Source organism: Elaeis guineensis, chromosome 3 (genome assembly GCF_000442705.2).
Source record: "Elaeis guineensis isolate ETL-2024a chromosome 3, EG11, whole genome shotgun sequence".
Classification (NCBI taxonomy): domain Eukaryota; kingdom Viridiplantae; phylum Streptophyta; class Magnoliopsida; order Arecales; family Arecaceae; genus Elaeis; species Elaeis guineensis.
In genome coordinates this window covers 97,497,641-97,565,619 of record NC_025995.2, presented here as the reverse complement: position 1 = coordinate 97,565,619, position 67,979 = coordinate 97,497,641, and the positions used below count along the sequence as shown (strand labels likewise).

General features: G+C 35.2%; 4 protein-coding genes across 10 annotated transcripts; 1 reads left to right on the top strand and 3 right to left on the bottom strand.

Annotated features, from left to right (window-relative positions):
* Window positions 1-3,569: 3,569 nt before the first annotated feature.
* LOC105041637 (pollen-specific protein C13) lies at window positions 3,570-7,164 on the bottom strand. The gene is made up of 2 exons (XM_010918603.4): window positions 6,873-7,164; window positions 3,570-4,079 (listed from the first exon to the last, which is right to left on the bottom strand). Exons 1-2 carry the CDS (start codon window positions 7,066-7,068, stop codon window positions 3,748-3,750), a joined length of 528 nt encoding a protein of 175 aa, XP_010916905.1. The 5' UTR covers window positions 7,069-7,164; the 3' UTR covers window positions 3,570-3,747.
* A 4,546-nt stretch (window positions 7,165-11,710) lies between these two features.
* On the bottom strand, window positions 11,711-28,635 carry LOC105041638 (cyclin-T1-3). 5 transcript variants are annotated; one of them, XM_073254092.1, is made up of 10 exons: window positions 28,459-28,635; window positions 24,325-24,451; window positions 23,790-24,074; window positions 21,012-21,093; window positions 14,458-14,592; window positions 14,002-14,177; window positions 13,741-13,889; window positions 13,338-13,636; window positions 13,057-13,193; window positions 11,711-12,204 (listed from the first exon to the last, which is right to left on the bottom strand). In XM_073254092.1, the coding sequence occupies exons 3-8, from the start codon at window positions 23,984-23,986 to the stop codon at window positions 13,440-13,442; spliced, it is 936 nt and encodes a 311-aa protein (XP_073110193.1). In that variant the 5' UTR covers window positions 23,987-24,074; window positions 24,325-24,451; window positions 28,459-28,635; the 3' UTR covers window positions 11,711-12,204; window positions 13,057-13,193; window positions 13,338-13,439. The 5 variants fall into 5 exon arrangements, with proteins under 5 accessions (XP_073110193.1, XP_073110192.1, XP_073110194.1 ...); XM_073254091.1 differs by lacking the exon at window positions 11,711-12,204 and having other exon boundaries at window positions 12,355-13,193; XM_073254093.1 differs by lacking the exon at window positions 11,711-12,204 and having other exon boundaries at window positions 12,355-13,193; window positions 24,329-24,451.
* A 9,621-nt stretch (window positions 28,636-38,256) lies between these two features.
* On the top strand, window positions 38,257-42,388 carry LOC105041639 (uncharacterized). 3 transcript variants are annotated; one of them, XM_073254090.1, is made up of 2 exons: window positions 38,257-38,450; window positions 39,703-42,388. In XM_073254090.1, the coding sequence occupies exon 2, from the start codon at window positions 40,074-40,076 to the stop codon at window positions 41,328-41,330; it is 1,257 nt and encodes a 418-aa protein (XP_073110191.1). In that variant the 5' UTR covers window positions 38,257-38,450; window positions 39,703-40,073; the 3' UTR covers window positions 41,331-42,388. The 3 variants fall into 3 exon arrangements, 2 of the variants coding, with proteins under 2 accessions (XP_073110191.1, XP_010916907.1); XM_010918605.4 differs by having other exon boundaries at window positions 39,697-42,388; XR_012139800.1 differs by lacking the exon at window positions 38,257-38,450 and having other exon boundaries at window positions 38,457-41,831; window positions 41,925-42,388.
* A 587-nt stretch (window positions 42,389-42,975) lies between these two features.
* LOC105041781 (protein SOSEKI 2) lies at window positions 42,976-47,157 on the bottom strand. The gene is made up of 5 exons (XM_019849204.3): window positions 46,804-47,157; window positions 46,563-46,632; window positions 46,326-46,438; window positions 45,480-46,212; window positions 42,976-44,319 (listed from the first exon to the last, which is right to left on the bottom strand). The coding sequence occupies exons 1-5, from the start codon at window positions 47,036-47,038 to the stop codon at window positions 44,175-44,177; spliced, it is 1,296 nt and encodes a 431-aa protein (XP_019704763.1). The 5' UTR covers window positions 47,039-47,157; the 3' UTR covers window positions 42,976-44,174.
* Between the last annotated feature and the right edge of the window lie 20,822 nt (window positions 47,158-67,979).

Genomic DNA, 67,979 nt, shown 5'->3' with positions numbered 1-67,979 from the left:
CTAAACCAGAAAATAATAATACATTAGCTGCCATTTAATCAATTGATCTGAATGTTGCAGACGGAGCTTCAAATACTCCTAAACTTGGATGCTCTTCTACAGGTCCACAATCTATAGGAGCAGAAGTACCACCTTCCTGAGGATGGAAGTCCATCTCATCTCCACTCCGTATGTCATCTTTCTTAAATAGTCGATTATCTATGTGCACCATATTGTCGATAGGTATATAAACTGATAATTCTTTAATAGTGACACCAACTATATCAGGATCAACTACAGAAAATTGATCCTCCGCATGTCCGAAACTTTATAAATCTCTGGTACATGCTCAATGTCCTGAGCTATTCGAGATAGACCGATCTGTTGAATATCCTGAGTTGTTCTTATATCTCTATCGGTTACTTCATAATCATACTGTTCAGCTTCAATAGGTTGCACTTCTAGATACAACTCTGCATCCGATAAACATGGGTGCAAACTAACCGTTAAAAAAATTACTTCAATATCTTCATCTTCAGTAATCGGAATAGGTTCATATTTTAACAATGTCGGCTGTACAACCTGTGGATATCTATATATTATCGTGAGTCTATTCTTGCTTTTATCTATACGAAAGAGTCTGCATAATTTATTCTCCAACTCTTCAAATCTAATTCTAGATTTAATTCTAACTGCAGGATGACCAATGTATTCAATCCTATTCGGTCTATAAATTGTAAAATCATTTATGTAACATAAGACCGTAATATTTTCTTCCATCACTACATACATAACAAATACAATAATTTTAGCATGCTCTACATAAAGCAAACCACATTGATCAAAGTTAATAATTAAAATAAATTTTTTAATAATAATTCACTTAAATTATATCGATATTTTTTTCACTTATAAAATTCGACATTCTTTTAAATTATTTAATTATCAATTTTAATTTTTTTACTTACAAAATTTTACATAATTTTAAAATATTTATAATCAATAATTCTATTTTCCACTAATGACAATTCAAATATTTATAATATTATAAAATTTTACATTTATTTTGTAATTCTTCACTTATAACAATTCATATAGTTATGATATTTTAAAATTTTACATATTCAAATTAATTTATAATTATTAATTTTATTTTTTTCACTTATAACAACTCAAAAATTTATGATATTATAAATTTTAGATACTTAAAAAATTTAGTAATTATTAATTTTCTTTTTTACTTTCAACAATTGTAAAATTATTAAAATTATAAAATATTACATATTTACAAAATTTTTTACTTATCAATTTTTTTATTCACTAATAACATTTCAAATAATTATTATATTATAAAATTTTACACACTTTAAAATTATCTTATACTTAATAATTTTATTTCTTTACTTATAGCAATTCAAAAAATTATAATATTATAAATTTAAACATACTTAACAAAATTTTATAATTATTAATTTAATTTTTTCACTTATACCATCTAAAAATATTATATAATTTAATAAAATTAATTTTATAATTAAAATATTTTATATTTATTAATTTTTTTTAAACTTATAAAATTTTAAAAAATAACAATATCATATAATTTTACATAATTACAAAAATTTTAAATTATCAATTCTAATTTTTCATTTATAGATTTCATAAATTAATAATATTATGAAATTAAAACATCATAATTTTACAAAATCCTAATATTATAAAAATCATAAAATTAATAAATAATTATAATAATTTAAATAATCAAAAAAATAAAATAAATAAATTTTATACCAATCGTTACCGCAGTCGGAGGGGAAGGAGGGGAGCGACGGAAGGGGTGCCGGCGGGGGGGACCGGAGAGGAGGGCGGCGGTCGAGATCGGGGAGGAGGGCGGTGTGCGGGGGAGACTTGTGGAGGAGGGTGGCGGTCGGGGAGGAGGGTGGTGGCCCGGGGGGGACTTGAAGGGGGGTGGCCGGCATGGAGGCCGGGGTGGCCGCGGGGGGGAGGGCCCATGGAGGGGGCGACGGTCGGGGGGAGAGAGGGAGTGAGGTGGCGAGCGGGGGGGGGGGTGAGTCGGCTAGGCGGGTTGTCGGAGGGGAGGGAAGCACCTAGGGTCCATCGGGGGGGGTTGTCGGAGGAGAGGGGAGCACCACGAGGGTCCACCGAAGGAGAGGGGAGCATGATCGATGGGGATTGGGGGTTATGGTTACCAGAGAATCGTGATCGGAGGTCACAATTTTAGAAAAAAAAAACAAAATAAACACCCTGTAGCCACATGGGCCTTTTGCATGTGGGTTGCATTGCGACGGACTGAATTCGTGGGTTAAACTCACGAATTCGTTTGAAAATTAAAAAAAAAATTATTTTAAACGAAATCGTGGGTTCAACCCATAATTTCATTATTTTGCCAAGTAGGCCAACTATTCGTGGGCTCAACCCACGAATTTTCCGTGTGCACCTTGAATTCATGGGTTAAACCCATGATTCTTGCTGACGCGGTCTAAATACGGTAATTTTGAAAATAATTTTCAAATGAAGGTATTTTGAGAATTTTTTATTTAAAAAATATTATTTAAAAAAATATATTTAAGGAACGTTGCTCCTCGGGCAGTGTGTTTGGTGACCGTTATCAAGATAAAAAAAACTTAATTTCTTTTCGTGTAGGCAACGGGATTCTTGAAGGTCATCGATCAACAGGAGTTTTACAGTGGGATACCCAAGAAGACGACACAAAGTTAATAATTTGTGAAGAAAACGAAAAATAAAAATCAACAAGTGGGGTTTTGATGTATATGAGTTGTCGTGACCCACTTTTTGTGACTCTCTCAGCTTCATTATTAGGCATGGGGGACATTTTTTTGAGACGTATAACAAACAAAAAAGAAAGAAAGAAAGAAAAAAAAGGAAAATCGTGACCTTTACCGTCATTTCTTCAATTTTTCCTTCTTTGTTTTCCATTGCCAAGCAAAAGAAAAGATCCATTTTTCCTTCTTTGTTTTCCATTGCCAAGCAAAAGAAAAGATCCAGGGCAAAGTAGGCCTGCCCATGGATCGAGACAGGATCCGACCTAACCTTGACACAATCTTACCCTATCCCATAACCCGATCGAATCTTTAAAACCATGTTTTGTGCGCGCGCGCACTGAGAGAGGGAGGCCGGACGGTGTTCTAACCGGCTTCGTCCCTTATTTACCGGCTCCAATCAAGAAAACAACGAGAATCCTTCAAGAAATTGAGATTGAACATGCTATCCCAACAACACAATTTAACGCGTCACAGTCAGCGCGAATTGAACGCCACCCACTTACGACAAGCATTAATATTTTCCGTCCACCAGTGCGTGCCGCCAAGTGGTGTCCCCAATCTGCATTAATATGTAAGCAACAATGTTTTTTTTCTGAAGATAATAATAAAAACAAAAGAATAATAGGAAATCCATTATAAAGCTGACCTGCCATATTCCCAAACAATGCTTGAAATAAGCACTAGATTGCTCTTAGAATCCGAAACTAAAGCCCATCATTCCCTGGCTGGTGCCAACCACAACAGGATCAATCCACCGCTCCATTAAAGTAGTCAGACAACAGCAAATGCAACGACAAATATTATCCACAAGAAAGTGGACTAGATAGAAGATTAACCAATTGTCAAACAAACAAACCAGATAAGGTACCCGAGCAATAGCAACAACAAAGAAAGCACCGGACACATTGCCAACTACATACAATGGAGACCCCCCCTTCTTCTTTTTTTCTCTCTTTTGTTCTCATTAAACTTCATTTTCGTATTGCCGATACATCTCGAGCAGTTGAGCACAGCCTGCCACGGGGATGTTCTTTTGGAAGCCCAGGGAGTTTGCAAATCTTTTGTCCGATGTGATGCCATTGTTGTGGGTGAGGGACACAGAAGCCCTCTCCCGGCCTTCAAGGATCCTATCACAGCCCTTCACTGGACTGCTGACAAGCACAGACTCACAGTTCTCATGTTCATGCTCATCTGCAACAAGGATATTGTAGGTGCCAGTGTGATCGGTCATGCCGTCAAAGCTGCATATCTTTGCACCGGTCATTCTAGATCGGCATTCTACTCTCACTTTTGCACCTGCAAATCACCATTGCACCTCTGTTAATGTAATATATCTGCACTCACAATGTTTCCAAAATATTACAAACAGCTAAGAACATTTCTCTAGATCAAGACACGGGAGTATATATGGTAGAGGATTTTGCTAGAAGATGTATTCATTTTTTCAATTTGCAGATTTTTGATATTTGTTCCTTATTTCTGTAGATTTGCTACAAATTTTTGAGGCTAGGACAGAATTGCCTCCAACACTTCAATGCCAGCTCACCCACCCACAAAGTTGGTCTAAGTTGCACAAGTTCTCGATGAAATTTGCACAAATTGTAGTAAATTTTAGAATAGAGTTAGTGATAGAACGCTTACATGGATTATGTGCAAATTTGCTATCTTTATACTCGTTAATTGTGCTCTAACAAATTCAACTATTAATTGTTTATTCTATATGTTTATTATTGATGATTTTATAATTCATTTTGTAATGATATTTTTTTTATGAAAACCCTATTTAAAACTTGGGTAGAAGATATTAAAAAACTCGTGCAAGTTCACAAAATGCCAACATGACTATCCAACACAATCCAACCTGGAAAGGCTCACCAACCCACAATGTTGATTCAGGTAAGGCAAATTATGAACGGAACTAGCACAAAGTTCTAAATAGCTGATTTTAGAATATAATCAATATAATAGCAAACTTGCATTGATCCTGAGCATGTTTGCCGATGTGTTAGATTTATATCCTCATTTTTTGTGCTCTAACAAGTTGCAATATTAGTTGCTTATCCATATACTTATCATTGATCAATTTTATAAAGTTCTTGTCATGTTAGATCTGTTTTTAATCATGCCCTTTTATAAACAATGCTCGGAACCTGTATAAAAGATGGTAAAAACTTGTGCAAGTTTTGATCATGCAAACATGATAAGGCCAAAATATCCAACCTCAAAGGGTAGGAGAGAGTATTGTCCAAATTTCAAAAAATGTATGGAATCTGTGAAAAAAATAAAATGATGCTGAATTTCCAAAATAAAAAAGTATATTTTTCTTGCAAAACGCTCTATATAGTATGTTTTTTGTTACCATTATATTATCATTAAATAACTAATAACTATTTATTGAATTGACTTTGATCTAAACAGGTCTGCCTTTTAACTTGCAAGCCCAAATTAGTCCAGCCTCATTGCACTGTAGGTGGCATATATGCCGATTGGACCCGTTAGCGAACATATACAAGAGATTAAGTTTCGAGCAAAACTTATTCAACTCAGTTTGTCTGCAAAACTGTAATTAGAGATTCAGGAACACCAAAATATAATTTAAACATTATTTTTTCATTAATTTTTTTCACTAATATCTTCATTTTCATCATAAAACAGTTTTAGATGGACGCTGAAAAGTTTACTTCAATGACACCATGATATCATCGTTTTATATCTATCTAATGGAAACCAAAAATATTAACTTTTTTTGCATACAACCTAACATAGATATACATAGGTCAACTAGGATCCGGTCGATCGAATTTGAGCCCAAATGTGAGGACTTTCTCACCATCCGATCCACACGGATCTCTATATGGAGGGAAAAGAAAGTTAACAATTGTTTTTTCTATTCGTTTGGATTTAAAAAATATAAAAAAAGTTAGAGCATTAATGCACGTGGGATGAAAAAAATATAAAAAAATGGGCCATTAATATAGATGCATGAAAAAATATTAAAGATCAGACCATTAATGCAGATATGATGAAAAAGTATAAAAAATCAAGCCATAGGATGAAAAATATTAAAAAATAAACCATTAATACAGATGGGATAGTAATGGGTTTGAATTTGTATTTATTTTAAATATTTTTTTATTTTATTTGTATTTATTTTAGACAGCTTTGTGTTTAGTTCAAAGGCGTTTGTGTTTTTATAGAAAGATAGAAAATGATCGGTCCTACCATTAATATAGAAGATACGTTATTATATAGGATAAACACAAATTTTGAATAAAATAAATATAAATAAGTTTAGAATAAAGAGAAATGCAAAACCTATAAGGTAAATGGAGGAACGAGGCATTCCAGAATAAACACAAACTCAATTCTTTGCTCCTTCTATTTGCATTAATGACTTAATTTTTTATATTTTTTTACTCTAAATGGATGGACAAGTGGCCGTTAAAAGATCAACCTTATTCCAGTCAACTTATATATATACATACACACATATATATACATATGTAGATGTAGACATGTACGTATGTATATATGTAAAATGTCACATCCAAACCCGATCCGATAAGCTTATGGATTCCGGATTCAAAATATGAACTCTATTATGTTTCTAAAGCCTCGTTTAGTTGAAGATTAATGTGGATTTGTCCTCAACAAACCCACGCTTTGTCCAGTTTATTCCACTTTGTCCGGCCAAACTGCCAAAACACCAAGTTTATCCCCCAATAGGAGGATGCTGGTGGTGCACATATGCCATCAAACCTGGATAGAATAATTACCAAAAAAATTGTAGAATAAGATAATCCTACGCCTTTTCCCTAATTTACTCTGGATATAATTTTAATTTACGCACTCAGATGCGGAAACTCGACGAAAAAGAAGGGAAACGACAAGATAAATCGCCCCGGAAGCAAAAGATCTATTTCTAAGAGGACCCTAACCGTTTCCCGGCGTTTCTCAAAAAAACACTTCCCACATTACGATAGGAAAGCATTTCCCATCGGACACGGCCGTCAGACCGCCGATATCGGACGGTCGGAGTCCGAAACCAAGCGGAAGAAGTAGGGAGAAGCGGTGGCGGTGAGATCTTACCAGCGATGTAGGTGGTCTTGGGGGTCTCGAAGCCGGCCCGGCAAGTGTCGCAGAAGACGCGGCCCTCGACGACGAACCCTGTGTTGGCCGCCAACTTCACGTCGCGGGCGCCGCTCACCGCCGCTGGGAGGAAGACGACCATCGCCGCCGCCGCCAAGGCCCATGCGGCGAACGCCAGGACTTGCTGCTTCGCCATCGCCGGAAATGGAGATCGGAACAGTAACGAAGAGCCAGGGAGGGAACTCGCAAAAGTAAAGAAAGAGTGCCGTGAGAGCCAAGTACCCGAGTGGTGCCCAAGCCTACTTATACCCATGCTGTGGTTACGGTCACCGCAGATGAGGATATGCTTTCGGGCTTGGTGGCGGGATGGCAGGTAAGTGGGAGGTGAGGGGACCGGGGAGGGATTAAATGATGACAGCTGGCGTCGGTGGGGAATCACGTGGATGGACGTGACCGGTGGCGAGTCGAGGTGTAATTACCGTATCAGGCGACATTCGCTTTTTCGGGAGGGCGTACGCAGCGGAGTGGCCGGGATTGGACGCGGGACGGGATCGTTTGATGTGTTCTAGAAACGAGTTGAACCGGGTTGAGACTCGGGGCGATTTGAACCGCGTCGAGTATGATTTGTCTGTCCTAAGGTTGCTAAAACCATGCAGTGCAACTCATGTATAAATTCTTATTTTGCAATTGATGAAATAGTTTGTGACATACTTTTAGGGCCACAAAGAACTTGCAATAAAATTCCATTTGTAGATATTAGGTTTAATTTATATTTTGCTGCCAAAGAATTGGATTATTTTGACTGTTTCAAATAAGGCAATATGTATTACCTTGATTCACCAAAAAAATAGACTTGTTTAATTTCGTTACCTTTTAAAGTAGCTAAGAGCGTGACCGTGCTACTAACTGGCAAATAAAAATAAAAATTAATAGAATATCTAAAAGAATCATCTCCTCAATTAATGATGTTGTTAGTTTAAATGATATGTCAATATTTGAATAGAGCTTTAAACTGTTAATATAACTCCCCCATGATATTTATTTTCTAAATCTAAAAGCTTCAAAATCTACTATAAACTGTTCATTGAAAGAAACTTGAAAAAATTTAAATGGTGATAGAAAAGAAACGAATGCATTACATTGTTGACTTACTAATTGAAATAGATTGATTTTAGCAGGCTTTTTATAGTGTATATATGGATAGAACAAAAATATAATGATATAAATTAGGATACTAAGATAACAAATGGACTCAACGCATGCTGCAAATTTTTTTTTTATTGTATGAAAGCACGTTACAATCATTTTAACAATAAAAACTGTGGCAATATATAACTGTTTTTTTGTAACAAAAGCATCAAAAAAATCTTTTTTTTTTTTTTTTTTTTTTTTTTGTGCAAAACCATGTTACAATCATTTTTTAAAAGCACGATACTTTAGTTTGATGTAAGTTAGTTTACTAGTCCCAAAAAAAAAAAAAAAAAAAGAAAAATGACGTTTTGAGTCATTACTTGGTTGAGAGTTGTTGAATTACTTGAGTCGTAATTCAACGAGTCATCTCGGACGTCTCAGCCAACCGGGGATTGGAACTATAATTTCCAATGTTAGGCATTTATTAAAATGCATCAAGCTTTGGGACTCGGACCCTTGTCTTCCGCAGTCTGCAATCTATGCATGGACTTCAGCGAGCAACCCTTCCCGTTAGTATTAATTAACAGCTATCACATGACCAAGTTTAATAAAATATATAGCTCGATTCATATCTACGTAAACTTTTACTGATATCTACGAAGTAATGATGACTTTCACCAAAAAAAAAAAAAAATGATAGTTTCTTGGAAAGATGAGAGGGTTATTTATACCCCTAGGAACAATAATGAATGGTTGAAGGGGAAATGACCCAAAGTTGGTCGAGTGCCGCGAACGTGCGCTGAAGGATCCAACCTGGCTGCTAGATCAGTGGATCTCATGCAAGACCTCTTGCCGTTAACGTGACATCTCATTATATTTATATCGTAATATCTACAAATTTTAACTTCATAAAAATAACACATTTTTAGCAAAGAGCGACCTACATATTAAGCCACAAAGGAAGGGTAGCCTTCATCAGAAACCCCAACTCCACTCCTGAAATTGTGGCTTGAACCCAAATTTAGCGTTTTTGGACTGGCTTTGTTAGCAAGATATTTCATAAAAAATGGACTATAGCTTCTAAGGAAAATATTTGTAAAAACAAAATTTTACAAACTCTATTATAAATTAAAATATTATATTTCATTAGTCTTCACCTATTATAATGTTATATTCCATCAAAAATATATTTTTTTAGTAAAAGAAGATTTGTTCTCCTTGTAGGGATAGTTCAATACGTGTGGCATGCACGGTGCCAAATCCTCCACTAGCCAAAGTGTGGTTATTATGAGAAAGAAAATGGGTCAAATTCGAGCGCAAAATGAGATTTTGTTAAATCATTGACATAATTTGAAAGAAAACCTGAGACATTTATTAAACCATCTCTAATCTCCTTTGTTCATCTCATCTCAAATCCATTTTTGTTCTTCATTTTGCTTCAATTGAAAGTACATAAGCATAAGCAAATTGCCTTCAATGTGAAATTATAATATCTTTGATAAGCTTTCATTGCAAGGATCCCTTCGGGGGTAGGATAATTAGGATATTAAACTTCACAGTATTTCAGATCTCAAGGTCGCTTCCAGCGTGCAATAGCAATTTGCAGGAGAGGTCAAACCTCCCCTACCAAAGGATATGGTTGACTAGCTCGTTGGTCGCAAATTGAAGGGCAAATTGGATCTCCACTCTCTTAAAATTGCATAAAAAGCACAGGGTAATGTGTTGTCCCTTCCCACTGCACTCTCCGTGGCATCCGTATGCATAATACAAGATTTCTTATATTAAATATGGAGATCTCTAACAATGATGATTTTAGCTTATTTTCAATAACTTCCTCAAGCTATCGCTCGCTCGCCAGTGATATTACCCACTGGTTGGTTGTTCCAACCCATCTATGTCTGTTTACCAAAAAAACCCATCTATGTCAACATGCCTATTACGCCATCATTCAAGCGCACATTTTCAAGAGCCGTGACAAGGGACCTGCTACATTAACCATGCCTTGTATGTCTAGATGGTCATCTCCACTGCTTTGATACCTAGGAAATCGCCATTCATCAACAAGCCAGAGAGTTCTCCCGTGTTTATCGTAAAAAAAAATAAATAAATAAATAAAAAGGTTCCTTCGCCATGTAAACTCCAACCAAAGTTTATCCTTTTTTTTTAATTATTAACCTACTAAATCAGCTAATATATCAAATATCTATTTGTCCTTTAATCACTAGGATTAAGTATATGAAGAAAGTTACTAATGTCAATGAGCAGAGCAATACTCTTAGATATATTTGGTTTACAGTAAAATTAGAATAGATTGGAATGACCATATTTCCTGATATGTCTGGTTAATGATTGGAATCAAAATCAAAATGACATTTAAACACTAAGAACAATTTAGAATTGGGTTTCCAAAGGATCAAAGCATTTCTATTCTTTCGTAGAATCAAAATCAAAATAAAACTTCTTCCAACTAAATGGCTAGAATGGAGGTCATGCATTCCCATTCCTTTGATTCGCAGAAAAAGGAGGGGGAAGGGGGGGAGGGAGTATAGTGAACAGAAAATTTAAAAAAAACCACATGTTTGATTGAAATTTTCAAAGAAGAAATAAGAAAGTAGCTTTACTATATGTATAAGTTTTTTTTTATATTGCATGAGAAAGAAAAATTCATATGGGATTTGAAAAAACCATTTTCCCATGAGGATCATGATATATATATCTTTTTTTCAAAAATACCCTTAATGCATCATAATTTTCTTAATAGCTGCTTTTAATAGTTAATCTTAAACTATTAAAAATATAATATTAAAAGCCACCACAATATAAAGTTGTGGAAATCTTAACATAAAAGTATATTAATGACTATTAAAATTATCACAATATAAAGAAGTTCTTTAACTAGTAAATAAATAATTTTAATGGTTATTTTTAAATATTTTTAAATACTTTTGGATTTAAAGTACTTAAAAATAACTATTAAAAATATGTTATGAATTGCGGTAATTTTAATATTAAGACAAATATCCAAATATATTGTGAATTATGATAATTTTAATAGTTAAAAATATTTAAATAGCTATTAAAAATATATTCTAATGTTTTTGGTGTTGAACATTCAAAACCTCCATGTCTTGGTATTCCTTCCATGTATCTAATTCTAAAAATTATGCATGTGATATTTTTTTTCTTGAATTATTTTATTAAGGACATAAAAATATTTTATATAATTTTTTCAGAAAAATAAATACTCAACCAAATACAAGTCAATTTGAAAAGTATGTTTTCAATGTCAATTTTCTATGATCAATTAAATAGGCAAAAACCACTTTTGCAAGTAGTATATATTCAAAAATCAGCTTCTTAGAAAAAATATTTTCATGAGGCAAAATTCTTTGTAAAAGACTTTTATAAATAATTTTTTTCGAATGCTTAAATTTGCCGTGGGCATCGGATTGCTCTTTGCATCACTTTCAAAGTGCAACAAGAATCTACCTTCCATACATAGTACAAATCACAAAGGATGAGTTTTATATAAAATATGATTCAACAATTGATATTGTGAGGATCTATATAGATATATGTATTTAATTATATATCAATTATTTATTAAAAAGATTTTAAATACTGATACAAGATCAAAAATTTTAAATAATATTTTTTAACTAATTTTTTTAGATAAAATTCTGCGTTATAACAGATTTTGTGAAAAAAATGATTGATACAATCCAAATGGAGTGCAACCTGCAACAAGAAGAGATCGTCCTCTATGCTCGCTAACTCATCCCGCACCACCATAGGTTGCGACTCCGAGAAATTTGACAATAATTTGCCGCGGACATGCTTTTGCCACAGCAGTCCATTTACGTAAGGCGCATATCTATACAGAATATAAAATTGGAGACGGGTTTAAAAGCAACGAACCCAAAGAAACAGGTTCGTTTGGGCCACGGCCTGAATGGTCCGTTCCCACCCAAGCTAGACTCGACGAAGCTGCAAACACACAAACTGAACGAGCGAACTAGGAAAAGCCCGGCTGGCATAGGACAACGAAACTTACCTGTCACGGTGTCGGTCACCCTGCGCTCATGCCTGTTCTCATACGACACTTGCAAGAATGTACGGTTTGTATCAACAGGGAGACAAAAATTGCGGTGATGCTCCAGACTGTGATTACTCTTTCTCTTGTTAAGAAGAATTTTAAAATCTGCGTAGGAGGAGGTTCGGTAAAAGATCGATCTAAAGAAAACGTTAAATAGAAGACGGGAAGAAACCTTGAAGAATCATATATTTAGGCCACAGACTTTCCATTTCAATGCTTTGAAGTGTTTTTCTGAATTTCCAAATGTATATAAAAATTTCTCAGACAGCTGCTAGCATAAAATTTTGTAACTTCAATATTTTTTAGGAAAAAAGTTTAGGAATTCACAACATACATCAAACACGCTCAGATCATATGCAGAAGTTCTATATGAAACAATACGACAAATTCCACCACACTCACAGGACGCAATGGCGAACCAATTGCAAATTTTTTTATTACCCAAGCAGTGGAAAATAGTCGAGTCTGTTTGGAGTTGATTGGGATCAACTTCAAGCTGAGACATGAAAAACATTGTTTCTTCGATATTTGTATTGTCTTAGCTACCAGATCAAACACGGGTTACCTTTCCTTTACCTTCACGTGATGTCGATTACCTGGACGATGCCCCCTTGAGGAAAATTGTTCTAGCTGAAATGAAAATGCCACACAAATCCAACCGCATGAAATCAATTTTTTCCCACTATCTTCCCCACTTTACACTGGAACCAACACCACATTTTGCATCATCAAGCTTCGTTATATCGTGTTGTTTCAAGCTGGAGTATATGCACCTCAATGCTATCCATCGCATTTATTGTCCTTATTGTGGTTCTAATAATGTGAAGGGCACCAATAGTCCCACATCGATTGTGAGTCAAGAAAAACTCGCGCTTATAAAGAGAGAAAAATCCTTCCCACGTAAAATATCTTTTAAAAGACAAAATCGTGAAGCCTATGAGTCAGAACAGACAATACCTCACGTGACGGATCGAACCCTTGTCCGCAACTATGGCGCCCCAGGAAAGAATCGAGGTCCGTCTTGACTGACTGTGGAACTCCTCGGACTGTACACATCGGAGTCCTCTTTAACTGAGGAGCTCTGTTATGATATCCTAATAATGTGGAGGACACCAATACTCCCACATCAGTTGTAAATCAAAAAGGATTCGCGCTTATAAGGAGAAAAAAATCTTTTCCACATGAAGCATTTTTTAAAAGACAAAATCGTGAAGCACATGAATCAGAGCGGACAATACCTCACGTGACGGATCTAACTCTTGTCTGCAACGATCCTTATATTTATTCTAATATGCTTCTCTATGATTCAATCTGCTTGCTATGCATCAGGCAATCCGCTCCTAAGCAGGCAGTGGAGAATGAGTTTCAGCATCAGCCAACCCGACTGCTTGAGAATGTTCACTGCCCAATACCAAGTTCGCACCTACAGTTTGACTACTTGTTGTAGGAGGATCATGCCTACTTCTCGAGCTTCCTTCACATGCAATCTCAGGAGGATCCCTTACATCATACATCTCCATCATTTGATGGGTAATTTCTGCAAGAAAGAAATGAAAATTGTATGAATGTGTGTGGTCACTAGAACGAAGGTGATATGTGTTTGCATGTGTCTGTTGGGAAGGAAGCTAATAGCAAGTTAACCTTTCAACTGCTGTGGAGTGATATTAAATTGTCGCAACCAGAACTCGCCCTCAGATGGGAGCTTCGCTTTAGCAAACTTAGCAGCAAGAAGGAAGGCACCCCCCGCTATGTACTGGTGGTCGTACTGCAGGCAACGTGATGTTTGCAGCCTGCATACCTCTTTTGAATTGTGTGAAGTGATGAAAGGTATTAAGGAAAATTTACCCGGTTCAAATTTAACAACTAGAGCAAGGATAGAAAATAAAAGGAGGTGTGGCATACGCATCATTCACAAAATTCCACGCAGCTTGTCTAAAAATTTTATCTGAACCCTCGACTTTATTTATTGCTTCACCCAGAGGTGTATAAGGAAGGTCCACTGAAAAATTAAATGCAAGTGTAACAAGAACAACGCTCTCCGCAAGCAGAATGAGTGGCATTTGCTGCTGATATGCTTCCTGCAGACAAGACAGATTGCAGCTGAGTGAAGAAGCATATCAGAATAAATGTTATTCCAAGGAAAACAATAACAAAAGGAACCAAATTAGAAGCAATGATTCTAGGAATACATTGAGTTAATATGATCCATGCGCTATAACTGCTGAAAAAATAAAACCCAAAAAGAACAATGGATTCGTATCCTCTTTTAGTACTTCCCTTGGTATTCTTTGTTCAGGATTCGCATAAATCCTAATAAATTGAACACATCTCATAAATCATGACAAAACTCTGAGGTACCTTCTGCTTGATTTTCTGTGAAGCCAAACAATCATCTTTATGGATGATTTCATAGGCAACAGGAATGATATGCCTCAATAGGTGAAAAGATTCCATAACTTTTGCTGCAACCAACATGCAGGCTGTTGCTATAGTCTGCAGAAGGTGTATAATTGAGTCAAAGGATATGGACCATCAGGTACAGCAGTTTGCATGGACGAATGGTTAAAAAATATATATTCTAGTTTTGATTGTCAATCATTGCAGCAAGCAGCGAGAGAAAAACAATGGCAAAAAGGTACTAAAAATAATAACACAAGGCATTACAACAAAAATCACCAGAAATTCCAGCAGAAAAGTTACATCATAAGGAGGGACAATGAGGGGCACTGCTTAATATCAGTTCAACTTGACAGCAATAATATAGGTCAATGCCATTAAAGCTAAAATATGCATCAAATCATTGAGAAGGAAGTCCTCTACATCATAATCCAGAGACACATGGAAGAGGATGCAGCACAGTAGGAACAGAATATGTATGCAGTCAAATGAACAAAAGCAACATTTACAAACTTAAAAGCGCTATATATTTGACAGTGCATATTAGTTTGACCTAATGGAAAAAAAGCATAAGTGCTACTTCAAGACGGTATGGTGATAATCAGCACCTGAAGATAAATGGAAGAGAGCATCTACGGAAAACTCAGAAAACACAGACAATTTGGCTCGAACATGGATAGATAATCACTTTGTCAAATATATCAAATCAGTACTGAATGCTGCATTTATTCAGTGGACTAGTATGTCCCTTCCTTCCATCTCTAATTGCAAACTTGGCCAATCTGAGCCAGGTTGACCAGGGGTGGGTCAAGGCCAGGGGAACTCAGAGAGCCCAATGGCCAACTCTGTAACGGCTCAAATCCTAAGCAGGTAAAAAGGGACTTCTCAGGAACCAGATAATTGGCCACAGGACAATGATACTTATGTAAAGCATATAATAACAGAAGGAAGCGATACCGAGGCCTTCCCTCAAGAAGCAGTGGTGGAAAGAAGTCTGCAGCAGAAACCAAAAGCAGCTGCAGTTTATATATATATATATATATATATATATATATATATATATATTTTTTTTTTTTTTTTTTTTTTTTTTTTTTTTTTTTTTGAGGGTACAATAGCAGTTGTAGTATGAACATTATCACATTTATTAGATTTGGAAACTGTAGTCCAACAAGATTTAAAGAACAGATTTCACCATCCCACACCAACCCACCTTGCCCTTTGAACAAAAAGGAAGGATCTCTGAATCACCTGACCTAACCAAAAGCAAATGTGACTCTCAACACAGCAAGAGAAGATAATCTCCATAAAGAACCTGTAAACTTAGTGGCCAAGGCCATGCAAGACAGCTTGGAAGAAGATGCTGAATATGTGCAGATAGAAGGGAGCAAAAAAACATGTAGAGGATGACATAATACCTTGCAGAACATCCCATCACAACAGCCCTTATGAGAATAAAGGCCCCATTAAAACCCATGTAGATGACTTTCAGAGCAAGAGAAAAAAAAAACTCCATAAAGAGGATACCAATGATGGTGAGGATGGTGTATGCAATCCTGAAAAGGTTGATAATGATGAGGGTAAAAGAGTCTACAACATGTCAAGTCAGGCAACACTAACCCTGCTGGACCCGGTGAATATATGATTTTGAATTTGCCAAGGGGTGGAAAGAAGAGGTGTCGAAAGTAGATTTTCCAAATGTTCAAGGAGTTTGGCAATCATTCCATTTTCCTCTGGAGAGCCATATACAGAGCAATCATATTAGCAGACTATATTAGATTTTGCATCAGGAGCTACATACAGACATGGGCAATGGACCGAGCTGCCCATTACACAGCCCGGCCTGGCATGAATCGGGCCGGCCCGACTGCTACAGTAACGGGCCATGCTCGGCACGGCCCATTAAAGGGGGCCGGGCTGGGCTGAAGGTTTGCGGCCTGTGGCCCAGGCATGGCACAGCTCGTGCCAGGCATGGCCCGGCCCGCAGGCCTGACACGGTCTAGGTCCGGTCCAGGCACAGCACGACCCGCATGCTAGTCCGGCCTTTTTTTTTTTGAATTTAAAAAATATATTTTTTTAATAAATTAGAAAAGGGTTAAGGAGTAAAATTAAATATAAATGTTGGATTTTTTTTTTATAAAGATAAAAAACCATCTTGTAATGGTGGGGGGTTTGGCATCAACCCCTACCGATATATTAATAACAATCAAAATGATACAAGGGAGGGAGGGGGGCTAAGTCTGACCTCTAGAATACAATGAGGGAGAGAGAAGAAATAGAAGTAACTCACCTCAATAATTAAAAAATAAAAACTAAAAAGTTACGCATATAAGAAATTAATAATTGAAAATCTTGCTGATCATCATGCGTCGGTTGTATTTGTGTTGTCGTCATCGTCAAATGTTGTATCATGTCTATCTTTATCTTGAAGTATCGCCTCGGCATCCAACCAATATTTGAAGAAGAGCAGCATCTCAATTATCTCGTCAGTCATCCTATTATTCTTTTCATCCAGAACACATCGACCTGCACTAAAACAGATTCCGATACTACCGTGGACATCGACACAACTAAGATATCACATGCAATGATGGACATTACAGAATATCGATTTTTAACACTTTTCCATCACACTAACACATCAAGATTCTCTATTTGATTTTCATCATTTGTAGATTGAAGATCATTTCGTAAATAAAATTCAAATTCACTACTTAAAGATAAAGATGCAAATAAACTTGAAGAAGCATGTGTATGTCTCCTATATGCAATGAATGAAAAAACAGATGATGAACGAGAAGTATTAGAAGAAGAGACGGAAGTTTGTGAACGAGAAGCACTAGATCCACGAACCTTTTCATCATATAAAGCATAAATAACATGAAGGAGTTGGTTTACCTCAGCCTTAGCAGATTCGGGATCTTGATTCATATTTTCATAATATGCATCAAGTAAAATTAATACACCATTTAATTTAACATGTGGATCAAATATAATAGCTAAGTTATGCATAGGACATATCCTGTCCCAATACTCATTCCATTTAGATTCCATTTCATAAATAATAGGCTCTAAAATATCATCATATCTATATTGTGAAAATTTTTGGCTAATAAGATATGCTTGTTGTAAAACTGAACACGAGATTGGATAATAGACACCAGAAAGAATATCAATGGCATTATAACAACTAATCAAAAATTCTTCTAAAATTTTACCTTTGTTCCAATCATTTTCAGTCAATGTTAAATCTAATCCACGATCATTAATATATGCACTTAATAAATTTTTATATGGATATGCATCATGTATCATAGTATATGTTGAGTTCCAATAAATAACTATATCAAATTTAAATTTTTTAAAATGTCTACCACGATCTATACACATTTGCTTAAATTCTTGAAGTCTTACTCTTGAAGTATGAATAAAAAAAATATATTTCTAATTTTTACAATAATATCCTGAACTATACCCATACTAGATTGGACAGAGAGATTTAAAATATGACATGCACATCTCATATGTAATCAATTTTAATTTAAAATGGGATGCAATGAGTCCTTCAATAATATAATAACAGAATTATTATTAGATGCATTATCAAAAATAATAGACATAATTTTATCATTAATACTATATGAACATGCAGTTTGATAAATAGTATTAGAAATTTGTTGCCCAGAATGTGAAAAATCAAAAACATGAAAAGCAAGAATACGTTTATTTAATAGCCAACTATTATCAATATAATGAGCATTAATAGCAATAAAATAATAACTACTAACAGATGCTGTCCAAATATCAGAAGTTAATGATACTTTTGAATTTAGGACAGAGCGAGTTCCAATTAAATTTTGTTTCATTGCTAAAAAATTAGTCGTAACTACTCTTCTAAATATGCGCCTACTAGTTCTTTTATAAGCAAGTTGTAGGGCTAATGGAACATACTCTTCAAAATTAAAAAACTCACATAAGCTAAAAGATAATTCATTCTTAACTATCCATTTTACCAGTGCTTTCTTTTGATTTTTATGATTATATATAAAATTACCTACAAGATTATCTCCTTGTGTATTAAGAGTGCTTTGAAGACGAGCATCACTCGTCATATGGCTCTCTTGATATCTTTTCAAATGGCCAGTTCCCCCACTACTAGCACCACTATATAATTTGGTATATTTTTTATATTTTGCTTTTAAAACTTCATCTACTATGACTCTTTCAAAATCATTCCATACAGTACTAATCCTCTTACGAGAAGAAGAGACAGAGCCTTGACCTTCGATATTGATTGCAGAAAAAGCTGGAACAGCAATTTCTTCTCTCTCAGAAATCAAAAGAATGCCAAAATGACTCTCATCAAAAGATGCCATGTCTAAATATGAGTTATGCAAATAATAAAAATTAACCAAAATAGCAAATGGAGAAATTGAGTAGAGGTAGACGGAGAGCCGAAGATTTGTGAGCTTCCTCTTGTGCTCCTCAGGATCTCAACAAGAACTAATCCTCCTCTTGTGCAGCACCTGAACACTTGCTAATTGCTAAATATTGAATATTTGTTAAATATTGCTAGAAGAGAAAAAGTAGTAGAGAAAGAGAGAAGAATTGATTTGGTGTGGTGAAAATAGAAGATAAGGGAGGTATTTATAGGAATCCTAATATTTTTATTTTCCCAAATTAGCTGTTTTATAGCTGTTAGGAGGGTTAAAATGGTAAAACCCCCAAAATTAGTTGTTACCCAACCCAAAAAATCGAAAAAAAAAATTCGCCATTATGGGACGTGCCTGGCACAGCCCATAACGGCAAAAAACGGCCTGTGCCTGGCACTGCACGTAACTCTGTGCCTGACACTGCCCGTAACGACACTAAACGGGCTGTGCCTGGCATTGTCCGTTTGGCTGTTTTTTAAAAAAAATAAAAAGGACCGCCCATCAGGCCCGCGTGCCGCCCATCAGGCCGGTGGGCTTGACAGGCCACAAGCCGTGCTTGGCACGGCCTGCCAGACCCCAAGCCTAGGGCATGCCAGGCCAGGGTTCGGGATAAACGGGCCATGCTTGGCACGGCCCATTTAGACCCTAGCCCGATGGGCTTAGGCCAGGCCGGGCCGAGCCAAGCACGGCCCAGTGCCCATGTCTAGCTACATATCTATAATTAAATCTCTACCATAGAACAAGAGGGATTATTGCTCTTTCAAAGAAAAAGCATCTGTGGTGACACCTTTAAAAACTTCTATTAGGTCATTCTACGCCTTCTGTCCACACATCCTCATTTCTGGTGCCTATGCAAAGTGCTGCCTTAAAATAACTAATTTGAGAAATTATGATCATAACTGGTAGACTTTATGACAATAACATGGCATTCTTCGAGACGGTGAACCTCAGATAACCTTCAAATAATCTAGATTATGATGGATAAAGGACAAGCTCTTTTCTTTAAAAAAAAATGAATTTATGATTCAGATCAATGTAAGGGCAAAGCCAAATATCAAATTAGAGTCTAGTCATACTTTTGAGAAACTACGGTCATGATAATATAGGGTTTTTCAGGAGCTACTAAGTTATATACATAGTTCAGGAGCTACTGAGTTATATACATGGAGCACCGGGATCAACCAGTATTATAAAATTAAAAATGAAGATGAATTAGATGGATCAGGGTAGCCTGTGTACCTCCTCATTCTCCATTCTTATGGTTTTATTCTTTTCTTTTTGTATCTTAAATCCTAGTCTCACTATTGCTAGTCAATCTTATTTCCCCTCTTCCTCCATCACTCTTAAATGACCAAAATACAACCCATAAAACAATAGGGGTTATTGTTGTCTTGAAAAGTTTTGACTCGAATCTTAAAGTCATATGACTCTGACAAAACATGCAAACAAACATCTCTCCACATCATCAAACAGCTCTAGTTTCAATTAGATATCTTTTACCAACTCTTCAAGTAGAATGACAGCTTGGTACCACAATAATTATGTCATGATGCCAAAAACTTCAGTAAAAATATGAGATAATGAGACATTAAGTCTTTGGTGGTAAAAAGATGGGGAACTATGATTTCAATAGCTAGGTCTCCCTCAAATGAAATCTCAACTTTTAACCATGTCAAAAAGTTGTATGATGACCCTTGTCAATGCCATGTAAAGTTGAAGAACGTCAAGCATTTTTCTACATAAGCAATTTTCAATTATTAACAGATGATAGGGGAAAAAACATAATAAGACAGAAAAAGAATAAATAGCTAATCTCAGACTCAGAGATCAACTTACCTTCTTTCCTAACTAATGACAGGAAAGTTAAATCATAAAGAACAGATGGGCAAAACAAGCAACAATATGGGACCATCCTAACATATTTAAGATGCATAACCCCCATTCTACACAATTTTCAAGCATCTGCATCAGATAACTAGTCTAATCCCCAACCATAATATAAAACTAAAAAATTCTATGATATGGCCAAATACAGTTGCTAAAAATCAGAGAAAGAGAGAGAGAGAGTCAAAACAAAATTGTTACATTCATATCATTCTTGGCATGGAACTGTTGAAGGAAAAACCGATGACAAAATAACATTGCAACCGCAATTGTTGTCTGAGGTCTGCAATACATGTAAAATTTAATAAGTTACCCATGCAACCATAATCAGATAAAATTTGGTGGTGTTTACAGACAAGCTAGTTTGAAAAACTATAGTTAAAGATTTGAAATCAAGTACTAATATGATAATGCGAGATTAGAAGCATACGACAAACAGATTGCATTCTAAATGTTGAATGATATAACAAAAAATATTGTTGATTATTCAACTCAAATACTACCAAAAAAATCCACAAAAAATATGAAATAAGCATATCATAACAGTAACAATTCCATAGATGGCTGATATTCCCATAACTCAATGGTAAGACAAAGATATTGTATGTAGACTAATTTTGAAAGCCTAGCTTAGCCAGGTTAATAGAATGTTTAACTTTCAAATGACCACATTCAATCAACTATTGCTATCTATATTGGATTCAGATGAGAATATTTAATCAATCTAGTCAATGTCTGATCAATACATTAATGTAACATAAAAAGCATTAAAATCCTTGATAATTATTCTCTATTATTTAGAAGTTGATGCTTTTTATGATCATTTTAGGAACTGTGGACTAATCACACTCCAATCTACAAAAACCTTATCTATTTGCAGTTAACAAGCCCGTAACGTGCAAGCCTGAGTCTTCATTTTGGGGTCTCCATGTAGAATGCACGCGGAGCGGATGTGTGCTAGACACGGATCACGCAAGATTAAAAGCTAAAGAGATTTTGGAAGAGTTGAAAGATGAGATGAGATTTTAAGACGAGATGAGGGAGATTTTAGATGAATTAAAAAAATTAAAGGGAGTGGGACCCATAGCTTTTAAAAGTGAGAGAGGAAACCTTTACGTGAGGGAGTGCTAGGCGTGTGGCTTGTGTGGAGACTGAACGCGGCCACAGGCTTGTGCACGGTGTGGACCCACGAAGGACGTGCGATGTGCTTTTGAATGTGGGCCTTGTGCGCTAACGCGAGGACTTAGGCACTGCACCAGGAGCCGAGACTTGGGGTGCGGCTTGGGCACACACACGAAGGCAAAGAAGTAGGCGGGTGCACATGGCTGGGTGTTGTACACGGCAACGAAGGAAAGCAAGCAAACAGACGTTCGAGATTCAAGAAAAAGAAAAGAAAATTATTTTTGACAAATTTTAGAGAAAGAGTTTGGATTGAAAAAGCCTCTTCCTGATTGCCTTATCCTTTCTTGATCTTCAATCTCATACATCCATCTCCTAGCCCTTATTCCTTTCATTGTCCCACATCGACAAATGAATAAAACCTCCCCCCTCCTAACACCTATAAAAAAACCTCCATACCTCCACCTTGGGAATCATCCTGAAATCCTTCAAAAACCTTACAAGGAGGGAGAGAAAGAAGGGAGCAACCTATGAGCGGCTAATCTACCAGTCTCAGAAGGAGAGAGGAGATCTTGTAACGAAGCAGAGCGGATTCTAATGTTCTAAACTTTCTTTATATTTCTTTTATGATATGCAGCAATAAAGATTATGCTTTTGATTATTAAAGTATCATGAGTTCTTTACTCGCTTTATTTTATGCTTACATTCTAGATTAAGACTAGGACAATCCTTACTTTTCGAAGACGTGCCGTGATCTACGGATACAGAACGTACCGAGGAAAGAAGAGTTGCATACCTCGTACTTTCCGAAGACGCACCGTGATCTACGAATATGAGGCGTGCCTAGAAAAGACAGGTGCTTTCTAGCTTTGATCTATTATTATTATTTCTTCTTTACTTATGAGATAAAGCCTTAAAATAGCTTATGCTTGAAGGAACGAGCCATGATCTAAGGATACATATCGTGCTCAAGCGGAAATAAGCTATATCCGAGGCCTAATTACAAATATCTAATATCATTAAAGAAATACAACTCTGTTTTATGCAAGATTAACTTATAACCTCCGAGATATTTATTTTTTTATTTTATTTTATCCAACTTTTAGATAGCTTATTTTATGTTTACTTTTCTTTCTGTGCAACAACAAATCTTCTCTTTTATTCCTTTTGCAATCACAACTCAGCTCTAGATCCCAGAGGATACAATCCCAACTCATCCTATCTATAAAGTTTGAGTTAGGTTTATTTTTAACCGCCCACGACAGCAATCAATGTCCTTCAGGAAGGAGGAGAAAAACATCTTTTACAAGACTGGTTTGTAGCATAGAAAGCAATGTATGAAATTAAATCCATTGCTCATAGATATGGGACAATTGCTACCCATGCGTGTGCCAGACTCCATCATGGCTGATATCAACTTCAAGGGGAGCCATACTGACTAAAGAATGATAAAACTAAATTGTATGTTCAAGATTGAGCTCGAATCCCTCAACAGCTAAGTCTGAAGCAATGATAAAACAAGACATATTCTTAAATCAGTATTTTGCAATTCTAGGAGTTCAGAGGTAATTATCATAATTTGCTATACAATTTTGGACTACACAAAAGTTCATAGACATAAACAATCAAATCTTTCAACATTCAAGCACATCAAGTCCCTACTTACAGCTCCTAAAAATGGTCAGGCTCAAACTTTTGTCAAGATAATTCCTGACATTAGATAGTAAAATGTTGGACAATAAATAAGGGATTGTGCGGGGCGCAAAAGTAATCAGGTTCATAAGGTGATCAACAATTTGTAATTTATGGTGAGGAACTCATCAACTTGCAAAACGGAAGTAGATGTAATAGAGGATTTACACTATCAGCCGCATGCCTAATTCCTGCAAAAATCTGCAATATGATGCATGAACTGATCTCTCTTTCTTTAGATCAATGCCATCTCTCCAAGAAGGAGACATTTCTTCAGTTTCCTTCCGCAAAAAATATCGAATAGACCTACATTCATGGCCATCCAGCCTGACATAAGAAAAATTGCATGGTCCACTTTGTGCCATTTCATGATATGAAGATTCCCCTGATAAGAAAACTTCCAGGACTCTCTTTTTAACAGATCGCAATGTACAATCACACAAGAGGTAATTCCTGCATAAAACAGAAAAGATGGCCAGCAAAAGCATTTATACCATGATAGTATATAAGATTTAAAAATATTGGAAAAATATTTCCTGCAATCATTAGATCCAGTGATTTAGAACCATTAAAAATAAATGACAGTTCAGGAAATTATTTAGCAAAATGCTCCTCATGGTAAGCTGTATCTAGCTGCCTTCACATCTGTGGATACATACATAATCAATGTCAAGGTAGAATGGATAAGAGTAAATTCAAATACCTGCCTTCGAGTTCTCAAGTTTCAATTTAACAGACGATTAGTTGCTCTTCGAAGACTACCATGAAGTGCTTCTCATTATGCCATTTACTTACTATCAGTACTCACTCCATTAAAAGACTTTTATTCCCTGTTAGCCCAAAAAACAAAAGACTTTTATTGCCTGGTAAGTAAGTTTCTCAGGAAAACACTCACATACTTGATTTAACAGCTTCAACCAGAATTTTCTTGCTCACTAAAAGGGTCAACTGAGAGGCATAATGATGTTCATACCAATAGCCTATTCATATTTATGCAAATAGATATGGGATTCTTTAATCATTATATTAATGCATTTACACATTAACTTGCATGCAAACAGATGCCTACATTCTCCAGATGTTTTTTAGGTTAGTGCCACTGTTGTTTTTAATACAAAGTCCGTTAAAATCCCATTTGTCTTTCCTCTTTTCTGGCACACCGGAATGAGAACAAAGCTCTCCTCATTAGAACTGTATTTGACCGAATGCATTTCATGAACATCTATTATCATTAATTTCAATAGCTTACTACTTCTAAGTAATTCATGGAAAGATCCCCAAATGGAATTTGTCAGTTGGTAAACATGACAGAGGCAAGAAATTTCCTTTCGAAGAGAAGCAACTGCAACAACCACCTAACTAGCAGCCTACTCATTCACAAGAAACCTAATTCTAATCCAATTATGAACACTTCAGCAATATATATAATACTACTTCACGTGAACTCCCTCAATGTGTTCACGTGTGAGGCGTATCTGATTATTTATGTTTCCCACCATGCCTATGGGTGAGGCATGTCTGACCATCCACAGGATTGAAGATTGTTGTGCTTTTAATTATACTGAATATTTGATTATTGTGCTTTTAACCACAAGATCAAAGATTCATATCATTCCCATAACATTTATCATCATTTTTATTCAAATAATTATTTAAAATTCAGAAAAATATACTTGTATCCCATTTCTCCTATATTTATTAATTTACTTTTAGCAAAACATGTACACCACACATGCTACATTATTGTAAAGACATAGGGCATCTAGGTTGTGCACAATAATCAAGGAATGAAGAAAAAGGCAGGCTGGTCCATTTCCAAAAACTTGTTAAGTCACCTTTAAAATTGAAAAATACAATTCAAACTTGACTAAAGATTGAAGTAGACCCAACAACGGACTCACATAAAACTAAGAGCTCGTTCTTTGGAGGGTAAAAAACTTAGGAATCTACATTTCCTAGGTAAGTGTTTTCTAGGTAACATTTAGATAAGAACATAATTTGTCCATATTCTTTTATGCATTAAAAAATGGCTCGGGAATATGTTATATGTTACCTATGTTCTTTTGCATTACTATTTTCCCAGATAAGTTACTAAGATCGATTCATATTTCACATAATACTTTTTGTCTATATATATATAGAGAGAGAGAGGTGGGTTAGAATCAAGTCGATCAGATTTGAACTCAGATCCAGTTAGGTCAAAACTTTATAATAGAAGTCCTACATCAATAATCCAAGCCGTTGAACATAATTTACTATTTCAAAACTGCTTGCACACAAAAAATCATATGATTTGGAGATCTTTAGTCTATGCATTAAGTAGTCAAAAAGTAGACAGCCTAAATAAAATTGAATTAAATATTTTTTCTTGATTACTTGATACATAAGCTAGGAATCTTCAAATTATATGATTTTTAGTGTGTAAGTAGTTTTGAGGTAATAAATCACATCCAATGGTTTGGATCATCGATGTAGCATCCTCATTGTCCAATTTTGACCTAACCAAATCTGGTTGACCTTACCCAAGTCTACCTCTATATACACACACACACACATACATACACTATATATTTATAAAAATATGTAGATATTATTATATATGATAATAATATTATATATGTTATATTATAAAAGTCTATAATACAAAGTTCATCATCTTGATACTAGATCCTGTATCAGTACCATCCTATTACAGTATTAATACACAGTACAGTACAATATAAGATAGTGTAATGATATGAGACCGATAAGATACGGTACACCCTGTACCGGATGATATGAGGCGGTATGACAAACTATGGTATAATATAATATCAGGGTTCGGGGTATTTTATAAATAAAATAAAAATTAACTGATTGATGGAAAAATGACTTGCCCATCTTCTAGTTGGGTAAAATTTTCCTCCCATCTTAAGGGTAAATACTACCCATAGAAAAATAACTTACTCATCTAGAAAAGCATTAGAATATGGATAAATTGGTCAATGAAAAACTTAAATTAGTCAATGGGAAACTCCATCCAAGTTACTCAACTTAAACAAGTTATCAATCATATGACCATTACCAATTTTAAATTAACTCCAAATCACAATAATCTTGGCTATAGTTTTTCAGAAATCTAGGAATATGATGAAAAGGATTAAGAAAATGCAAGCTAATAGTAGATTGAATACCATGCATTTCTCTCTCTATTTTTTTTTGTTGGGGGTGGGGGGTGCGCATGTCTCTTGGTACTCATGATGCACCACACTAGAACAGACTGCAAAAACCACCGCCCTTAATCATCAACATTGACTCCTCTCTCACCCTAGAGATTCTTTCTTAGTTCATGATATAAGCCTGCAACCTGCCAACATCATCTTAGTGATTTTTCCTAGCAATGCTACCATGTGAACCCACCCTCTCTGTCCTTATCACACAAAATTTTTCAACTACCATATCCCCTCCCTTTCCTATCTTAATTTTTGTCATCTTACCAGCGTGCTTATAGCATCTTGGATTCAAGTGATTTCAATTTGATTTAGTTGAATATGTTTGAGGTGAAGATAGATAGCTGATAGCGTGTCAAATAGACAGATCTTTCTTGCTGAACTTTAGTCCAATTTTTGCTTTGACTTTCATACAGAATATGCAGGCATTGGTGCTTCTAAGCATGCATAGTACATGCATTTACACATGCATACATATTTCATGCATTTATACATGGATACACATTTCAAGCCAAACAAGCTTTAACCATGATTTATGCTAAATCATAATTGTACACATATTTCATGCATTTATACATGAACAATGTAAAACACATAATTTCTGTCGGTATGAAATGTCTTACTTTGGTATCTTGAATTTACTAACAAAAATTTTGTATCTTGAATTTACTAATCTATTATCAATGAATGGTATTCATTGAAAAATCAATCGAGTCTTCAAGTTGACCTGATTCATTTAGAGTCAAGTTTAAGCTCTTAAGCTTTCTTTTTTTTTTCCCTTAAAAAAAAATACAATCAGGCAAGACATGTCTACAAATGTGAAATTTCCAAAAGATCTCCTAAATGCCATCAAGTTTTGAGGGGGAAAAAGAACAAACGCATAAAAATTCCAAAGCAAGTTTGTCAGTGAGCAATATGGAAGTATTATCAAACGCAACGATTGTTTCAAAAACAGTCAAATCTCCTGAAGCAAATACAGGTGACTACAAATTTTCGACAGCTCAATTCTTGATTCATACTAGTGTCTCAAATCTACATCCCTATCAGATTGAAACAACTCAAGAATGCTAAAACCAATCTCCGATACGTACACCCACACAAAACAGAATCTTAAAACCATAATCCTTGAAATCGACATTCAAATCTTGAGAACTATATCTTAATCAAACAACCAACTGACAGCCCTCAGACCTGAATCGTCTGAACCTGTAACCAAATCCTAATGACTACATTCCAATCAAATCGAAGGCCTCAAACGTGAACCACGCGAAATCCCACAAAAAAAACCCAATACTCAACCTTGCAGCCCACCCAAGAACTAAATTCCACGAGCCCAATAACCAAAACCGAAATCCCTAACAATCATTCCTCGGCCAGTGAAGACTCCTGAGCTCAAATCAAATCCACAGCAACCCATAACCAAATCTTCACCTTGATCCAAAACCCTCAAGAACCCATAAATTAAATTCTTAACCCTACGCCGAGATCGAATCAAGAAGAACCGCGAAATCTTACCAAAAGAAGAAGAAGAATTTCCATTTTCGATCCAAAGAAGTAAGAAAGATTCACGCAAAAAGGATTTAGGAGGGAGGGAGGCACAGTTTGGGGGGTGGGGGAAGAGAGAGAACCTTTGGACTTCCACTGCGAAAAGCCCTTCGTCGAGGACGCAAGGACGGCGGTAGAGACTAGAGATCGAGAACAGGTGATTAGCAGGGGTAAATCAAGAAGAGTTCAAATCCTAAGGAGGGAGATGGAAGGAGGGAAGAAAGTGAGAAGGAAGCCTGTTTCCCTTGCCGTTTCTCCCGCTTTTGTTGTCAGATCTCAGTGCGGGTGCGGATGACGACATATTGGATTTGATCTGATCGAATATAGACAAACCTGAACGCGACCCAAAAGAAGAGGCCATCCGAGTTGGTTACATGATGTAGGCTCAACCCTATACTCAAAAAAAGAAAAGAGACATGGGCTTGAGCCTAAGCTAGCTAACTTTTGATTATGAAATCATACTGGTGTCATTGGCTTTTTGGATTAAGAAATTAAGAAACATGACCAAGATATTTGGCTAGTGTTAGAGTCCATCTATAGCAACTCTACTCCATCAATGAATTATAATTTACAGACCTTAGGATGAAAGCTAGCATGTTCCTTAGTCATCCAAACAAAAATGATATTTTTAACTTATTGCCGTAGAACTCTAGATAGAGCATGATGTCGTGCTTAGCTAAAGGTCGGTCGGAATCCGACTAAGAAAGGGACGCTTTCCTTTCAAAGGTGACCTCGAATCAAAAGTTTACTCATCAAAGTTTGTCCGACAAAAACTGTCTAATATTTAAGTCAGTCAAAGTTTTGAAAATAATTGAAAGAGAGAGAGAAGGTAGAGATTATTTTGTAGATTAGAACTTATCTGAGGTACTTTTTTCTCTCCTATATCTGAAGGGAAGATCATTGACCATTACTTGAGTTTTTGAGATTCATCCATGGCATTCGACGGCGAAGGATGAGATGATGCATGCTCGTATTATGCATAACCATTGTGGAACAAATAATAGCATGAAGTGAAAGTGTACAACAATTATTCCTTCAGCAATTTGATGAGAATTTATATGGCCATCAAGTGCCAAAATATTTAAGAGTGGCAAAATAATTAACAATGCAAAATGTGATGGCCCGGCCCATGTAACAAACCCAGCCTAAACAAAAAAAAAAAAAAAATAGAAAGGGAAAAAGAGGAGAAGACTCCCGAAGGGAGTCTTCTTCCTCTTCTCACCAACTTCCAACTGGAGTCGGAAAGAGGCCCCCTCCGGCCCTATTTAAGGAGGGGATCCCTTCTCTCTCTCACCGGAGAACCCGAAGTCCATCGACAGTAATCGCTGAAAAATCTTCACGGAAGATCGGCTCTGTGCCCGTCTAATTTTCACGTCGGAAAGCCTCGCCGACATCGAAGGTGAGCCTCCTCCCCTTCCTCTCTTCTCCTCCTTTCTCCCCGTGCCCGTGTGCACGATCACCGACGATCGAAGTCGTCGGATTTCTTTAAGAAAGGGATTCAATCCCTTTTGAATGTGTGGGTACCGGTGGTCGCCGTCGGCCACCGACTTGATCCTCCTCTTGCCGTCGAGTCGCCCTCCTTGTGCCGACTGCCGCCCTCTTGCCGGCTGTACCGTCGGTCGGCCAGCCAACAGGGGATTGTGAGGTCCCCTGTTTTGGCCCAAAGGAGTCTGGGAAGAAGAAAAGAAAAAGAAGAAGGAAGAAAAAAAAAAAGAAAAAGAAGAAGGAAGAAAAAGAAAAAAAAAAGAAAAGAAGAAGGAAAAGAAAAAAAAAAGAAGAAGAAGAAAAGAGAAGTAGAAAAATAAAAAATAAAAAAATTATATAAAATAATAGGACTCTCTCTCCTCTCTCTTTCTTGTGAAGAAAAAAAAGAAGAAGAAAGAAAAAAAATAAATAAATAATGATATCAGTAATAAAATATGAGAAAGAGAGTTTCTCTCTCTTCCCTCTCTCCCTTCAGCCTGAACTAGTATTTTCTCTCTCTAAAATTAGATTTTTTCTCTCTCTACTTTCTCTCTAGGTTATTTCTCTCTCTTAAGATTTTTTTTAAATTTTGAGAAGAATGATAATGAATTTAAATGATCCTAGTGATGGATTTTTTGATCTGCGATCGTCGGACGGTACACCGACACCCACTTTGATTAGATTAGGTATTTTTAAAATTTTATTTTTCATGATTTTATTCAATTATCCACATGATAATCTTAGCATGATTTGATCTGATCGATCGAATTTGTTGAATCATATCGTCTGAAGAGTCCAAAATAAATTTTCTCTCTCTAAAATTTTCTCTTTCTAGAATTTTCTCTCTCCAAAGCCATTTCTCTCTCGATCGACTTTTCCCTCCTGATCGATTTATCAATGAAAATTTTTTTTTAATATTTTTGATCTGATGAAGAATCTTGATCTATGATTGTTGGGCAGTGTGTTGGCACTCACCTTGATTAGACCATGAATCCTTAGATTTGATCATCCATGATCTCGATCTAGCCATGACTTGATTTGATCATATTGATTTCATCAATTGAGATATTGGATCAATCGTAATGTTGGATTATGTCACCTGATCAATTTGAATTATACCTCATAAATTCTCTCTCCTCTGATTTTCTCTCTCCACTTAATTTTTATGAAACCAATGAAGAAATCTCGATCCTATCACTTCGAATCCGATTTGATCTGATAGTCAAACTTTGGATCGTTTATGTCTTAATTAGATTTTGATTAAATAAAATTAGATGATCGGACCCAATCTAAACTGTTGAAATATGATATTCATATTCTTTTTTATTATTAAATTTAATCTTGTATAGGTATCATTGACACCTGATAATCGGATATTGTGATATGATTTATGAATTGAAGAATTTTGAAAAAAAAATTATAAAATTATATGAATTTATTAGAATACGTTCGAGGTAAGTAATGTTTCACTTTTTCTAGATTTATCAGCAAATTATAATATATTTTTCTAACATGATTTGAGAAACGATGCATGAATTGGATAAAATAATATTTTATTATGAAAATATCTTATTTGAAATGTTATGATGAAGCATGATTGAACATATTAATTTTATGATGCATTATATTGATTGATTTCGATACTACATGATTATATATTTTCTTATTGAAATTAGAATATGAAACATGATTTATGAAGAATTCTGATATAAGAATAATATGAATTGACAACCTGACTATGTAAAGGACCCCGCCAATGGGGGGTATATACGTTGGCAATTGATTTATCCTGAAGATTTATGTCGCCAGCGAGACCAGCGACATGTCACCAGAGAGACCAGCAACAAACCGTTAGAGAAACCAATGATTTCGAAGGACTTTGCTACCAGATGATTCGCAGCTCACCGTAAGAAGATACGCAGTGTTATGATCCTGCCACAGAAAAAATATGGTCATAGCTCATGATTAACGAAAAGAATTTAAAAATGAAAGAAGTTAAAATCTCAAACGAAACTCGAATTTTGAAAAAAAAAAATTTGACATGAACTATATTGCATAATCAAAATTGATATCAAATTGATGAACTCAATATGCTTATTTTCTATAAATAATTATTTACTTAAATGCCTGATGAAATATGTTGAAAATGATCATTGCTTACTAGGCTGTCTAGCTCATTACCTCTTATTTTACTGTTTTTACAGATGTTGAGGAATTAAGATGAAACAAGATATGAATAGAAGAGTGATCAATAGCAGAATCTCCATACTTTTATTTTAGGTTGAAAGTCTTATTGAATTTGATGTAAGGCCTATGAATCATTGTTGAATTTATTAAAATATTAAAGAAAAAATTTAGATCATTATATTTTGAATTTAAATTATTGATTAATTATTCCACTGTTGTTTTAGGATAGCATGATAAGATGCCTTGCATGCTTATGGAAAGAATTTTCTATGAGTATGCGGTGGTTGTTATGACCCTCGATTCACAATCTCGGATCGGAGGTGTGACAATTAAAGTGGTATCAGAGCATTAGTGGATGAACTAAGATGTGTATAGTATGGGTGTTAGTGGATAGACACTAGAGATATTATGGTGTAGATCTTTGATGATTGTAGTAAATTTTTTTTTTTATAATTTTTGGTTAAACATTGAGATTATGTATGAAAGGATCACAAGAGATTATGACATATAGAATTTGAAATATGATGGATGATCTATTGATCATGATATGATTAGTTAGATTTTGATTGAAAGTAATTGCAAAAAGATTGACATAAAATTTTATTGTGCATTGTGGTTATTAATTTGATCATTGATTATTCAAGTGAATCGTAAGCTCAAATTCAATGTGAGAATAATTCTATGATATTATTTTTAGTTGAGAAGTTGACTATTATTGGCAGGATAAAGATTTGATGATAAAATATTATTCCAGGATGGATTAAGAAAATCTTTTATGATACTTGATTGGAATATTTATCGAAATTGAACTTGATATGTGGATCATATATATAAAGTGACATATTAGGATGAATGCATATTTGAGAATATTACAAAGAAACCTATTTCTTATGGATGAAATGGATTATGAGATTGTAGGATATTCATTGTACTAAAATCTTTAATCATCATCCTTGGATCTAAATAATAGATCTTATTGTGTCTCTTGGAGACTATATGATGTGTATAAAATTTTAATTTAAAAATTTCGTATCTAAGCTGATCAAGAGATTTTTTAATATTATTGTTGAGGTTGTTAATGAAAGATTGATATCTTTAGATTAAGATAAAAGATATGATTTATATTTATTTGAGATTATAGGATCTATGTGAATTTATAATTTAAAAATTTTGGATTTAAGAATTGATATGGAGTTCCTTTGCTTTTGTTAACGAGGTCTCTAATTGAATCTACTATTAAATGGAGATTTGATTTTTGAAGCCTGTATGATTGTTGTGAAAGGATACTTGATAGATATTAAGAATCTTGATAATAAAAATTTTAGAAAAAATAATGATTTAAAATTTTTATATATTCGAATTATGTCCAAATTTGATGGAGCATCAAAGGATTTTTTTATTGATTTGACTTATAAGAATTTTGATTTGAAAATTATCGAATTAAATTGAAATGAGAATTAAGATTTGATTCATATTAATTATAGTAAATTTATATGATAGTTTTAAATATGATATTGGACTCAAGGGTTAATCAAGATTATTGTACATCAGTAAAAGTATGAATGAGAATCGAAAGTTAATCTTTGACTTTAATTAAAATTTAAAATTTTAGATCTTTTCTATTGATAAGATAAAGAAATAATTTGATCAAAAATTTTTTTTGATAAACCTAAGAAATTTTGATTGTTAGAACAAAGTGCACAGCGGAAGCATGGTAATCTGGATTACTTTGAATAAGTCCAGAATATTGACTCTTTGAGTTAAAGAATTATGATAGATGATATTATTTGATACAAAAAATTTATTGATATTAAAAAGAATAATTTTTGGATATCCCTAATGTGATTTTCAAAAGTAGCACTTCCGTCTACTATGCTAAAAAAAAATATTTAGCATCCTAATTCTAGGATGAGTGGATCTTTGATTTTTGATTTTAGATTCAGAATATTTAAAGATAAATTTTTTCTATCCTAGAATTAAATTTTATAATTCTCTATTTATTAGAAAGAATTTGAGATTGTTTATCAAATAATAATTTTGATCTTAAATTATTATACTCAAATATTTATCTTCAGGGTATAATAAAATTTGAAGTTTGAACTCTTTTGATCATTATTATTTCTCTGAATGAATGAAAAAGATTAAGATTATCCATTGATATTGACGATTATTTTACAAAAGATAGATTGAAGTTATTTATAATTTAATTTGATAATGAATCGATTAATTAAGAGTAGTTAATATTTAGATAAAAAAAATTGATATACTTACTTAGAGTAGAGACATTGATTTTGATTATAAGAAAAAAATTTTTTTGATTTAGATCAATTTTTGAGTTATTGATTTTTATTATAGAATGACTTAATGATAAAATTTGCTTTAAGAATTAGAATATTTAAGCGTTTGAGGGTTTGAGTAAGAAAATTTTGATGACTAGAAATAGTGATATTGATTCTAATCAACATTGATGATATTGATCTTTATGAAATGACTTAATGATAAAGTTGCATCGAGAATTAAAATATCAAAAGTTTGAGAATGAGATTGAAATGATAAATCTTCAACTTTTAAAAGTACGAATAAGAGAAAATATTTTTAAATTTTGATTGATTAGGATGTCATCAAAGATTCATAGAAGTATGTTTTCCTATCTTATGATGGGTTGAAATTAAGAGTGATTAATATTTTAAAAATAAATAAATAAATAAATGATGATGAAAAATAAAATTTTTATTCAGAAATTAAGATATTGATTTTCTTCTATTCACAAGAGACAGATTTGATTTTGATCTAGTCATGAGGTATTGAACATTATTTTATAGGGAATGAGAGCATAATTTTGAAATCTTGAAATATTAAAAAACTTTGAGATGTTGGTCTTGATAAATAAGAAAATGAATGGTTCCATTTCAGACCGATATTTGATATACCGACTTTTTTCTTATAAAATGATTTAAAAATAAATTTATATCAAGAATTAGAATATTAAAATAATTATGGATGAGATTCAAGTAAGAAACTATGAAGACTCAAGTAAGAAAAATTTCGAGGACGAAATTTCTTTTAGAGGAGAAGAATGTGATGGCCTGGCCCATGTAACAAACCCAGCCTAAACAAAAAAAAAAGAAGGGAAAAAGAGGAGAAGACTCCCAAAGGGAGTCTTCTTCCTCCTCTCACCGACTCCCAATCGGAGTCGAAAAGAGGCCCCCTCCGACCCTATTTAAGGAGGGGATCCCTTCTCTCTCTCACACCGGAGAATCCGAAGTCCATCGGTAGCAATCGCTGAAAAATCTTCACGGAAGACTGGCTCTGTGTCCGTCTAATTTTCACGTCGGAAAGTCTAGCCGGCGTCGAAGATGAGCTTCCTCCCCTTCCTCTCTTCTCCTCCTTTTTCTCCATGCCTGTGTGCACGATCACCGACGACTGAAGTCGTCGGATTTCTTTGAGAAAGGGATTCGATCTCTTTTGAATGTGTGGGTATCGGTGGTCGCCGTCGGCCACCGACTTGGCCCTCCTCTTGCCGTCGAGTCGCCCTCCTCGTGCCGACTGTCGCCCCCTTACCGGTTGCGCCGTCGGTCGGCCAGCCAATAGGGGATTGTGAGTCCCTTATTTTGGCCTAAAGGAAGTCTGGGAAGAAGAAAAGAAAAAGAAGAAGGAAGAAAAAGAAAAAAAAAAAGGAAGAAAAAGAAAAAAGAAAAAAGAAAAGAAGAAGGAAAAGAAAAAGAAAAAGAAAAAAGAGGAAGAAAAGAAGAAGAAAAATAAAAAAATATAAAATAAAAAAAATATAAAATAATAGGACTCTCTCTCCTCTCTCTCTTGTGAAGAAAAAAAGAAAGAAAAAAAAGAAAAATAAATAAATAATATAAATAATAAAATATGAGAAAGAGAGTTTCTCTCTCTTCCCTCTCTCTCTTCAACCTGAACTAGTATTTTCTCTCTTTAAAATTAAACTTTCTCTTTCTATTTTCTCTCTCTATTTTTTCTCTCTAGATTATTTCTCTCTCTTAAGATTTTCTAGAATTTTGAGAAGAATGATGATGAATTTAAATGATCCTAGTGATGGATTTTTTGATCTGCGATCGTCGAATGGTACACCAACACTCACTTTGATCAGATTAGGTATTTTTAAGATTCTATTTTTTATAATTTTATTTAATTATCCATATAATAATCTTAGCATGATTTAATCTGATCGATCGAATTTGTTGAATCATATCGTTTGAGGAGTTCAAGATGAATTTTCTCTCTCTAAAATTTTCTCTCTCTAGAATTTTCTCTCTCTAACGTTATTTCTCTCTCGATCGATTTTTCTCTCCTGATCGATTTATCAATAAATTTTTTTTTTTAATATTTCTGATCTGATGAAGAATCTTGATCCATGATTGTTGAGTAGTGTGTTGGCACTAATCTTGATCAGACCATGAATCTTTAGATTTGATCATCCATGATCTCGATCTAGCCATGACTTGATTTGATCATCTTGATTTCACCAATCGAGATATTGGACCAATCGTAATGTTAGATTGTGTCACATGATCAATTCGAATTGTACCTCATAAATTCTCTCTCCTCTGATTTTCTCTCTCCATTTGATTTTTATGAAACCAATGAAGAAATCTCGATCCTATCACTTCGAATCTGATTTGATCTGATGTCAAACTTTGGATCGTTTATGTCCTAATTAGATTTTGATTAGATGAAATTAGATGATCGGATCCAATCTAAACCGTTGAAATATGATATTCGTATTCTTTCTGATTATTGAATTTGATCTCGTATAGGTATCATTGACACCTGATAATCGGATATTGTGATATGGTTTATGAACTGAAGAATTTTGGAAAAAAATTTATAGAATTATGTGGATTTATTGAAATGCGTTCGAGGTAAGTAATGTTTCACTTTTTCTATATTTATCAATAAATTATAATAATTTTTCTAACATGATTTGAGAAACGATGCATGAATTGGATGAAATGATATTTTGTTATGAAAATATCTTATTTGAAATGTTATGATGAAGCATGATTGAACATATTGATTTCATGATACATTATATTGATTGATTTCGATACTACATGATTATATATTTTTTTATTAAAATTAGAATATGAAACATAATTTATGAAGAATTCTGATATAAGAACAATATGAATTGACAACCTGACTATGTAAAGGACTCCGCCAATGGGGGCATATACGTTGGCAATTGATTTGTCCTAAGAGTTTATGTCGCCAGCGAGACTAGCGACATGTCGCCAGAGAGACTAGTGACAAACCGCCAGAGAGACCAACAGTTCCGAAGGACTTTGCTACCAGATGATTCGCAGCTCACCGCAAGAAGATATGCGGTGTTATGATCCTGCCACAGAAAAAATGTGGTCATAGCTCATGATTAACGAAAAGAATTTAAGAATGAAAGAAATTGAAACCTCAAATGAAACTCAAATTTTGAAAAAAAAATAAATTTGGCATGAACTATATTACATAATCGAAATTGATTTCAAATTGATGAACTCGATATGCTTATTTTTTATAAATGATTATTTACTTAAATGCCTGATAAAATCTGTTGAAAGTGATCATTGCTTACTGGGCTGTCTAGTTCATTACTTCTTATTTTACTATTTTTACAGATGTTGAGAAATTAAGATGATACAAGATATTAATGGAAGAGTGATCAAAAACAGAATCTTCATATTTTTATTTTAGGTTGAAAGTCTTATTGAATTTGATGTAAGGCCTATGAATCATTGTTGAATTTATTGAGATATTAAAGAAAAAATTTAGATCGTTATATTTTGGATTTAAATTATTGACTAATTATTCCGCTGTTGTTTTAGGATAGCATGATAAGATGCCTTGCATGCTTATGGAAAAAGTTTTTTATGAATATGCGGTGGTTGTCATGACCCTCGATTCACAATTTCAGATTGGAGGTATCACACAAAATTTATGGAAGACGTGCTAAGGCATCCTCCTACTCCAACCCAAATCACAGCAACGAAGTCTTGGTTATTTTTCCTTGCATCTTAGGATTAAAAATAACAAAACCAAGCCCCGCATTCCCTGGGTTTCATCTTGGCCATTAGTTATTTATTATTTTCTAATGAATCAGATAAATTATATTAATTTAATATGAATTACATTCAATAAAATTAAAAAATAAAATATTTTAAAAATCATAAAGAATACCAGCTGCATCTGTCCACAATGCGCACCTGTGTAGAAGGTGGTTCAATCCATCATACTATTCGCCTTCAGATAGATCTGTGCTGTCGCACATGAGGCCGTTAATTTATTTAAAAACCATCGGTCCGCGTTCTAATCAGCCTTGAACCTACTACTCTCCTTTCGTATAAAACAGCGGAGCGGGGCGTTTCCAACCGCTTCTCGCCAAAACCTACCCTTCCTCCTGATCCTGGTAAGTTCTTGACGGCCCTCGTCTTGATTTTAGTTTATTTTAGAAAAAAAATGCCGGCTTTATGTTTTTAACCTTCCTTCTCCGATTTCTCCAACCCTCTCTCGCAATGACTACTTCCCTACCTACCTTCCCTCTCGTTTCCTTACCAGCAGGACATCATCATTTCTCCCTTCTTGCCTTTTCTCTTCCTCAACCATCGGTCAATCAAAATAAGCATGCGGTCTTTCTAACCACAGCATGCCGTCGGTCATTTTTTCACGAGCACTACATGCATTCTCACCGTTCGAAGAAAAGTCCGACTCACTCTGCTTGTTGTTACCAGCTTGTACTCGTACAGAAGTTTTAGATTTTAGTGATCATTGAATTGCGCTTCCACAATTCCATGTTTCTTGATCGTATCTGGATTCAGCAGCAATTCCCCTAAAGTAAGATGTTATTTTATGCCATTAGTTAACCTTGATTTTTCTCTTTATCCTTGCGGCTGGCCAACTTGGGGAGAAATTAGGATTTGTCTGGCGCTATGATTTCCTAGGTCACACAATTTAAGGGCCTGAAACTTACTTCACTATTTTACTAGTCTCTGCTTTCTTCTATATCTTATGTTCCTTTTTATGCGGGACACTTGTTGCAGGATTTTCTTTGCAGAATAATTCCACCTGACTTTTGCATCACAAAGTAATTCATTATTTTATACTTTATTTAGGTTTCTGAATCTTTTTGCACACATTGTAAAATGTATTGCTATTTCATCAACTTATATGTTCATTGAAAGCTCCAAAATATTAATTGGACATTCCATAAAAGATCTTCAGGCATTTGATATCGAAATATGCTTCTTAGATCATGCTGATAAGGACACCTCAGTCCATTGTCTGTGTCCAAGTTTATCTATAAATAGACATGATATGCATCTCAACTCATCTTATTATAAAGACTATCAAGTCCCTTTTTGTTTAAAAAGCCCATAGCTAATTGATCATGCAATGGTGATAGTCCTCCCAAAGGTCCCGAAAACTGCAATCTTTGATAAGTTAATATTCAAACTCAGTGTGTCTCATATGATCACCAAGAGGGTTTATCAATTTAATATGCTAGCTACCAGCTTGATCAAATCAGTCTTCTATTTGGTGTAATTATTATATCATTGATTGCACACATGTGAAGGAAGTTCCTATCACAATTTTAGCTTGCAATGATAGGAAGTATCTTTCAAATGCACTCATGAGGTTTCAAATATAATTTCTAGCGATAGTTGAGCCGCAGCAAGTGAACCAAAGAGAAGTCGGGTTCAAGACGATCTGGTTCTGGCTCAGGTGTTACAAATAGGTTTGGTCCAGTCTCTTGTCAAGATGCAATCCTGGCTCTCTCAACTTCGTGTAATGTTCTCAACAGCTCCTTGTGAATCTCTTCTCACCCACGTGGTCATTCTGCCAATCTGATTAACAAATGGAAGTTTCTACTTATCAAGGACAGTTCATCTCTAATGGAAAAGAAGGGGCTTAAGTAAAATGCCTTTTTTCAGACCAAGTGTCTGATAAGATTGTCTTTATTAAGGTGGTCTAAAGCATGCTAGAACTTTGCGATTGTGGGAATAAAGAGTTAGTGTAGACTGTGAAAAGTACAATGTTGCACAAGATCATATCAAGCCTTGCTGCTCTCCCAGAGTCCATAAAACAAAGGCGAGCTGGACATTATGGCCATCTGAGTATGGCATTCTACCACCATGCTGAAGAACTTGACCAAGACTCGGTGCCATTGGAATGGTATAAAATAGCCTATGCTAAGCTTATTAGATTATCCCATATACTTAAAAATGTGGAGCAGATCGATGGGAGGCTCACTCACAGAATTGGCAGCTCAATCATCACAGATGATCGTATCATCTCCTATATGAAGACCTTCAACTCACTGGCTAGAGCCTTCATTGGGTCTTCCTCAATGCAATGTGCTTATGAGAAGGGTATTGCACCGGCTGATCGATCCATATTGGCCATGGGCTTCTACGAACCCAAAAAAGGGGACCCCATGATGCTGAACTCTCTTACTAGGGTCTGTGACTTCCTGAACATCTCGGCTCAGCAAAGGAAGTCTATTCGTCTGACAGTCTGCCCACAAGTCACACAGCACCATATATGGAGGGGAGCACTTGAGCAGGTGCTTAAAGATTTGAAATATGAAATGAACTCCTTTAGATGCCATTCTCCGACATTCCAAATGGGTGAGCAGATAGTATCAAGCTGTATCAAGTTTTGTGCTGATGCGGCCTATATTTCAAACTCCATCTCTCCTTCATGGATGCGACCAGCACCTTTAAATAAGGTTGAGAAGCCACTGCCATCACGCAGGTGGGAGGAAGTTCTTGAGATGTTTGTGCATCTCACAGAGTGCTTACGGCAAGAGGAAAGGCTGAGACAACATGTCTTGAAGCTTGAAGCAATGAAAGAAGGGTTGTATCAGATCAAAGATATCTTGGTTGAGAGGGATATCAGTTACAAGGAGGCCCGACGAGAAGACTGCCTGATTCAGAAGAAGTTAACCAAGAGCTTGGGGCACTCTTCCAAGTGTTTGTTCACACTACTCCTCTACTATCTATATGGGACTGTGAGAGATATTGAGATTGACGTTTCTGGAGGGTTGTATGAAACTGATGGCAGGTTTTATTTGAGCATGGGGAAGATTGTGACTTCCTGTGATGAATTGATGGTATGGAATGGAGTGAAGCAGCTGAATAGGGCTCTTGGAGTCTTTAAGTTTGTGTGGGAAACAGCAGGTATGAAAGGGATGTTGGATTTGCAAGGCCACCTCTGGTGTATGGGGGCTGAGGAAAAGATTCTCACATACAGAGGTAATGTGTTTTATGTGCATGGTATAAGGCCTTGATGGATGGGTAGTTAATTCTCCACTAAACAAGTGGAATGAATTCTTTTTTTAGGGATTGGACTTAGATGATCAGGGAAATATGGTGCCGGTTGCATATCATTTGTCTTATCTGAGTTGAAGGGAAAGATGCATAGTTTGATGAATTTGTCAAATTTACTTGACTTTTTGGATTTAAAAATGGACAGCTATAGTATAGGGCCTGTAGCACATGATAAATAGTGCAAGGACTTCAAGAGGCCCGTTGTTGTTCAGTCAAGTTGTGGCAGCTATGAGAGCTGTCTGAGTCTGCAGTTTGAATGATCTGATAATGGATTGAATAAAAATATGATTCAACACTAACTGATTGCTATGGAAAATGATACATTGTATCATGGGAATCGCTTGATCTTATTCACTACTGGACAATATAGTACCTTCCAATTGGTCATATCTTGTTGTGCTGATGAACACCACCCTTTCAAGCTTAAATGGTACATTATGCCTAGATAAACCTCATTACAGGTGTTCTGTCCAAGTCCATATTTCTTCTTCTCCTTCTTTCTTTTCTTTTTTGTTTTCTGAAGGGGGTAAAAAGTTAATATTTACATTTGACAGTCAAGACAGGTGCAGAGATGATAAGGAATTGGCTCGGCACCTTCTTATTTGTAGCAAATTGGAGTCTGGATCAACTGGTGAGCAGCATGAGGTGGTCCACATTAGCCAGAATCGAACATTTTGTGGGGCCATCGGAGGGCATAACAGATCTGCACTAGGCAAATCAAACAAAATATGCTGGACTTACTCTTTGGGCTCTCATGGTTTTGGTCTTCCCTCGGTGTATCCTAAGATTTCCTATTGTTGAGAATAATTGTAGAGGAGGGGGCAAAGAAAATAAAATCTTTGGCCCCTTCACATCAAGGAAGTGAGTTCCTCAACTTTAAGTCACCGAAAGAAGGTTTTCTTTTTTTTGGTTGGGGGGAGGGGTGTTCTGATTGTAAAATAGCAATAGTATACTTCTTTGTAAACAGGATCAGACACTAACCATTTAAAAGAGCATAATCAATTTCTTATTATTTTTATCTGTTTTTCGGAAACCGCATCTGCTAGTGTTGCAAAAATGATGAGAAAGCCTCGTCGTTATGATTTCACTACAGTTCATACACTGTGATCTGTGGGCATTAATATTTTCATACGTTGTGATAAACGTGACTATAATTTTTTTTTTTTTTTTGTGTGTCATCAGACAAGCTTATTGCTGTGATACCCGTAATGATATTATAACGTGTTTATTCTCGCTAGAAGAGTAACACATATCATTTATCAAAAGAATTCATGCGCGCCACCAGAGGCAAGGACGACAGACAGCCTCACTCTAAGAAATTGGAGTGCATTTTACCTCACATTGCTTTCATGCTGATCCACATCAGGAGGTGAAATAATTGAATCACACTTCTAGCCTTGCAGGTCCCTTTCATAGGTTGGGTTTTTGGGGGACACATGAGGTTCTTGTCTTGTTGCTTGAGTTGACCTCTTGGATGGAGTTTCATGCATGAGCTTATCTCAAAGGATGCTTGTTTGGCAGATTGATGGCATGAATTCAAAGAAATGCTACCATGCTGGGAGCAAATATATCCAAATCTTCTTTCAAGTCTTGAGTAATTTTCTCAAAAAAACAAAAGAGGGGGTTAATTTGACCTTGGTGCTTGATTCCTTGTACAAGTTGAGAGTGGGAAATCATGAGATCCGGTAGATGGTTGTAACCGTGGCTGCCAGAATTTGTTTGCGCAGTTAACAGTGCTTTGGGGTTCAAGCATTTAGAGGTGAGTACTGCAGTATAGAATTCAACTGTGAGGTACCACAAATATCATCAGTAGCTGTGCAGAATCTGAAATAGTTGTAAGAGACTTGCATGTTGCCTTACAAAATCACATTTTGTTCTCTCACCTTAGCTTTGTGATGATCACTTTTTTTCTTTTTTATCGCACGGGATCAAGTAAATTCCCTCCTTGTATATTGCGAAGCCATGAGTTGTAGTCATATTTGTTCTTTGTTGGATACTCGGATGAATTGTCAAATTGTGATCCCCAAAACATACATAAGTGGTTAGAAGTTGAACATCTCTCAGCGCTTTTGTCCAAAACATACGTAAGAGCTCATTCGTCAAAAATGAATGGCAGACTCCTCTCAAATCAAAATGACAAGAAAAGAAACAATATCTTCACTGTTAGCGAATCTGACTCTGCATCCATCTTCTCAACAGCAACAAAAGGAGAGAAGATTTCCGTCCAAACGAGGGCTGGTAACGGTTCCTAACATTTCAGCAGAAAACTTTATGTGCCACCACCACATTATCCGCTCAAATATCCATCAATGGTGGCATCCCTGATGCGTTCCGCCAACTGCATGTGAATTGTACCAATCGCGAACTGCCACATCAGATGGGTAATGGACAGACTATAGGGCGGCGCACCATCATATTACTGTTTCATTAGTTCATTTATCTGCATCCATCCATCCTTCAAACACCCATCATTGTGGCTCAACCATGAGCATGTATGATAAGCATATCCAGAGAAAGACCTTAACAAATCCACAAATCAGATCCACGGCGTATGTTAGACAAATTTAACAGGAGAACGGAATCTAGCATCTACTCCAAACAAGATCTCTGCTAGGAACATTAAATCCTTGCAGGGCCCATTCCCAAGCATCCCCAATATTTCTTGTCAGGAACCAAAGTCAAACCCATAAAGTACAGCAATACTGCAGAGAGAGAGAGAGGGGGGGGGGGGGGAGATATAAATAGGGAACCAGACGACCTTTCTAACGCATTAACAACATGAGGAACAGTTAGAGGGCATCAATTTATTGGGATCCTTTCTTGGGCTGCTGCTGCAGCTGTTGCTGCTTGCCAGAGGGCTTCTTTCTGCCAGGGATGCACTTTCCTTTTACTCCTGCTGTCTCCTCCGCAACCTCTAACCTCCTTTCTCCAATTCCAAGCTTTGAGCTCCTGTCCCCATCACCACCACCAACAATAACGAATTCAAACGTTAAATTGATTAGCTGACATGATTAAAGGTGTAGCTAATTATTACGAGTGACTAATGCATGTAAAAAGTAAGACTTAATCATTTGATATCTTTGTGGATATACTTCCCAAAGGATAGACATGAAACCGGATCAAGGAACCTATGATGGATTAGACTGACACTCCCACGTGCATGCAACAGTCTTTGTTAATGCTATGGACCTTTTGAAGTTCCTAGTACAATGTTAGTGACTTTTTACTGATGGTGGCTCCTCTCTTCGGATCCGACTCCTTACACATTAATACATCAATGCAAGTAATTTAGAGAGAACCATTTCGGATGGTTTGGTTAAATTAAGGTACAAATCTGATACCAACCATAGTAGCAACATCAATAAGATTGAGGGATTAAATAATATATATAGGGGCAAATTGTGTCATCTCTTACTTGATGGAGATTAGGCATTTATCATACATGATGAAGGACTGCAGAGGATGGGGTAAAGGTCCATTACAACCTTTGTTTTCTTTTTTTTTTTAATGATAGGAAGGTCCGTTACAATCATTCAATTGCGAGATTACACTAAGTAATTGCAAATATTAAGTAGGCTACTAAATAGGATGGGGCAAAATGGAGCTATATCTCATCCCAGCACCATGAATTAGGTGAAAGTAACTGCTAACATTAAGCAAGTAAAGCAACGAACATCTTATAAAGGATCATAGAAGATTGAAAAAGACCCAAGAAGCCACAAAGACATTGACCTTGACTAATGTGGTCGAAGACAATATCTTCTCCAGTCACTATTTGCGCAAAAATCGGTATCAAACACCAACGGTCATTCGTGTATATATATATATATATATATATATATATATATATATATATATACAATGAGAGGATGTACATGTCGCATCCTATCCAATCACTAACACGCATGTGATGCACCGAAAGCAGGCTATTGAGCTGGACACTCCAATTACTCGAGAGGATCCAAGGGAGACAATAATGGCATGCATCAATGTTCCCTGAAGTGTGTGTGTATATATATATATATATTTTTTTTTTTTGGGGGTTAGAAAGTAAGATTTTTTTTTTGGCTTCACTTTATGATAAGGATGAGAGTTTGGCTATATGCTACCTTTCTTCATTGTAGGAGTTGGACTTCTTAAGTGAGGGCCCTGGTGGGCCCCTGCTGCCCTCCACAATACTCCCACTAAAATACTCCTTCTCTTCCAGCGGGGGGTGACCGAACCGCGGGTTCTCCGACACGCAACGCAACTCGTCCTCGTCCCCCGCCCGACTCGCGAATCGACTCACCGACCCCTTGTTCGACGCCCCGCCCCTCCTCCCGCCGGCCAGAGACGATGCACCGGCGGCGGCGGCGGCGGCGGCAGAGGACACGGCGGCCTTTAGCAGCCCTCCGCCGCCGCCTCCCGCAGCCCGGCCCTTGACCGACACCGAGCCGCACGCGATGAGCTGGAGCAGGACCGAGTTCCGGGTCTGACCGGGCTCGCCCGCCGGGTCCCCGTCCTCGAACCGATGGGCGGCCGGGGCTTTGTCGGACGAGGAGGAGGAGGGCGGGGAGGCGTCGTCGAGGGAAAGCTCGGTGGGTTGGTCCCGGTTTTTTATGGGCTTCTCGACTCGCTCGATCTCGTCCGTCGAAATGCCGCGGGAGCACCGTGTAGTATAAACCCCGGTCGCTGTGACCTTACCGAACTTGTCCGCCACTTCCTCTTCTATTACGACCTGTTCCCCTTCCTCTTCCTCCTCCATCCCTTCTTCTTCCTCTTCCACTTCTATTTGGTGTCTGTTATGGGAAATTTGCAACGGTTTTGGCTGCCTGTTGGTGATCTTGACGTGTGGAAACCTCTCTGGAATTTAAAATAAATATTAAAATCAATTAACAAGAGCATGCAAACATGTAATGTTAAACATTAAGCATATGGAATTGGGAGGAACAGGAAAAAGAATAAAAAAAGGTTACCAGAACAAGCTTGGATGATCTCTGAGCCTTTGAGAACGTATTCGGCGCCATCAGCAGGGTAGATGATGTCGTTCTCCGCCAGGTCATTCCACACATAGCCATTCTTATAGCTCCTATAATTTAAAATGAAGAACATAAGAGTATCCGAAAAGCTTTTTTCTAGTTGGAATAGAAGGATGTGAGCTAAAAGAAATAAGGTTTAGACAATGGTGGACCAACCGAACCAGTAGGGATTACCTCTTGCAAGACCAGGAGAACAGAGAAGGCATGCCTCTACCTCTGAGAACCGTCAACCTATCCATCACATCTATTAACCCATGCAGAAAAGGTTGAAGTTCAGCAACCACACATAATATGTTAAGATAAATTAAAACATAACTAGAACTATGCGATAGCTTTATAATTGTGCTCTTTTTTTTTTTGGTCATTTGCATCAAATTAAAGTTGGGACTACATATGAGACGGGAAGAAGCAAAACCTTTGAGGCGAAGGTGTTGGTTCGGGACCTGTGGGAGCTCCATGAAGTGGGGGTGCTCCAGCTGTCCATTCCTACTAAGATAGTATACGACCTGGACCTTCTTCATAGGCCTCACTAACCTCTGTTGCTGTTGCTGTGCGTTGCCCGCTCTAGCCCGGTCTGGGCTGGTCTCTCTGCTACCAAGTCTCCTCCTCCCTCCTCCTCCAGTACCACCACCACCGCCACCAGCCTCCATCACCACCACCACCACCACTAGTGTTAGAGTTTTGGACCTAGTTCGCGGAACAGGGGAAGGAAGAAGAAAAGGTGGCAGGGCTGTTACTGTTGTTAGGAAGGGAAGAGAAGTCAAGGAGGGTGGGAGGGAAAGGAATCCACGTACCGATCTCTGTTCCTGTCTCTTTATATCAAGCAGTACTGTACGAACAAGACGGTAGTGTGGTCACCGTCGTACCTACGCTGTATCTCCACCTAGCTGGGCGTAGGGTGTGTGTGGGAGGTTGCGTAGGGTTGTACAGGTTTCAATTGTTCATGTCAACGTCTAAGATAACTGCAGTTATGATTATAACCGTTAGCTTAATGAGTTGGAGTACCCTATGTCTTACCATCCGCATGCACAAGGAAAAATAGAGAGTTCTACTAGGTGCTTCCTATAATCTATGACAGGATATCTTTCAAAATACTGCTGATCATCGATTGTAGAACGAATGATCCTAAATTTGCTTAGAATCCATTTGATTGAGATATATCAGATTATAAAATAATTTAATAATTTTTTAAAATTATTTATTTAAAAAAAATAATTATAAAAAAATAATTTTTATTATATTTAATTGATAAAAAATTTATTTCAAAAAATAATACTGAAAAAAAATTATTGCATTTGGTTGGAAATAAATTTACATATGAATATGATCAAATTTATAAATATATTTTTTAATATAAAATAATTTTTAATATTAAAATAATATTATCATTTTGAATTAGTTTTTATGTAATAACTATAATCACATAATCCTTTACATAATACCATTTCTATCTTATTTTTTTTATAAAAATTTTTTATTTAATAAATTTAAAAAAATATCTAAATAAATTTAATAATTACATATGCAATTTTATTGAGGATATTTTTATCAAGAATGGATTACTGGCGCCATTTAAGAATTTATAAAATATCAATCCCTCATGATATTTGTTTTATTTTTTTTTTAAATAAATATGTGGTCTATCAATTTTTTTACGATCTTTTTTTTTCATATCGAATATGATAATTTGATATAAAATTATTTTTTTATATCAAATTATTTTCAATTAAATGGCTCTTAATGGTAAATAATTATAGTTGATTAAAAAACTGATACGGATGATCGTAATTTTAATAGAATGTGAAGCCATAATTGATATTTAGATCATAATAATATTATAATGTTGGCAACATTGAAGGATCATAATTGATATCCAACTCCTCAACCCGACCTCAACCTCATTTTTGTCCTCACCTCTACCCTCCTCTCAACCATTTCTAGCCACCATAGCTGCTCTGCCTCGATCATGGTAAATTTTTCAATATAATAATTGATGAGGAACCACTAGATAGGATGAATTCCTATATTTTGGGGGGGAAAAAATATAAAAAAGGCACCGTAGGAAGTCCCAAAACTAAATGGCCTCATTGAATGGTCCAAATAGTTGTGCTGGCATAATAAAGAAGCTGGTCTTAATTAGAATGACGTAATTAGTATGCAGCACCTTCATTACTCTTCTATAACTTCTATTACATGGGTTTTAAATTGGGAAACATTAAAATGCATACTTTTTTATCCAAGCATTCCCTTTTTGTTGATATTTTATATTTTCAAATATTTTTTTTAAATATATAATTTTTTTTTCTCCTGAGAGACACAAAGGGACGAGGCATATCTGTACCATACTCATCCAAATTAAAATTTTCTAATATATCATCGGAGAATCGAGCACGAAACGTTCTAGCGTAATTTATAATACTTTTAATCTAAAATTAATTAAAAATTATTAGAGATGACAAAATCAATCTGACCCGATAGGTATACATTTTATCCAAATTCAATCAAATCCGAAAAATAAAGTTTATCCAAATTTAGATTCAGATTTGTGTAAAATTCGAAATCTGTAGCATGGATATGGATAGGATATGGATAGTACTATTTTCTATCCGAACTAGATTCGAACCTACAGATATAGATAATATCCGAATCGATATTCGAATATATATGTTTATAATTCTGTTTTGGTTGATAATATACATAAAATTATTTTTGTTATTTATATGTTCTATGTTAAATTGTAATTTTATTTTTATGTTTAATTTTTATAAATCTGAACTTATAAATTATATTTTATGTTGAATTGATAATTTTGTTTTGATTGATAATATGCATAAAATTATTTTGATTGTTTTTTTTTTTTAAAGTATGGGATAGGCATGGGACGAATATGGATTGGATATGGAAAAATAGGTTACCCATGGATATCTACGATTCCGTTGGGTATGAGGATGGGTATCTCTTGTCTTACTCGATCAGATAAGATTTGGATATAGGATATTAAATTTGAATTTGAAGATGGATAGTACAATATTCGATTCAAATTCTATCTATTATCATTTTTAAAAATTATTTTATATTAAAATCTTTGATAGATAGGCTTGAATATATCTAAAAGTGGATCGAATTATGTGGACGGGACAAAACATAAAAATGCCAGCTCTGATCCTAAGATGACAGTTAAAAAAAAGAAACAGGCGCCATGTTCCCCTACATATTGCTACACGGCAACTGCCGTGATAAGGTACAAATGTGCGCCCATGTTACTATAGCACATGTACATAAAATCTTGATGGGTCATTTTTTTTTTTGCATCAATATGTCTCATAATACATTTATGATGCATTACTGGAAGAATTCAACGTGAGTGTCCCCTAATAATTAATATTTTTAGATGTCTACAAGAATCCAAGATATATCTAATTGCGAGTATTAAATGTTACACCATGAGAGTTTATTCAAAATTAAATACATTACAGAAAAAAAAATTTATTACCAAGCATTGATTGCCAAAATCAAGGACATAACATAAATCTTGAGTTTATAAACAAATAGGAAGATCTTCATACACAGTAAATACATGAGTCTTTTTTCCGGTTGCGAATTAAATTGGATGATAGAAGGACATGGAGAGTATATAGATCATATATCATGGGAAGAGATTTTATCCCAATCAGCAGGTTTGGTAGGGTCCGAATTGTCCAAGATCTGTAAGTAATAAATGGCCTGGGACTTTATGGCCTGCGTCCTGGGGAAGGAAGGGCATGGCGAAGGCAGAAGGGGAGTAATCAGACGGCTGACATCCTCCCAACCGAGGCTCTCTGCACGAGACCTTTCCCAAGTATCTTGTGGGCTCCCCCCTGCCAACCTTTTACTGGGCCTTCATTTATTAGTGAGCGGAGCGGGCTCGGCCAATTCGGCGCTGCACCCGATGACCAGAATCCGCCTTTTTTTCTTTTTCTATAATTAAAGAACTGCCGGGTTCGATGTGGTTCTGCCACACCTTGGCATCCTTGTGGGTGGATTTCCCACCTTCGGCTAATCCTCCTCCTTTTGCTACTTTTAGCGAAGCTTGGAGACTTTCCGTCGGGTAATCAGGAATACTGGCTACCGGCTTTCCTTTTTATGCTGTTGGATTGCTGTGTGGTCATTTCCATGGGATACCTTTCCGTATGGAAAGAAAAAAAGGTTTTCATAGTCTTCGCTGTTTCTCCGCACTTGGTTTACCAACAATTCGGTGGACCTGGTTGGACTTTTCTTTTTGACAATACACTGACTTACCACACTTGTTATGTTCCTAAATTTGTCGACAGTATAATTATAGGATATTTTAATTGATTTTTTATTGAGGTTTTTTTTTTTTAATCTATTGATTCTTGAGTCTTTGTATGAATTCATCTTTTTGTATTTATATTTTAATCCCTTTTTTTTTTTCAATTTATTACTTGCATATCTCTTAGATTAACTTAAGTAGCTATTATGGAATAAAACTTTTAACATTTTTATTGTTTGTGAAACTTATTATTTTTTTGTCTCTGTATTTAAATCCAGATTTCAAAATATATGGTGCAATAACAACTATCGTGATTATTATGAAATGATTTTGAGTGGTTATGTAATATTATAATAAAGATATCCTGAAAAATTAATATATTTTTTCTTTAGTAATATGATGATAAGGAGTTTGAACCTTAGATCTCTTCCATAGGGCAACCGTTGGAACTTGGACAACGAATGCCAACAATCCAAGCTTAAATAATTATTAATAAAATTAATAAAAATTTCAATCATACGTATAATGTGGTAACTCCAACAAGAAGAAAAATGATGACCAATTTTTTCTAATCTTGTAATTAACTATTGACCCATACAAATATGACTCAGGACCTGAAGCACCAGACTACATAGCTGGATTGTTGCACTCTTCTTACTGGGAGGGGAGGTTCATATTTAATTCATGGAGGTGGATACTGGTAATTATGATAGATTTTTTTATTATTTCTATTGAAAGATAAACCGTGCTTCTATCATTATTTTATCACATAGTGTATCTTCCGTAATATACCTCGAGATCTTCTTCCTACATGGAATGTTTTACTTTGCTATGCGGCAAAAAGGATCAATATCACCAGCCAGATTAGCACCAACCATGAGGGAGTCATTAGCTATGGAGTTGCTAACGCAATACTAAATAGATCCTATTCAAATTCTTACATGCACTAATCTTCTGCTTGCTGTACGTATTTCTTTTTGGTAAAACTAAATCATTAAATTCATTTAGAATAAATATATCCAAAATTATTTGAAAATAAAACACCTAATAACTCAAAAGAAATAACTTTTTATAATTATTTATAGAGTAGGAGTCTTGTATGATTAGCAACATATATTGCCATCCAATCCACCGTTCTATTATCTTCCCTATAATTATTTTCTTTTATCCATTCACATCGTCAAAGATTAACCACCAATCTTGGGGGCATATTCCCTTGCCCGATAATGGCATCAAACCCTGTGGAAAAGGTTACATGTAGAGCAATTATTCAGCCGTATTAATTAGAATACGATATGGTCATCCAGTCTGCCATTCCACAGAGATCATTTGACATGGGAAAGAAGGTATCATTTTGCCCATTGCCCAAAGGATGGTGTCAGAAGGACCAGAAGGCATGAGGTACCAAAAAAAGGGGCTCAGGGCTAGAACTCACTGTTTCTCATGTGATCGTTGGGATGGATGGATCGTATGCGGAACCCGCCAAACGTGCCCTCAGCTAGAAGGAATTCTTCACACGGGACAAACCTCGGGCTATGATGACCCATTGATTTCAGCTAGTCTTCTGTCATCTTTTTTCTGATCAAATGAGCACTTTGTTTGTTCTTGTTGTCCATCTGGCATCCACCCTATCCACTGGATACTTCTTCCAACCTTTCTAATTACCTCTTCTTGAAACAGAATTATGATCTTAACACCAAAAAAAAAAAAAATTATGGTCACAATTTTTTTCTAACCACCGGATTCCATTATCCAAGGGTAAGAGTAAATAAATCAAACTGTTCATTTCCAAGCAAAGATCAAGAGCGTCAGCCATCCTAACAAATTAAGAGTGGCATGGATATGATGAATTTTAGTTGACCTATTTAAACTTCAAGATAGATATAGATTTTAGATAAAATATTTTGAAGCAAATTTTGATTGGATACAGTTAATAATAATGCATCATTTTCAATTCAATTTGATATAATTTTAATCAAAATATTTTTTTAAATATTATAATTATTTTAGAATATTTATATGATGGTTTCTTATTCTATCCAATTCAATTTATACTATCTATTTTACTTGATTCAATCCAACTTGGGGTATGTACGAGGTGGGTATATGTATGTGGTTTTAATTACATAGTAGGTATGAGTATTAGGTTATCCGATCATATCTGACCCATTGCATCCCTAGCAAAGAATGTCATGAAAGAAAGGAGAAAAAAATGAGGGTGAGATCAACAATAGACGTAGATTTTACGGTTAGATTGCTATCATTTGGGTAAAGCTCTATGCTATTATTATGTTTGTCCTTATATGATGCTAAGCAGTTATTGCATGATTAATGTTAGTTATTGTTGTCGATGGTTATCATTTTTTTTTCTTTTTATATATTGAAGTAATACAGATTTCATCGAGTTCGAGCATTATATTTGGACAATGTGGTCCAAATAAAACATTAATATCAAGGGTGAGCCTTTAGGAGGTGTTTTTTCGAGTCATTGACATGAATAATTCTTTCAATGTTTTTATGAAATAGTGATTAGTAACATTCCAAAATAATACAATAAAAAAGGGGTACTTTTTTTTCCCTTCCTCACACCAAAAGTAAACACCACTTATTATTCTTTCTTTATTTGTTGTTACTTCTCATCTATATTGGGACACACTATGTAAACTATATATAAAAATAGTATTTATGACACATAAAATGCAGATAATGCCCTGAAGGTATGCAAATGCTTTTTGATAGTGAAAAATCTATGCTTATGGTGCAAGCCCTCTATTTTTGAAGTTGATTACAGCCAGTCACTTTCTTACAAGTTGTGAGATTTTGTTCATCCATTCGCCATTTGGATTTCTTTATGGTTGTATTTGGATCTCATTGGTTAGTGTGGATTCTACATTCAAAAAATAGGCATCAACTAAGAATGTACTGGCTACTGGTTACCTAATAAACAATTTGACTGATGTCCATCTAGATTTGACTAAACACATTTTGGTAAATCATGTATTTTTTTGTGATGCTTAAATGTTTAATTCTCAATTGTCAAATTTTATATTTCACAAGGATCTTTCAATTCAATATGCTGCCTTTATATGTATATCCAATTTTCTGTATAATGAATGTATATGAGTATCTTTATTTAGGATTTTGGTGTCAGGGTGCATGAGAGAGAGAGAGAGATTGAAATCCATCCAAACTATGTTTACCATTTTTTTTCCTAATCTGCACCATCTAAGAGTCAGCCATAAAACTAAATTTGTTGTTGATGAGCGTCACATGTCAAGAGTAAATAAGAACACCCTACTAATAAAGAACTGATTTGATCGCCTTTGCACAGTATTACCGATCAAATATTAGTTATGAAAATGAGTTTGCTGGATTGAATCATTAATGTTTATAGACTATGGATCCTTCCATGAATTAGGCTCCTATTAAACCAACTATTAGAAATAGATTTTTTTTTTTAACGGGAATTTATCTAAACTACATCAGTACAAAAATAAATAGATAAATAAGTTGATAACAACATAGAAAACGAGGTTTAGATGGTCGCATGGATTATCCAGGAATAGTTATGATTTTTTGTTTTTCAAAACAAGTTGCTCAAGTCATTCATGAGGCACAAAGTTCTTGCTTTTGTCTATCCAAAAGATACAACGGTACATTCTCCTACCATCTTTAGTGCACTAGCAGTCTAGCATCAACCAAAAACATTCAAATCAGCAATCCCAGACTTGTCCGATAGATAAAAGCTCAAATACCTACTCGATGGAAGTGGATAAATTTCACATGAAGTAACAAACAAGAGGTTATTAGTTTGCAATATTTCTTCTCAGTAAAGCAAAAATTTCCATGACAAACTTTATCGTTTCCTCTGTAAGTCTAGAATGTATGTCCGGATATAATGACTATTAATGTTTGTCATTAGCACTAGTTGACAGTAATCTTGGAAAGGAATTAATAATGCAAGAATTCAGAAACATGGAAATGAAGAACCGGGGATCGCATAAAAATCTATAGTGGTTGACAGCATGGATATATTGCATGTATTATATTTTTTCTCTGAACTTTCAATTTTCTATATACTACTCCTATTTTTTCATCTAAAAATTTTACAGAGCTAGATAAAACATTTTCTAAATTTTTGTACGTTTTCAATGTGCAATTTAGATTTTTTATCAAGTTAAAACTTGGGTTCCACTTCAGGTCTGCATGTGATACATAACTTGCTGCAAGATTAAGATTGTACTGTAAGACATCCTGTAATGTATGGTTCAAAGAGCTATCTTTATATATATAATTGTTGCGGCCAATCCCCTCATCGTCCGGTCGTCGGGAACGAGCACCTGCAAGAGAAGTCTACACTAATCGAAGATGCCTTCGACGGTCAAGTCAGAGAGGAGACTAGGCAACAGTAGAAAAAAATCAGGGGCTCAGCGAGAGAGAGAGAGTCCAGGGGCTTCGAAAGAACCTTCCAACACTGTTACCCTCCCCGTCTTTATAGTAGAGCGCGGCGTGGTCCCGCCATTAATGGCGTAGACAATCGGAAGAGTTGTCAAATCGTTGGAGGCTGTCAGAGTCACTGTGGCCTGACAAGTCACCGTGGGCTGTCAAATCACTGGGGCTGACCCATGTCCTAGGCAGGATGATGTCCCCAGGGCGGCCACGTCGCATGTCCTTGTCAGGATAGCAGTCCATAACAGTCGTATGACGTTCGGGGGAGCTAATCGACTATACGTCGGTATTCGGCTGTGGGGCATCGGGTGAAGACTCGGGAACACCGTCGGCTAGTCTAGCGCATTGCTGGAGTCGGATGTCAGCTGCCACCTCCGATAGTGAGTTGGTGATTTGGACTCCACCGCTCGGTTAGTCGGGAACAGAAGGAACCTGCTCGACTGACATATTTTCGGTCGGGTAATGTCGGCAGCTACTGTCGGCAATTGTCGGTCGGTACGGTCGGTAGAGTCGGACGTCGGTCGGACAAGTCCGAGGGTGAGTCGGTATAAAAGGGGTCAGTTGGTATATCCCAATAATAATATATATATAGAGAGAGAGAGAGAGAGGGACTCGTTCAAAGAATACAAAACAAATTGTATCAAAAAAAAGGAAAAAAAGAAAAAGAAATGATCGTATGTGGCAATGAGCGAGAGAATTGGTCAATCCATAGCAGCAAGACAAAAGGCCGTACGGGGCAAAGCTGGATGATGGGCTTCTTCAATAAAGGGGAGCCCTCAGGACTTACCAAACCCCAAAACTTCGAGTTAATGTTTTTGTTTCATCATCTGCAAGGATAAAGAATCCCAAGAAAGGAGCACTTCTTGGGCAGTAGAGGGAGTGCTGTTGTCACGTAAGACGGAGCTATAGATGACCCCGTCCGATTCTGAAGGACAAGCGGAAACATCTAAAATATGCTGAAGGTGATGAAATCATTGAAGACACTCTAAGGCAAACTTTTCCATGAATGATAGGTACTAGGCACAGACAATAGTCCTGAAATGTTGGGCCTTCATCGTCCGGCAGTTTACAATTTTAGTATACCCGGCTTCTACGCCTCAGATATTTGAATAGGAATAGAGTACCTCTCGGCTCTTTTATGGTTGGAATCACTGGATCAGAACAGAATGTCCATTGATTCTTCTACGATTATAACTATATGATCGGAACGTTCTTCTCTCTTAAGAATAGAATTATCCTAGATTTTAACTGCATGATTTTATACATTTTATTAGAAATAATTTTAGATGATAGTATGATTTTAGAGATCACATGGCAATTCATTTTTTTTTTTTTTTTGATTGACCTGATCCCTTAATATTTTTTTTTGTTAATATTATTTTTATATTATTTTTTTATTAGCATGATTTTGTATTAATTGTTATTATTCTTCTTTTATAAAGGCTGTATATTAGTATATATGTTCTCAGAGATGTATTGAATGAAATTGAAATAAAAATGATAAAATCTCTATTTCTCTCTTTTTTTTTTTTTTATCTTCTTCTATAGATATTTTAACATCATATTAGAGCCATCGATCACTTGATATGCTACCATTATCTTTTCTCCCTTTTGTTGTGCCCATTATTGCCAATCTATCAATCTCTATTTCCCACTAGATCTTCTAGTTTTAGTGGATTTGTAGATCATCTATTTTCTGATAGATTAATTCTTGATTTTTTTTTTATTTTAGATGAATCTACAACTATTTTCTATCATTTTTCTTCTTTGCTTCAGATCTTCAATAGTCTCTTCTTATTAACGCTCATAAATTTTTCTCCGTTATTGGCTTTCGATTATTTTCTCTTTGAGCATCGGCTTTCTTTTATGTGGTATTTTTGTATGCAAGGATTCTCGATCTTCAATTATCTTCTTTTTTATCACTGATCTTCTAATTCTATTGTATTTTTATCTATGAAAATTATCGATCTCTGACTATCTTCTCTTTTAGCATTGGTCTTCTTTCTTATGATATTTTTATCAACTAAAATCATTTACTTTTTTTTTCTCTTTGAGCATTGATCTTACCATGACTACAACCTTCTGTGTCTTCTCACAATCACGTTATCTAAATCAACCACAGCAACAAATACATCAGTTTATTATATTAGCCTGTGAGTATATTCATGATCTAATTTTTCAAACCTAAGCTGACACCTACAGTATCACCTTGAGTTTGTAGGGAGTGTTAAAGTTATTTGGATGATCACATAATTCTAAATGATCATAAGATGTTAGAGATTACATGACTATCCATAATATTTTCTTTGTTAACATGATTCTATAATATTTTTCTTTATTAACATTATTCTATATCTTTTTTTCTTTGTTAGTTTGATTCTGTATCAGTTAGTATTATTTTTCTTATAGAGAGACTGTGTATTAGTATATATATCTTCGAGGTGTACCAAATGCAACTGAAATAGAGACAATAAAGCCTCTTTTCTCTCTATCTTTCTCTTATTTTTTTCTTCTTTAGCAGATATTTTAAGATATATGGATTATTGGAAACAATAATATAATGCAGTCTAGCCATTACTTCACACTCTTAAAAATTTTTCTAGTACCCAATTCGACAATAAAACTTGGTTTCCATCATCGTCTTCAATTTATCATAGATGATAACAACAAATAAGTTGGGCAAGTCATCACTTAGTCTACTAATCAAATTTCAGGGGCTTAAGTTTTTATTCAAAGCATACATACTATGATGTTGAGAAAAGACTATTGGTTCACAATGGACTGTTACTCAATACTACTTTTAGGGTTTTATTTCGACAATATTATGGTTTAAAGCCAGCTACACATTTAGACAGTACTATATCTCTGTGCAAGAATGGTCAACCCTCTCACTTCTATTGAGACAAAAAAATAACTCCTAACATAGACCGATATCCTATTGCTACATCACTACTAACCAAATTTAGTGAAGCCTATGTGCATCCCCCTCTTTTGGCAGAAATTTTAGGTTCAAATTGGGATAGCGATATTCTCATTATATTTTTGCAAAAAAAAAAATGGCTACCATATCAAGTGATAACCGAATTTCATCTTAGTTTCAAATGGTATCCTCTTGTTGAGAGCATGATCTTTGTTTATTTTGTGATTACTGTCTAAAATTTTAAATTTTCTTGCAAGGATAATTCTTACCTAGGAATTGGGGTAGTGGCATCCTTATTGTATTTATCAAAGAAAAAATGGCTATAGCCAATGTTGTCAAACTTCATTTGTTTCAGCTGGCATCCTCTTGTTAAGCGCATTCTTAATTAGTTGTAACCTTTCTTAATCTTGTGATGATGGTCTTCAACTCTCAATTTTTGTTGTGAAGACCATCTTTACTATGGAGGATTATTTTGACCATATACGCTCCTTTTCTTTCTTGGTCTACTTTTTGAGTGAATTGGTGGCAGCAGTTACGTTTGCTCATTTCCATTTCTCAATGAAATTGTGGTGATAGTTGTCACCATTAGCTCACTGTAGCAATTCAAGTCACCCATATCACGTTACTAAGATGGCTTATATGAATACAAGGCTGAAATTGTTTCTCCTTGAGGAACACGATGATAATTACTATTTGTTGTAGATATGTACCTCGGCTCCGGCTGGAATATTTTCGATACCGATCGAGCTATGGGATAAGGATGACTTGACAAGCTCGCAGATGTGATGAGAAGTCAGATGCTCCGTCAGCAGGGGATCTTATTTCTTTGGCTTCGAACGATCTATCTTAGATCGTCCTCAGCCTATCTATTCCAGCCAGTAAGAGGACAAGTACTCGCTCCATGAACTTGGTGCCTCAGCCATAATGACCTATTGTAGGTCAGCTTGGATGATCTATCCTACATTGGTGATAGTCGAACTATTTCTTCCACCAACAGATCGTCCTTCCTCCAAATTGAGAAAATCCAGATAAGATAGAACTTCTCTACGATCAAATCTCTCGTAAAAAGAAAATTCTTCTCCAAATCAATCTATGCGATAAATCCAAAAATCAGCAGGACTCCGAGACGGATACGACTCAAACTCCTCTTCTATAAATTAATGCTCCAGGATCCTTCAAGGTACGCAATCAATCAATCGACTCCTCACTTTGTCCTCTCTTTGTTCTCTATCTCCTGACTTGAGCGTTGAAGGGTCTACGCCGGAGAACATCCCTGCTGTGAACTTATTTTGCAGGCATTCGAGTGAAGCTCCAGCGAAGGTTTCACCTCGGCGTTCAACCTTAGATGGAGAGATCGACAGCAACACTAATTAACATCAAGATTGTTGTAATTAAATTATAAATTATTTTAAACCTAAAATATTTAGATAGTGTCCAAAAGATCATTGAAATATGATTTAATAAAAGTTTGGATGTATGTTTTTGGTTTTCTAACTCAATACACTATAAAAAAAAAAGACTATTAGCGATGGCTAACTGCCATCATTAATAATCATTTGGCCATCACTAAAAATTCAACAGAAATAACCTCTTCACTAATTATCATTATTAGCGATGGCAAATTCACTGTCGCTAATAATGATAATTAGCGATGGTATTAGCGACAAAAAGTCATCACTAATAATTTTAATTTTTTTCTTAATTAAAGTATTAAAAAGCTATTAGTGATGGTCATTATTATTGCTACTATCATCGCTAATACCGTCATTAATAGTTTTAATTTTTTTTTAAAAAAATTATAATTAAATATTTTAAAATCTATTTTAATCACATTAACAAGAAATAATATTTTTTAAAATCTATTATAAATAAAATAATAATTATTTAATATAATCATAAATATAAAATTAATTATATTATATTAAAAATATAAATAATATAATTTTATAAATTTATACTGCTTTACAAGTATCAAAATTATATACATATAAAAAAAAATCATGTAAGATCCTCCTCATCGTCCTCCTTATCCTCCTCCTGCTCCTCTACGTCCTCTCCAATAGCTGGTGGATGAGAGCCGGATGTCCCAGCATTCTGTAATGAAAAAAATAAAATATTATTAATAAATTTTAATACGAAAGCGTATATATTGATATAAAGACGTATATTTTGATATACTACTTCGATTCTTGAATAAATTATTCCTACACATTTTATTCGATGATACGGAGCTATAGACACCTCTAGTCTATCGTTTGGATAGTTAGATTGAATTTTTATCCCTTATATCTTCTTTCCGGACTCAAACATAAATATGTGAAACTTCTAAATATAAAAATTTAAAATAATAAAAAAAATTATTAAAGGTGCATTTGGTTAGTCATTAAAAAAATATTTTTTATTTTTTAATTTTTAAAAAAATAAAAATCAAAAAGCAATATTTGGTAACACCATAAAAAGTAAAAATCAAAATAATCAAAATAATTATTTTATATACAAAGCAAAAATTTTTTGCTTTCCAAAATTTGCTTTTCTGCTTTTTTTGCTTCCCCATGTCTAAAATGCCAAACTAAAAAGTAAAGACCCCAAACCCTTCTCCCTCGTCAAGCTCTTCACCTTCCCGAACTCTTCTCCCTCACTTTTCAAACCTTTCTCCCTCATCGAGCTCTTCACCTGCCATCTCCAAATATTGCTTTTTGCTTTATAGCAACGTAATTACCAAACATACTTTTTGCTTTTTTGCTTTTACTGAATAGCAAAAATAAAAAAAGATAAAAAATATTTTTTAAAAATTAAAAATCAAAAATCAAAACATATAACCAAACGCATCCTAATAGACTTACTTGCTGTGATGGCTATGACAACGAGCCCACCTGATCGCGTAGATACGGATCGCAGAGAATTTCAACGATCGTATTGCAGATGGCATCTCCAAAGCTCTGAAATCGCTAGCTCCAAAGTCCCTGCACGACCTCCTCCATATGTGCATCAGCCCACATTTGGGTCATCGAGTTTTATGAGGAGTATCGAGCTGCTGAAGGATCGAAGCTGTGGTTGAATCCTGTGACCCAGCTCCAACTCACCCCTCTAGTGGTCCTGAGCCATCCTTTGAGATCAAGAAGGGGTTGAGTGGACGAATCCTCGTCGTGCCATGATATGAGATACTCCGTATAATCCGTCTATATAGTTTAAAAATTTATTAGTCCATATATATCAGTATATATAAAAACTTAATCAATAATATTTTAAGTTGTTATCATGATTTGTCGAGATCGAAGATCTAAATAATCACCAGTTCTTCTAGACTGGTGTGTGGCCTCTTATATTTGCAACTGCCCTGGTGCATGATCCAGTTACCATATTTATAATAAATAAATAATAAAATTAAATCAATTAAAACATACATATGATTAATTTAATATAAAATTAATTTAAGTGTAGAATTTTTATCAATCTATCAGCCATAATATATGTGCCAATAGAACCATCAGTGTGCTTGATCAGATGTTGCTGGATGGATCGATTCTATCGTACCCTCTGTCACCTATCAGAGTACTCCTCAGTACTCCACTGGTCGCAGAGAGCCTCCCATATTTTTGTCTGCGTCCAGTGATTTATGTAAGACATGCAGTAGTCCGACGGTCAGCCTTCTTATCCTGAGGAGTCTCGAATCGATAGTATCCCTACAAGTAGAGGTAACCATGAATTAATATATAGAATACAAACCTACCATAAATTTAAAAATTAAACATCTTTGACTTACCAGAAACATCTCTCAGGCTGCATCATGAGCCTCCGATGGCCAACTGGAGAACTCGTTCACCGATCTTGGCATCAATCGTCGGATGATCCTAGTAACCATACAAGGCACCCCAAACTCTGTAAATATGCTACAAAATTGATTTTGAATAATAAATATTAGTATCTAAAATGATTAAATTTTAAACATATTCAGTGAAGATATAGTACTTACGAGCGACTTTGAATATGGACGAGCTCTCTATCCTCTGATCGAGTCGGAGGTGCTACGAGCTGGGTGGCTCTTTTACCACACCGCTGACTTTGAGAACTAGACGTTGCTTTATGTGAGCATACATTGTCCGAATTTAAGAGTATCAAGACATCATAAAGAATGCTATGTTAGATAATAAAAAATAAAATAACATAAAAGAAAATATCTAAAGTATTAGAGTTTACCGTGTAGTATATCTGGTGCAAAATCATACAAGCTGGCTGTATGAGAACTCTCTTCTCGGTTATGATGGCTTCGACCTCTGAAAGACATGATCTATAATCTCTGAAAATAAAAATAAATAGATTCATAGATTAATTACACAATTATGTGTGCTAATAACCCAATGATCTGTAACTAAGTTAATTGAAACTTAAAAACCATTGTAATTAATACGCCTCAAGTCTAAACCGATATGGAGGTATATACTTTAATATATTACTTTAATTCTCGAACGGATTGTTTCTACATATTTCATTCAATGATACGGAGCTATAGATATCTCTAGCCCATCCATCAGATAATTAAATTAAATTTTAACCCTCTTATACCCATCCTTTTCGCCTCAAGTCTAAACCGATATGGAGGATTATATTTTGATATACTTCTCTGATTCTTGAATGGATTATTCCCACGCATCTCATTCGATGATATAGATGTATCTACATCACCATCCTATCCATCAAACGGAAAGATTAACTTTTGACCCCTAGATTTTCTTCCTCCAACTCAAACCTAACTATGTGAAGCTCTAAATATAAAAATATAAAACTGAATGAGCGACAACAAGTTCAGCTGCTTGACTTAGTTATTGTGATGGCTGTGATAATGAGCTTAACTGAATGAGCGACATGTAACTAAAATATTGTTATTTACATGCGAACGTTCTTAAGATAGGGAGCATAATATCCTAGAGGTTTGAATTTTTTTTGTTTCTTGACTTGATTCTGCCTTTCAAGTGTCCATCTCGAGTCCAAATATTGCAAGTTTCCTCATGATAAGTATGTAAAAGAGTTTGAAATCATGGTTAGAGATAAGCTTGCTGTAATTGATACCTAGATCTTGCCATCTCTAAAAGTATGTTACACTTGTATTCATCATGTTTATCTGAAAGTAGTTTATCTGCAGTAATTTGAAATCATATTTTTTAAATGCTTCAACTAAAGTATCATGACTCTAGGAGGCCCGAACCTAGCCCAAACCCATTGAAATTTTTTTTAAAAAGTAAAATAAAAACTTAAAAATAGTACTTAAATCAGAGGCCAACAAAGTAACAAAGGAAAGAGGAAAAGAAGAAGGTTCAAATTTATCATTGAAAAATAAAGCATTGCAAGTTCCTCTACATCTTTAACCATGAGATAGCTGCAAGCGGTTGTCTGCGATGTAACAGACTATCCAAATTTGCCCTGCAACTACAACAATAAGAATAGAAATGCATCACCTCCATCAATCTCTCTCTAGACTCTTTAGGTGTATCTCGCATAGACAGCCATCATAGCCTTCTCGAGCCCTCGGCCGTCTCCCCGAGCTCCCCACCCCTATTCGAGTCCAGATCGAAAATTCTTTTCGAGCTTCGGAACAAGCTTAGGCCCAATGATTTTAGAAAACATTAAGCCCGAACTATGTTCTGGCCCAGACTCGCTGGAGAGCTTCCCGGAGTAGTTCTATCTCCTGAGAATAATATTAATTTTAATAATATTATTAATTTTAATAATAATAATATTATTATTAATATTATTTATTATTAGAATTAATAATAATATTATTATTAATATTATTAATAATATTATTCATAATATTATTAATAATATTATTAATTTAAATTAGTTAAATATTATTAATTTAAAACTAATTTAATTAAATTTAATTAAATATTATTAAATTAATTTAAATATTAAATCAAATTTAACTAAATCTTATAAATATTAATTTAAAAATATTAAAAAATTTAAAATAATGGTATTTGGTGATCGCTATGCAGTTGTCACTGCCACTGTCGCTAATACCCACAAAAACCATGAAGATAGCATTGTAGCATGGAGGCTGTGCTGTGCGGCAGGAGGCGGTGCTGTGCGGCAAGAGAAGGGGAAGGGAGAGGAAAGAGGAAGGTGGGGGGAAGAAGGGTGGAGGCAGGCTGGGGGCTCAGGGAGGCCGTTGGGGGCTTGGAGAGGCAGCAAGGAGAAGGCAGGACGGGGGCTTGGGGCTCGAAGAGGTGGCTGGAGGCTCGAGGAAGCCGAATTCGACGGTAGGAGAAAGAGGGAGACTAGAAGCAGTCGGAGAGAGATGGATTGGAGGCTCGAAAAGGTAGTCGGAGATTTGGAGAGACAAGAGAAGGCGGAGGGGCTTACAGTCGAGGGCTCGGGGAGGCAGGAGATGGTTGGGGGCTTGGAGAGGCGGTCCGGGGCTCGGGAAAGTCGGATCCGATGGCCTGGGGCTCAAAGAGGCAGGATCCGATGGTCGGAGGCTTGGAGAGGTAGAATCCGATGGCCAGGAGCTCGAAAAGGCAGGATCCGATGATGGGGGAAAGAGGGAGATCGGAGGCGGGGTAAAGAGAGGGGTGACAGGGGGACTGGAGGCGGGGGAAAGAGGGGAGAAGTGGAAAAATAAAAAATTAAAAATTGGACAAGTGGTGAAATAGAGGTAATATTAGCAACGGCAAAATTATTGTCGCTATAGCTGTCGCTAATGCTGTTAGCGACGACAAAATACTGTCTCTAATAAAATTTTTCATTGCTACTAAGTTTATGATTAAATTTAAAAAAAAAATATTAGTTATTAACGATGGCATGCACTTCATCGCTAACACCATCGTTAATTTATTATTAGCGATGATTTTTCCATCGCTAATAACCAATTAAGCTGTCGCTAATAATTTATCGACTTTTAGTGACAGCAAGATTTTTGATAGTAATATTCTGTCAGTGAATAGCACTATTAGCAATGACTTTTTTGCCATTGCTAATACATAAATTTTTTGTAGTGATAGGATCTTTAATAATAGCATCAAAAACCATGGTAATTACAAACTATAGTTTATTTAGCTATTTTTCTATTACTAAAAACAACTCTTATACAAAGCTTTGAATAACAATTTATGCCATTAAAATAGACCTCCACCAAAACTATTATTTACTGTTATAATGGGTATAGTGGTCATTGTTTATATATCTTAATAAGTAAAATTTCAAACTTTTGATAGTCAAATATTAGTTATTGTAATGGTTGTTATAATGACGTTAAAATAAGAAATAGAAAGTAACAATAGAGAAATAATGGCATTGTCTTTTTATTTAACTTTATTTACTAAAAAATATATTTTTTGGATTGTACTAAAAAATATTATTTTTGAGACCTACAATTACTTTGAAATGATATTTAATATAAAAAAGATTTTAGAAAGTTAATATTTTAGTTAGAGAAAGATGTAAGTGATGATAATAACTATTATATTATTTTTTTTCATCCATTCTTGCATACGTAAAATGTAATGGGGGTAGCTAAAATATTTATAATGTCATTATGTAAAATCTGTCTTCTAATTTCTACTGCACTGATATTCTCAATTTATAATCCGAAGCGCCATTTAATGTTCTTGTTGATTCCATCCCTTCTCCTTGAATAACTTTTATCTATGAATTAAGAACTTAGGTTTTGAAGATTTTTTTTCCCTTTCTGTACCATCCATGATCACTTAAATCATTATAAAAAAATTAATTATTAGTGATGACTAAATGCCATCGCTAATGGCCGAAATACTGTCGCTAATATTATTAGCGACAGAACACCATCGCCAATAAACCATCAAAAAAAAGATCAATGCTAAAGACTATTAATAGTGACGGCAAGAAAAGCCGTCGTTAATAAAGTATTAGCGACCACAAATCCGTCACTTATAATAATTTTTAGATTTTTTTAAATTTAAATTAAAAAATTAAAAAATATATTAGTGACTGTAGTAGTCCGTCGCTTATAAGCTATAGCCGTCACTAATAGTTAGCGATGGATTTAGCCGTCACTAATAATAGATTTTTTTAAAAAAAATTCAACAAATATATTTACTAAAATCTACTATAATTAAATTAATAACCAACATATATTTACAGATACTATAACAACTACTAATTAACTATCACCATCATAAATAAAAAATTAATATTATATAAAAGTATGAGTTATCCAATTATACAAGATAATATTGTTCAAATATCAAAATTAAATATATTACATTAAAACTAAAAATAATCAACAAAGATCCTCCTCTTCCTTCTCCTCCTCCTATACGTTGTCTGTAGCAGTAGGTGGATAAGAGCCAAATATCCTAATATCCTATAACGAAGAAAAATAAAATATTATTAATAATTTTATAATTAAATAATTAAAACTGTAAAACTAAAGTAATTGATGCGCCTTAAGCCTAAATATTTATGGAGGGATATATTTTGATATACTCCTTCAATTTTTAAATAAATTATTTTTATATATTTTATTTGATGATACGGAGCTATATACACCTCCGACCAGTCCATCAGATGGTTAGATTGAATTTTGATCCTTGGATATCCTTTCCTCCCACTTGAAGCCTAAACCGGTATGGAAGGATATATTTTGATATACTCCTCTGATTTTGGAATAGATTATTTTTACATATTTTATTCGATGATATGGAGTTATTGACACCCCCAATCCATCCATTGGATGGTTAGATTGAATTTTGACCCCTTAAGTACCTTTTTCCCTCCATTTGAAGTCTAAACTGACACAGAAAGATATATTTCGATATACTCTTTCGATTCTCAAACAGATTATTCCTACATATTCTATTCGATGATATGGACATATCTACACCTCCGACCCATCTATCAGATAAGTAGATTGACTTTTGACCCTTAGATCCCCTTTCCTCGACTCAAATCTAATTATGTGAAGCTTCTAAATATAAAAATTTAAAATAAATAAAAAAAATTATTAATACTACTTGGCTTACCTACTATGATGACTGAGGCTGAGAGCTAGCTGCTGCTCCATATGATTGTGGGGTCAATAGTGACCCCACATCATCTGAACCTAAGAGTAGCAAAACATCATAAAGAATATTATATTAAATAATAAAAGATAAAATAATCTAAAAGAAAATTTTTAAAATATTAGAGTTTATCGAGTGGTGTGGGTGCCCCAGAACCATACGAGCTAGCCCCACGAGAGCTCTCTCCTCGACTAGCATGGCTTCGTCCTCTAGAAGTAGTCATCTTATAATCTGTGAAAATAAAAATAAATAGATTCACATATTAATTATATAATTATGGCAAGCAATGCAAGAATTGAAATAATGCAAGAAAAATATGAAAAGCAAATAAAACAAGCACAGCACAAAGATAAAAAAATTAACCATTATGCTATCTCTGAGCTTGGGATAGACTCCAATACCTCAAGGGTCGACTCCATCTGCTTAAGAATCGACTCCAATTATTCAAAGGTCGACTCCATCAGCCGTGGGGTCGACTCCATCTACGTGTCAGTCTTCTCTAGCATGCTAGAGTTGACTCATTTATCCTTGGGGTCGACTCCTTCCTTCGTGAAACTTAAAATATTTTTCTTTTTAATCTGTTTTAGTGCAGCGATCGACTTCTTGCTTCCTGGGATCGACTTCATTAAGTCTGAAGGTTTATTCAATATTAAAAATCTGAATAGAAAGACATGGTGGGAGTTTGATATACTTACCACTATTCATCAGCCTCTTTAGATGTTTGGTACCTTTCGGATTCTTTTTTCGATTCTTTTTTTTCTACTTATTTCTCTTCTTCCTCTTCTTCTACTTCTTTCTCTTCTTCCTCTTCTTCATTTTCTTAGACAGGATTGCCCTATAGAATTAATTGCATTTCTCAAACTGTCTATACTGGACAATCAATTGACCAATATGCATAATTATCCTACCAAAAGCTG

Coding starts and splice junctions, on each gene's coding strand:
- LOC105041637 (XM_010918603.4), bottom strand. CDS start 7,068: ATGGCGAAGCAGCAAGTCCTGGCGTTCGCCGCATGGGCCTTGGCGGCG. Junction 4,080..6,872: donor CAAGACCACCTACATCGCTG/GTAAGATCTCAC, acceptor GGTGATTTGCAG/GTGCAAAAGTGAGAGTAGAA.
- LOC105041638 (XM_073254092.1), bottom strand. CDS start 23,986: ATGGCACAAAGTGGACCATGCAATTTTTCTTATGTCAGGCTGGATGGC. Junction 14,178..14,457: donor CACAGAAAATCAAGCAGAAG/GTACCTCAGAGT, acceptor TCTTGTCTGCAG/GAAGCATATCAGCAGCAAAT. Junction 13,637..13,740: donor CACTCCACAGCAGTTGAAAG/GTTAACTTGCTA, acceptor TCTTTCTTGCAG/AAATTACCCATCAAATGATG.
- LOC105041639 (XM_073254090.1), top strand. CDS start 40,074: ATGTTGCACAAGATCATATCAAGCCTTGCTGCTCTCCCAGAGTCCATA.
- LOC105041781 (XM_019849204.3), bottom strand. CDS start 47,038: ATGGAGGCTGGTGGCGGTGGTGGTGGTACTGGAGGAGGAGGGAGGAGG. Junction 46,439..46,562: donor TTCTCCTGGTCTTGCAAGAG/GTAATCCCTACT, acceptor TTTAAATTATAG/GAGCTATAAGAATGGCTATG. Junction 46,213..46,325: donor GATCATCCAAGCTTGTTCTG/GTAACCTTTTTT, acceptor TTTAAATTCCAG/AGAGGTTTCCACACGTCAAG.